This window comes from Phaseolus vulgaris, chromosome 3 (genome assembly GCF_000499845.2).
Source record: "Phaseolus vulgaris cultivar G19833 chromosome 3, P. vulgaris v2.0, whole genome shotgun sequence".
Classification (NCBI taxonomy): Eukaryota; Viridiplantae; Streptophyta; class Magnoliopsida; order Fabales; family Fabaceae; genus Phaseolus; species Phaseolus vulgaris.
The window spans coordinates 23,975,210-24,047,298 of record NC_023757.2 but is presented as its reverse complement, the minus strand read 5'-3'; the positions used below and the strand labels follow the sequence as shown (position 1 = coordinate 24,047,298).

At 32.0% G+C, this 72,089-nt stretch overlaps 4 protein-coding genes across 4 annotated transcripts; 2 read left to right on the top strand and 2 right to left on the bottom strand.

The window, feature by feature from the left end:
- Nucleotides 1-16,689: 16,689 nt before the first annotated feature.
- Nucleotides 16,690-17,262, top strand: LOC137839393 (uncharacterized). The gene is made up of 2 exons (XM_068648511.1): nucleotides 16,690-16,857; nucleotides 16,918-17,262. Exons 1-2 carry the CDS (start codon nucleotides 16,690-16,692, stop codon nucleotides 17,260-17,262), a joined length of 513 nt encoding a protein of 170 aa, XP_068504612.1.
- A 12,176-nt stretch (nucleotides 17,263-29,438) lies between these two features.
- On the top strand, nucleotides 29,439-38,271 carry LOC137806904 (cysteine-tryptophan domain-containing zinc finger protein 3-like). Its single transcript, XM_068607273.1, has 11 exons — nucleotides 29,439-30,040; nucleotides 30,794-30,866; nucleotides 30,966-31,093; nucleotides 31,207-31,569; nucleotides 32,139-33,439; nucleotides 33,616-34,061; nucleotides 34,187-35,781; nucleotides 35,869-36,026; nucleotides 36,759-36,919; nucleotides 37,027-37,184; nucleotides 37,689-38,271. Exons 1-11 carry the CDS (start codon nucleotides 29,939-29,941, stop codon nucleotides 37,905-37,907), a joined length of 4,704 nt encoding a protein of 1,567 aa, XP_068463374.1. The 5' UTR covers nucleotides 29,439-29,938; the 3' UTR covers nucleotides 37,908-38,271.
- Nucleotides 38,272-44,166: 5,895 nt separating this feature from the next.
- LOC137806903 (pentatricopeptide repeat-containing protein At4g15720-like) lies at nucleotides 44,167-46,241 on the bottom strand. The gene is given in 4 exon segments (XM_068607272.1): nucleotides 44,167-44,426; nucleotides 44,428-44,445; nucleotides 44,447-44,602; nucleotides 44,604-46,241. Coding segments are annotated over 4 exon segments (1,734 nt in total). The 5' UTR covers nucleotides 46,109-46,241; the 3' UTR covers nucleotides 44,167-44,371.
- Nucleotides 46,242-50,792: 4,551 nt separating this feature from the next.
- On the bottom strand, nucleotides 50,793-58,049 carry LOC137806901 (cullin-1). The gene is made up of 19 exons (XM_068607271.1): nucleotides 57,455-58,049; nucleotides 57,246-57,345; nucleotides 56,023-56,208; nucleotides 55,787-55,834; nucleotides 55,504-55,707; nucleotides 55,327-55,404; nucleotides 55,076-55,165; nucleotides 54,909-54,989; nucleotides 54,690-54,752; nucleotides 54,313-54,348; nucleotides 54,149-54,235; nucleotides 53,922-54,071; nucleotides 53,766-53,821; nucleotides 52,632-52,752; nucleotides 52,367-52,528; nucleotides 52,108-52,251; nucleotides 51,746-51,964; nucleotides 51,493-51,660; nucleotides 50,793-51,402 (listed from the first exon to the last, which is right to left on the bottom strand). Exons 1-19 carry the CDS (start codon nucleotides 57,592-57,594, stop codon nucleotides 51,301-51,303), a joined length of 2,235 nt encoding a protein of 744 aa, XP_068463372.1. The 5' UTR covers nucleotides 57,595-58,049; the 3' UTR covers nucleotides 50,793-51,300.
- Nucleotides 58,050-72,089: the final 14,040 nt, after the last annotated feature.

The window sequence follows — 72,089 nt, the reverse complement described above, 5'->3', positions numbered from 1 at the left end:
TCATTTTGGTGTGAGAATTGACAAGTTACTCAATCGGTCTTCTAAAAATATGGGCGACTGGCCATTTAATTGCGAACGTGTAACTCGAGCAAGTAAAAATGTGGGCGGCCGGCCATTTAAGTGCGAACGTATAACTTGAGCAAATAAAATTACCGCCGATCGGCCATTTAATTGCGAATGTAAGATTCGAGCAACTGAAAATGTGGGCGACCGGCCATTTAAGTGTGAACGTATAACTTGAGCAAATAAAATTACCGCCGATCGGCCATTTAATTGTGAACGTAAAATTCGAGCAACTGAAAATGTTGGCGGCCGGCCATTTAATTGCGAATGTAAAATTCGAGCAAGTAAAAATAAGGGCGGGCGGCCATTTAATTGCGAATGTAAAATTCGAGCAACTGAAAATGTAGGTGGTCGGCCATTTATTTGCGAATGTAAAATTCGAGCAAGTAAAAATATTGGCGGCCGGCAATTTAATTGCGAATGAAATTCGAGCAGGTAAAAATGTGGGCGATCGGCCATTTAATTGCGAATGTAAAATTCGAGCAACTGAAAATGTGGGCGATCGGCCATTAAATGCGAGCGAGTGATATGAGGGCGATCGGCAATATCTGTGATCGTCGAAATTCGAGTAGGTATAATACGGCGTTCGGCCACTATTTGCGAATGTTGGATTCGACGTGCCGGCACTTGCGATGTTAATCGAGCAAGCGGGCATTCGGTAGGCCGGCACTCGCGATGTTTATCGAGCGAGAGGGCGTACGGCATGCCGGCACTTGCGATGTTAATCGAGCAAGTGGGCAGCCGGTGGGCCGGCACTCGCGATGTTAATCGAGCGAGCGGGCGGCCGGTGGGCCGGCACTTGCGATGTTAATCGAGCAAGTGGGCAGTCGGTGGGCCGGCACTCGCGATGTTAATCGAGCAAGCGGGCGGTCGGTGGGCCGGCACTTGCGTTCGGCCAATACTTTCGGTAGGATATTTCCAACACTTTTGATGAAAACGCCTCGTTAAAACCTCCCTGGTTGGGTGAGGAAAGAGTGCGTGATTTTATTGATTTTAGCTGTAATAGAACTTGAGGTGCGTGGCATTCCACGTCCTCGGTACAATTTTCCCTGACAGCCATTCTAAATGATAAGCCCCTCCCTGCGCAACTTCTCGAACTCGGAAAGGTCCCTCCCAGTTGGATGAGAATTTCCCTTCATTTTTTCTTGCGTCGCTGCGCATTCTCCAGACAAGATCGCCCTTCTGGAAACCTCTCGGCCGGACTTTGGTGTTGTACCGTCTGGACGCCCGGGCTTTGCAGGCAGCCTCCCGAATCTTGCTTTTGTCACGAAGCTCACTTACCAAGTCAAGGTTGACCGCTAGGCTTTCCTCGTTTAGGGTAAGATCGAACATCTGCCGTCGTATGGTGGGCTCGGCCACCTCTACCGGGATCATGGCCTCGGTTCCGTATGTCAGGCTGTAGGGCGTTTCTTGTGTGGTAGTTTGGGGAGTGCACCTGTACGCCCAAAGTACCTCGATCAACTCCTCGGTCCATCGGCCCTTTGCTTTGCCCAGACGCTTCTTCAGCTCGTTGAGTATGACCTTGTTGGCGGCCTCGGCTTGCCCATTGGTTTGTGGGTGTTCCACCGAGGCTGTGACGGACTTGATGCCCAGGTCGTCATAGAAGGATTGTAGGCCTCGGTCGATGAACTGTCGGCCATTGTCAGTTACTATTGTGTGTGGGACGCCGAATCGGCAAACTATGCTCCTCCATACGAAGTTTTGTACATTCTTCGCCGATATGGAGGCGAGGGGCTCGGCCTCGATCCATTTGGTGAAGTAGTCGACTCCCACCAGGAGGAATTTGGTCTGCCCCTTCCCTGGGGAGAATGGCCCGATAATGTCCATCCCCCACATGGCGAACGGCCATGGGGAGATGATGCTATGCAGTTCTTCCGGCCTGGTGTGGTGGAGGGGGCCGAACTCTTGGCACTTGGCGCATTTCTTCACATATTCGGCACAGTCGCCTTGTATGGTCGGCCAGTAGTAGCCGGCCCTCAAAACTTTGGCGGCCATCGTCCTCGTCCCGGCGTGATTTCCGCAGATTCCTTCATGGATCTCGGCCAGGATGTACTCGGCCCTTTTGTTGGTGATGCATTTTAGCAGGGGGGTCGAGTAGCCTCTCCGATACAAATCTTCGTTAATCATGGTGTACCGGGCGCATTGCTGCTTCATCGCCTTCTCTTGGCCGGCCTTGCATGTGCCGACCGTTAGATATTGGATGACGGGTGTCATCCAGTTTTCGGCGTCGGCCTCTTCTTCTTCGATAGCCAGACACTCGGCCTCGGCCTCCGTCACACTAGGGTGTCTCAGCCATATTTGTATGACTGACCTCTGGTGGCTCTTCTTTTTGGTGATCGAGAGCTTGGACAGGATGTCGGCCCTTTTGTTGTCCTCCCTCGGTATGTGTTGCAAGGGCGCTTTGTTGAAACGGGCGATACTGTTTTTGGCCGCGTGGTAGTACCGCTGCAGCAAAGGCTCTTTAACCTCGAAATCTCCGTTGACTTGGCCGACCATCACCTGGGAGTCGTTTTTGCATGTAACCTCGCGCGCTCCCATGTCGTAAGCTAGGTTCAGCCCGGCCAGCAAGGCCTCGTACTCGGCCTGATTGTTGGTCGCCCGAAATCCGAACTGGAGAGCTTGTTCCAGGAGGAGGTCGCCCGGCCCTTCCAGGACGACTCCCGCTCCACAGGCTGTTTTATTTGATGAGTCGTCCACGTAGAGAGTCCAACCGTCCGAGAGGGTGGGCAGTGGTGTCAGCTCGGCCGAGAAGTCGGCCAAGCATTGAGACTTGATGGCGCCCCTCGGCTCATAACGTATGTCGAACTCGGAGAGTTCGACCGACCATCCTATCATCCTCCCTGCAAGGTCCGGTTTAGATAAAATTTTGAAAATAGGGTAGTCGGTTCTTACAGTTATGGAGTGATTTTGGAAGTAGGGGCGCATCCGTCTTGCCGTGAGGACGAGTGCGAGAGCCACCTTCTCAATCATCTGATATCGGGTCTCGGCCGAATGGAGGGTTCGGCTGACAAAGTATATGGGTCGCTCCTCGCCCTCGGCTTCCTGCACTAGGGCAGCGCTGACTGCTTCTTCCGAGACTGCTAGATATACGAGGATTGGGACGTCGGGTCTCGGCTTCTGGATGACGGCCGGAGATGTGAGGAACTCTTTGAATTTTTTGAAGATTTCCTCGCATTGGTCGTCCCAGACGAATTTTTTGCCTTTACGGAGCAACTGAACGATCGGCCTCGTCCTCTCGGCCAAGCGGGGGACAAAGCGAGAGAGGGCGGTCAGCCGCCCAAGGAGTTGTTGTACCTCCTTCACGGTGTTCGGGCTTCTCATGCTGAGTATGGCCTGGCATTTGTCGAGGTTGGCCTCTATCCCTCGGTGGGTGAGCATGAAGCCTAGGAACTTTCCTCCCTCCACCCCGAAAGTACATTTTTCGGGGTTGAGTTTCATGTTGACCCCCCTTAGGGCCTTGAAGACCTCGTCCAGATCCTTCGGGTGTTGCTCGAACGAGTCGGACTTCACGACTATGTCGTCCACATAGACTTCTACCGCCCGGCCTATTAGACCCTTGAAAATTTTGTCCATGAGGCGCTGGTAGGTTGCCCCGGCGTTCTTGAGGCCGAACGGCATGACCTCGTAGTAGTAGTTGGCGTCGGCCGTCATGAAGGCCGTCTTCTCCTTGTCCCGCGGGTGCATGCTTATCTGGTTATAGCCAGAGTAAGCGTTCAGGAAGCTCATAATTTTATGGCCGGCCGCCCCATCCACCAAGCGGTCAATGTTCGGGAGGGGGTAGGTGTCCTTCGGGCATGCGCTGTTGATGTTTCTGTAGTCGACGCACATCCTCCAGTTACCGTTAGGCTTGGTAACCATGACGACGTTGGCCAGCCATGTCGTGTACCGGGCCTCCCTTATGAATCCGGCCGACAGGAGCTTACCGGCCTCCTCCTTCGCCGCGAGTCGTTTTTCGTCGCCCAAGTCCCTCTTCTTTTGGGAGATCGGGCGGGCTTCCTTGAATATGGACAGCCGATGGGTGATGACATCCGGGCTGACTCCCGGCATGTCGGCCGGCGTCCATGCGAACATGTCGACATTCTTTTTTAGCGCGGCGTGCATGACCTCGGCCTCGGCCGCCGCCAAGGCTGTCCCTACAGCCGTGCTGTGCTCTTCGTCGAGGAGGGGGACCCTCCTCAGCTCCTCTCTTGCCTCTAGCCTGTCCTCGGTTGCCCAGGGATCAAGGTCTACTAGTGCTACGGTTGGCTGGGCCTCCCTCGGCCGGTCCTTCCTGGGGGAGCGGTCCTTTCGGGAGGACTTCCTCGCCCGAAGGGGAGAAGTGTCTGCCCTTAGAGGCTCCACCCGGAGACTCTCGGCGTAGCACTCTCGTGCTTCTTTCTGGTCCACGTGGACTGTGAGAATGTCTCCTGTCTTTGAAGGGAATTTCATTGCGAGGTGGGGGGTTGACACTATGGCCATCAGCCGGTTGATGGATGGTCGGCCGAGGAGGATGTTATAGGAGGTGTTGGCGTCGATGACTAGGTACCGGATTTTGATGGTCCTGGTGTTCTTCCCCTCTCCGAAGGTGGTGTACAAGTCGATATATCCCTTGGTACCCACTCTCTCGCCCGAGAATCCTACCACGTGGTCGTCGTATGGCATCATCTCGGCCTCGGTCATTCTCATGGCCTTGAAAGTTTTCCAGTAGAGGATATCTACCGAACTTCCTTGGTCCACGAGAGTCTTCCTTATGGTGAATCGATCTATGTCGACCGCTATCACCATCGGGTCGTCCTGCTGGCGGTAGTCCACGCCTTTAAAGTCTTCGTCCGTGAAAGTGATGGGTGGCATCCTTGGTCGGAACGCCACGGCGTTTACCTGGTGTACCGCCCGGAGGTGCTTCTTCCGGGCGTTGTTTGTGCTTCCTCCCCTGGCGAAACCGCCGGCTATGGTGTTGATAACCTCTCGGTTACCTCTCCTATCGCCTTCCCTCGGGGGATCATCCCTTCGAGGGGGGTCGGCCCTTGCGGGTTGCCGGTCGCCTCTGTTATTTTGGTTTTCGCGGCCGCGCTGGGGTGACCTCGTCCGCCTGGGTGGATCCGCCCGGCCGGGTTGGTCTCGGCCATTCCTGACGAAACGACGGAGATGCCCAGCCTGGATAAGTTCCTCGATCTTATCCTTGAGGGCCTGACACTCGTCGGTCGAGTGTCCGGTGTTTTGATGGTACCGACACTGCTTCCTTCGGTCGGCATTATTTGGGCTGGCTACCTTCCTTGGGGGAGGGATCAACTCGGCGTTGAGGGCCTCGTCCAAGATCCTCCCTCTCTCAGCCGTCAACGGCGTGTATCTCGAGAATCGAATTGGTCGGTCTCGATTCTCCCGTCCCCGGTCGGTTCTCTGTATCGGCCGCGCCTGGCGGTCCTTTCCTTCTTTCCTTTCTCCGCCGGCCTCGGCACGGGCCTGGTTGCGGAACTCTCTTAGTTCCTCCAGCTGCATGTACTTAGCGGCTCTCTTTCTCAGCTCATCCAGGCTGTCGGCCGGTTGCATGCATAGGTTGTCGGCAAAGGGCCCCGAGCGCAGTGCCGTCAGCATGTGGTGCATGGCGACATCCGGACTCAGATTTCGGATGCTCATCGCCACTTTACTGAACCTATCCACGAAGGCTCTCAGCGACTCTCCCTTCTCCTGGCGGATGCCTACCAGGGCGATTGAGGTCAGATGATGCGGCCGACTGGTCGCGAACTGTGTTTCGAACTTTGCGACGAGCGTGGCAAAGCTGTCGATGGAGTTGGGTGACAGCTTGGTGAACCAGCTAAGGGCTGCACCCTTCAAGGATGTGGGGAACACTCGGCACAAGACGGCGTCGTCCGAGGTGTAGAGACTCATATGGGTGGTGTAGGCGTCCATATGCTCGTCCGGGTCGGTCGACCCGTCGTATCGGTCTCGGTTGAAACCCTTCCACTTCTCAGGAAGTGGGACTTCGATGATGTTGTTTGTAAAGGGGTGACGGCGGTTCGGGTCGGCCGTCAGGGTCGTCCGGGTGGACCTGATTAGGCACGACTCGTCGCCCATTTCAGTCTCGCGGGGAGGGGGTCGGCCTCTCGTCCCCTCGGCCACATCCGGGTTGGGGGGAGAGGTGTAGGACTTGCCAACCACGTTCGTCGGTATGACGGAGGGTCCTCCCTCCCCCAGCTTCTTTCTCATATCTTCGTTCTCCCTGCGGAGAACCTGCAGCTCTTGCTCATTTTTCTGAGCGGCCTCCTCGGCTTTTCTTCGCATCTCGGCCATCTCCCTCTGGAGAGACAGCAGCAGCATTGTCTGGTCGGCTTCAGTCATTCTTTCCATGCTTCTTGTCGAAACCATCTACTTTTTTCCTTCAGCTAGTTTCCCTCGGCCCCACGGTGGGCGCCAATTGTTCCTGCTAGGGAGATGGGACCTAGAGAACTGTTGAAGTCTTCTTCTCCTTCCTTCGGTCGGGCAGGTGGCTGAGTGATGAACTGGGATCCTTCTCTTCTTTCTGCTTATCTTTCGGCACTCGGGACTCGGTCGTCGGGTGAACACCGGATGGTGGGGGTACCTGCGAAGGCACTCCGACGCTCAAGTCAGTAAAGCGGGTGGTTAGCTCTCAGGTAGGTGAACAATAATAATGACATACCTTACTCCTTGAAATGCGTGCTATTTATATTATTCTAGTGGGCCTACCTTGTTGGGCCCGTTTATCAAGGTGGATACCGCTTAGGGTTGCATTACCTAATTCTTGATGATGGATTAGCTTCACTGATCTCGGTCTGAGCGTTAATTGTAATGGGGTTCGGCCATCAGCCAAATTCCCACGGTGCGGGTCAGCCATCGGCCAAATCCCTGTGGTCTTTGGCGGTTTCGGCCAAGCCTTCTAAGGCCTCGGCCTCTCAGCATAAGTCTTCAAAGGCTTCGGCCTTTCGGCACAAGTCTTCAAAGGCTTCGGCCTCTCGGCACAAGTCTTCAAAGGTTTCTGCTCCGGCCGTTCGGCCAAGTCTTCAAAGGTTTCTGCTCAGGCCGTTCGGCCAAGTCTTCAAAGGTTTCTGCTCCGGCCGTTCAGCCAAGTCTTTAAAAGGTTTCGGCCAGGTTCTCATGGTCTCGGTCAGGCTGACACGGCATCGGGCAGCCGGGTGGGTCCCGATCTCTCCCCCGTACCGGTACAGAGATATATTTTGAAACACTATATAAAAGAATTGTAGACATATTTGTATTATGTGTATATATTTATTTTAATATTTAAAGCAGATTATGGTTATTAGATATGGGTAAAAATTTAGGGATGTTACAAGTTTAACAAAAATTTAATTATTTAATAAATAAAAAAATTATACTTATGTAATAATATATATATATATATATATATCAATTCAGAACTTATTATAAGTCAAAAATTTATCAGCAACCAACTACCAGTGAAACTAATTTACTAAACACTTTCAATTTAATTTAATAAGTGAGTTATGAGTTTATCAGTCAACTGATTTTTCCAGCTAAAAGCTTTTAAGTCAAAATCTGATAGATAACTTATCAACTAAATGTAATTATGATTATTTATAAATAAAAATATTCTTTTACAACTACTTCTAATTCATGTAAGAATATTTGATAGTTCTAAATTTCTTAAAATTTTAATCAGTTGTCAAGTTGAAAGTTAGTAATGAAAAGTAAGATAGCTAAAATAATAAAAGATATTTTAAAATATATAACATAGTTATATATTATTTAGATATTAAGAATAGCAATGGGGTATGGTTTTGGCAGGTCAATATAAAGGTATTTTAGTGACGAGTATGTTGGGACTTATCTCCCTTAAACTATCACCACAATTGGTCGGTGACAAATTCTCCCAAGCATCCCAGTGCCTTTTTCTTCCTTTACCTCCATAAAAATTTAAATATCAAATCTACTATTGGCAGTATATATTAGGGTTTTTTTTAAGTGAATGAGTTGTTCTTTAAAGGTTATGATCCGGTGGTATTTGTGAGTGACTCATGGTGATGAGGTGAATTCATGTTTTTTTTTCACTTTTTTTATTTTTGTTTCTTAGTGTATATCAGATTGCAAATATCTGTACACCTCCATTGTTAAAGTACATATCAGATTGGTCCATTCGGAAACACAAATCATATCCAACATTATAAATTAGATTGTATAATTTGGTATGTGTTTTAAACTAACCTACTAAATTATGTAATTCGATATACAATACCGGATCCAGTTTGTGCTTTTGAATAGACAATTTGATATGTACTATAATTAAATAACTTCTCTATTTTTTATTAAGTTAGGTCAATTTTTTATTGTTTTGTTAAATTTGAGTGTTGCAAGCCACTCGTTTAATTATGGCTAGGGAGTTAGAAATATGGACGAATGATTCTGAAGAAGTAAAAAAAAATTATGCATGGATCAACATTAACTGGTCCATAGTCATTTTACAACTAATGAAGTAAAATTTATTTTAATTGATTTTTTTTATAAGTTTGAGCTATGATTTGTTGATGTTATGATATAATTTATAACTCGAGATGACTTATTTGAATAGGCGTGTAGGGTCGCATTTGAACTTGGTTTTGTAGTAGTCATTGTTAGCTCTAATACCGAAAATGGAAGACAAGGTAGAAAGATATTTGTGTTGTTAAGTTGTGAGAAGGGTGGTAAGTATAGAAAATACAAGCATGATGTGGATATTGACCTTTACAGGTACAAGAAAAATGTAACTGTCAATTTCAATTGCGGGATAAACCTTTTAGGAATGAAAGTTGGGTATTGTGTGATACTCATAATCATTATTTGACTTTTTCATTAATTGGTCATCCATATGTTAGTAAATTGAAATCCCACAAACATACATATAAAACAAAAAACAATATAACAATAATCCAGATGGTAGAACTAGGTATTCATTTTCAAATAACATACCAAAATATACAATTCAGTATGTATTATTGGATCTGATGTATATATACCGAATTATATCATATTCATTTCCAAATAACATACTAAGATATTATTGAGTATGTATACACCGGATCCAATAATTCATTCTAATATATTTGAAAGTGAATAATCCACATATATATATATACTCAATTCTACATAACAGTCTAAAAAAAAAACTTCAGCTACAAAATGGGTTCCCCCATAAAACAAAATACAGAAAAAAAGAGAACTTTTGAACAACAATGGAGGAGGTGCCAGTGGTTGTGAGAAATAAGGGGTGCGAGTCCGTTCACAAAAAATAGCAAATGAAAGGTGCACTCTAAGGTAAAAGTAGGATTTTTTAAATTTTATATAAGGACAAGATTGATATTTCACATGGATGTATGGAGGTGCAAAAGAAACTATCGAGGTGCGTCAGGAACTTACCTTCGTACCTAACCAGTCTACTCACCCTAAAATATTAAAATTTTAAGATTAAAGTTTTATCATATATGTTTCTTAAAATTTTAATGACCATAAATAAATCAAAATATACTTCTTATTGTTACTTAATTTTATAAATTTAAAATAAACTAAATTATTAATATATTTTAATTCTTTTAACTAACTTTATCTATTTTAAAAAAATTATAAAACAGGTCATTCAATTATATTTATCTTTTTATTTTCTTTTGTCAAACCAAGAGTGGTGGAATAAGTTAAGATATTTAGTTAGGTTGGAAAAAAATGAGTCACTTTAATAAGACTCTTATTTGGCATAGAAGGTGAGAGTCCGGCTCCAAATGAAGTGATTCGTTTACACTCCTTATTACATTATAATTTATCTTTATATATATTTGATATTATTTTGAATAATGGTAATATATTTTATTTATAATATGTTAATATGTTATGAATAGTTTTAATATATTTTGACAGAAACCATTGTTTCCAGATAAAATGATATAATTGTAAAATGAAAAATATATGTAACATTTCTTAAAATAATATTTTCTAAATTAAAAAGTAATCATTATTTTAAAAAATAATATAAAAGTTATTTTTTATGTCATATTAAAAATGGAAAATAAACTATGTGATATTATATTATTTAAAAATACTAAATATACTATTCAATTAAATTTAAAATAATCTAATTATTTAATTACAAAATATATTTTTAGCAATGAATTAATTATATTAATAGTGAAACTAAAAAATTATTAACATACTGCCAAAGATTTAAAAACAATTAAAAAATAAAAAAAAACATCTTCCTGTAAAACCAAATAATTTTTACGTTTGATGTGTATTTTGGTTTTCAGTTTTTTTTTCAGTTTTCAATAGTAGGTGTACCTCTTATCTGACTCTAACGCTTAAGTCAATTATCAATCAATACAAAGAGTATATAACAATAATTAAATATTCATTATTTTAAGGTGTTTACCTATTTGTGCCAACGGTATTGGGCTCCTACTTATACAAATGGCTAAATTAGACCCTAATATATTTTTATTCGTAATTTTATAACTATTTATTGAGTGACACTTGCTAATTACATAAATAAAATATAATCTTCTTGATTGCTAAGTGTTCTTCGAAGGTATATTCGAGATGTTAATATAGGATATCTACATCTCGGATAATACCATAGCCTCCTAAACTTAAGTGAAGACCACAAGTTTTTCAAAAAAAAAAAATTCTTTATAATGTAAACACATTGTCAGTCTCATATGATATATCTAATATTTACGTGGACTTAAAACATATTTAATTTAATTATATTATAACATTTTATATTAATTATAACTTACAAAAAATAGAAAAATAAGTAATGAGTATTTTTTATTACTTACAGTTTTTATATATTATAACTAATAATTCTAAAAATATAAAATATTTTATCAATATAAAAATATTTTATAATAATTAAAAATTATAATATTAAAATAATAAGTAGAGAACAAATTATGAGTATATATAAAAATGTAATGATCCTAGTGAAATATTATAAATGATGTATAAATGTCAATAACCCTCTAGTTCCTATCCTCATTCTCTTGTGAACAACATCCACCAAACTTTTTGCCACTAAGAAATAGTCATATTCTTTATTCTTGTCAAAAGTAAGGATACTCCACTAATGTGAACAATGTCTTTACCAACTCTCATGAAATCAACTTGTTTTGACATGTGAATATGATTAGCAATTGAGTTAAAATTGATGGTTGAGAATTTACATGTTTTTTTATACTAAGTTTTTTAACACCATTGAGATAGGCACACGTTTCAACCCATACAAGGTAGTATTGACAAGAAGTATGCCATTGGAGGATAACAATTTATGAAGGTATTCATCAAGATGTTGGGTTTGTAAATGTGGTTTGCAACAATGGTCAAACTTTAGTTGCGTGAGATGCAAAGAATACACCTCTTCTTCGAGAGTCTCTTTATATTTGATGTCAAGCATATTTTTGTGTTAGTTTATATGTTTAAGTAATATTTTATTTGCATTGAGCTTGGTTTGAAGTGAGATGATCATAACTGAGTTGAATTTTGAGAGTTTGCTCAATTGATCTAGAGTGACTATTTTATCATGTGTTGTCTTCATCTTGTGTTATAGTTGGCGATCAAGAACTAATATTCAAATGGTTGAATAAAACATGAGTTTGACTCTATATTTTTGGCAAACTCTAAATCTTTAATTAATTATGCTTAAATGTTATATCCTTTTATTACATAACTACAATTTTGACTCTTATCATATATGTATTCTCTTTAAGCAATTATTTCATATATTTATTGAAATTATTAATTATGAAAAGATGATAATATTATTGTTTGATAAACAGTAGATGAAATTTGGTTTAAGTAGAAAATTCAAGTATGAGTTGGAAATCAGTTGCAAGTTTAAAATTGGATAAACATAAACGAGATAAACAACATATAAGAAAAAAGAGTCACAAATTTATATCTTAAAAATTTATATTAAAAGTGATGTTTTGTTCTTTTACACAAGTTTACTCGAACTTATTAGTATTATATCACTTGTTGATTTGTTTTGATTATTAACTTATATAAGTATAATATCGAATGATGAATTATAGGTTTGTGGATTTCTTATATTAAAGTGTTACCAACAAAGTAAACTTGTCATATTATAAAATAAATATTATTAATACATATATTCATAATTAAAAATATATTTTCGCTTATGGTAAAGTCTACTAAAAATTCAAATAAGTTGGAAATCTTATGTTAAAAATAAAAAAATTTATCATTGAGTTTTTTTGGGAGTTAAGTTTTGAAAGAATATATACAATAAAAGACTTTAATATTTTCAACAGATGAAATAATAATAATAATAATATTTTATTAATCTTCTTCGTTAATGTGTTTACACTTGCCTTTAACACTAATAAATATTAGTTGTACTTTTTTGTTGTGTATCCCTTTAAACTAATAAATATTAAATTGACACAAGGAGCACGTGCGTTACAAATAGTCAACTTCCTACAGTGCGTGTGATGTGATGCACGACGTACGTGAACAATTTAAGTTCACGCGCTACACTTCCACGTGTCATCCTTTTTTTTTTATGGAGATTTTATTAATAATATATAAGTAAATGCAATAAAAGAATATAATCAATATATTTGACTATTAAATATATAATCTTAAATATTTTTATTTTTTATAATAAATATTATTTTGAATAAAGACTTTTCAAATATTGAAAACTATAATAAAAATTTAATTATTTTACTAATATTGCTATTTTTTCATTTTACTGGATTTATTACTTCCTTATCTTATTTTATTGAATTTTAAAAGCTTTCTATATTATTTATATGTTAATAAGTTCTAAAAAATATTTGCTACACACGCCTACGTAAGTTTAACTATATTTAATCATAAAAAAATTTGAAGAACAGTTTAGAGAAAATTGTAATTATAATCAATTACAAATTGAAAAATATACTTATGTATTTTCAAAATAAATATATGAAATAATATAATTTGAAACACAATACAATCTAAGATATGAAACTTTTATAAAAGGAATAATTATGAACTTAATTTTCCCTCCTCAATTAACCATTAATGTTACATCCTGAATTTTATTCATTTGACATCAAGTATTTATGTTTAATAAATTATAAGTGATTTCAACTATTCTATTTTTCATATGCAATTTTGAATTTTTAACGTTATTGTAAATTAAATATTGTAACATTTATTTGAATAATCAGATATTACAATTGTTTCAATATCAATTAGTATAATTTGTAACAACTTAAAAAAATTCGGTATCACTTTAATTAGTATGTTGAATGAATATCCTAAAAAACGTGTTATTAAAAGAGAAAACAAGTATATGTGTAAAAACGATTTTGACTTTATAGTTGCATTTATTTTTATATAAAGTAATTAAAAAAATGTGATAAATAATATCAGTTATAAAAACAATTTTATTATTTGTGTAAAATATATAACTACACAACTTTATTACTAAATTACTGAATAGTAAGTGGATATCTATATAGTAAGTGGATATCTATATGTAACATCCTTATTTTTATCCATATCTGTTAATTAACATGTAAACATATACTATTTATCATATTTACATTTCAAAAATATATTTTTCTTCATATGAATTTAATATATACATCAAAAATTTAAAAACAAAAACAAAGCATTGAAAAGTAAATTTATCCAATACTCCAACTGCTCACTGAAGAGTTCTATTACATGTCATCTCATATGTTCCTCCGTAAAACACGATCATAGTAGGCAAAGAAACAAACAAAAACAAATAAGTAGCTATAAACAAAATTCTATATAATTTCAGTATCAAATTAATCAACATAATTCATCAAGTCTCATACCATTTCTCAAACCATCAAATATATATTATCAGATATAGGTAAAAATAGGGATGTTACAATAATTTATCAACTAAATCTCAAAAGTAACCACTACAAACTCTCTATAAACATTTTTTTTAATTTATTTATCCATATCTTTTTAAAGTTATTCTTACAAAGTTATCTATTTCTAAAAGTTTTATTATTTTAATGTTAATGGATACAATAATTTTAAAAAGTCTAACAAGTTTATTATATGTATATATAAAATTTATGATTAAATAATAAAATAAAATAATATAATTAATATATAATCTTTTTAAAAAACAATTTATTAAAAAATAAGGATTTCGATATTTTCAGAACGTGCGCCTACATACAACTCGCCAAAAATATTAATATTTTAATAGTCAGTGGACTTATAGAGATACGTTGCAAAAAAAATTTTGTGCAGTGTAAGGTTTATTTTTTCTCCATTGTCTTGTATTTGATTCCTGTTTTAGTTTATTATTATTATTATTATTATTATTATTATTATTATTATTATTATTATTGATATCATTATTAAAATTAATAATAATAATAATAAGCATAAATATTAATAATAATAATAATTACAATAGTAATATTATTATTAATAGTAATAATATTAATATTAATATTAATATTAGTAGTAATTATAATAAAAATAATAATAATAATAATGTTAATATTAATAATATTAATATTATAATAATATTTTTAGTGTTATTTATTTATCTTCATATGCATAAAATCTCAATTTAACCTAGTCAGATATGTTATGGAATAAAATAAATATTTATTATAAGCGTGTCTTTAACTTTCTTGACATAATTGTTATAATTTTATTTAAAATGATTTTTTTTTTATGTTTAAATACATATTGTGATTAAATTTAGTGTGAATGATTTTATTTATTGAAGTATTGACCATTAGACTCGAGTATGGTTGAAGTTAATGCGTAGGTCATTCAGAAAAAATGGTTTAGAAAGTAGTAACTTGGTCTAAGTTTTTGCACAGTGGTCAAGGAGGATGATGAATAAGGTGAATTGAGTTTGTTTATCACATGTTAAATTTATTTATCAAATGAAATATGAAATCATTTACTTTAAACATTTTGAACAATGTAACATTGGTAACACAAACCCACTAACTAATAAAGTTGTCTAACCTAAATCATAAATTATAAATATTGTACACAACTAGAAGTTTGACTGGTCCACTATGATAATTGTACATTGATAACAGTGACATTAGAGAAATTCACCTTGGGGTCCTCCATTGGGTCACTTCACACATACCTTATGCACCACCCCACCGAAAAACAACAGTAAACTTAAAATGTCAAAAAATTGTTCAGTGTGCAAAAAGTTAATAACAGGTCAACACTTATTCCTACACAAGTCACCATTTATTATGACTAACTACATTGATACTGAGATTAGAGAACTTTTTCATATGTGTCTTCCATTGAGTTCACTTTACAAATACCTCATGCACCACCCCACCCAAGAACAACATAAAACATAAAATTTCTAAAATTACTTCATTATGCATAAACTTGGTAGTAAGTCACCATTTATTCCTACCTAGATCACCACTTAGTTGTAGATCAAGAGTTTTGAAGAATCCAAATCCAAGGTGTTTGATGAAAGCTGGTGTTGTTGTTTTGTGTGGGTGGGATCTGGGTAGAATAAAGTGTGATCCACTCTTTTGTTGAATCTAAAATTGATGTTTTTCTAACTAAGTGAAAAACAACCTGTTGTTTTGTCGAATCAACCGGTTGTTTTGCTTTTAGAGGTTTTGAAAAAGGTTGAAAATTGTTTGACTTGGTTGACTTAACTGTCAAACCAAATCAATCGGTTGTTTCGTGGTTTCAACCGATTGTTTCTTTGAAAATCCTAACATAATTCAGTTTTGAATGGTGAATCTTTCTTTAATGATTTATAACTGAATACGCTCATTTATTAAATGTTTTAACCAATCTTTAGAAAATATAAATAGTTTGTTATATGTTTCTGAATAGTAAAAAAACAGTTATAAGAAATTCAGTTTGAATATTTGATCTCAAGTTTTCAAGATTCACATCAAGCTTTGGATTTTCAAGTGAGAGTGGAATAGGATTGCAATTGTATTCTTTTCAGTTGTACTTTGATTAGGTGTAATCATTTTCTCAAATCTTCTGTATTTTCGTTATTGTATTGCCAAGGAGTGTTGTGTGTTCTTGAGGTGTTCAAGATCAATACTCTTGGTGTGGTTTGCCAAAGGTAGTGTGTTTTTTGAGGGGTTCAAGGTCACTACTTTGGTGTGTGGTGTTTTGTAATCTGGTTTGATTGCTTAATGGATTACCAGTGGTTTTTGGGAACTGGATGTAGCTTTTGTTGTAAGAGTGAACCAGTAAAAACTGTTTGTGTGCATTTCTCTTTCTCTGATCTCTTTTAAATTCTGTTTTTAAGTTGTTTAAGATTTTACTGGTATAAACAACCGATTGATTCGAAGAAACAACCAATTGTTTTTCTATGTTTCACTTTAAAGCAGACTGTGTTCTTGGCTAACTTGATTCCTCTTCTGGATTTCTTCACTAAGTTTCATTAAACCTTCAAAAGTTTTTGAAAATCTTTTATAAACAATTCACCCCCCTATTGTTTAAGGCCATATATTCTAACAATTGGCATCAAGATCTAAGTTCTTGTATTTACTCAAGTTTTCGATCCTAAATCTTTTTTCTATTGCTGAAAAACTACCTTTTGGGGAGGGTGCCTCAATTAACAGGCCACATTTGTTTTGTAGTTTGAACTAATAGTTTTGGAAGGTTATAATGAAAATCTTTGTTGAATCTCTTAATAAAGGGATTTGGGATGCAATTGAAAATGACCCTTTTATTCCAAAGTTTGAAAAGGAAGGTGCTTCTATTGAAAAACCTAGGTCCCAATGGACTGATGCTGAAAATAAAAAGGCCAAGTTTGATTGCATTGTCAAGAATATCGTAACCTCTGCTTTGAACTCTGATGAATTTTTCAGGATCTCATAATGTGCATCGGTTAAGGAAATGTGGGATACTCTAGAGGTCACCCATGAAGGGACAAATGATGTGAAAAGGGCAAGGAAACATACTCTAATACAAGAGTATGAGATGTTCAGAATGCTCAAAGGAGAATCAATTGTTGAAGTGCAAAAGAGATTCACCCACATAGTCAATCATCTAATGAGTCTTGGAAAAATCTTTGACAAGGAGGAGTTGAGCATCAAGATTCTAAAGTGTCTTGATAAATCTTGGCAACCAAAAGTTACTGTCATCTCTGAGTCTAAGGATTTGACATCCTTAACTACAACCTTCTTGTTTGGACAACTTAGAGAACATGAGTTAGAGATGAATAAACTCAATGTTTAAGAAAGTGAAGACAGACATGTAAGGAACATAGCCTTGAAAGCTGCCAAGAACAAAAATAAGCAAGACTCAAGTGAGGGAGAAACTCTTAGTTTGTTGTCCAAAAAGTTCAGAAAATTCTTGAAGAGAAACCGCAACAAAGAATCCAACAAAGAGAGGTATGGAAACAAGAAAACTAGTGATTTTAATCCTAACAATTATACTTGTTTTGGTTGTGGAGAACATGGGCATATGAAAGTTGAATGTTCAAATAAAGAAGGCAAGGAAAAGAAGTCAAGCAAGAAAGGGAAATAAAAAAAGGCCTACATTGCTTGGTATGAAAATGAAGTCTCCTCATCAAGTGAAGATGAAAAAGCCAATTTGTGTTTGATGACAGAGAGAGAAGATGATTCAAGTAGTGTAAGTTCTTGTGCCTCTTTAAATGCTGAAAACTATAGTCAATTTCTTCAAGTTTTTAAAGAAACTCATGAGGAAGCTAACCGATTGGCTCTCTTGAACAACCGGTTGAAAGGGTTGAACAACTGGCTTGAAAATAGAGTCAAGACACTTGAAGAAGAATTGGAAAATTCAAAAACTGATTTTGAAAATCTTGAATTGCATTGCAAGAATTCTTCTTGCTTGTGTCACTCAAAAACTTGTGAAAATTATAAACTCTTCAGAGTAAAATCCACTCTCTTGTAAGAATTGTGGATAAACTTTCAAAGGGTAAATATAACTTTGAAACTGTCTTGGAATCTCAAAAACATGTTTTTGGAAAATCTGGTTTGGGGTTTAATCCTCAAAGCAAGAAAAATGGGATTTCAAAGCCTTTTTCAAAAGTGCCAGAAAAATCTTGCCTGAACCGTTGTTAAAAACGCCAAAAAATTCAAAAAAAATTACGAAACTGCCACCGCCTTGCTTATTACGATGGTTCTTTCCTAATCGTCTTTAAAGGGAGTCGTGAATGAAGTATTTTGTACTAGTGCTACACAAGAACAACACAAACCTCAAAATTTCTAAAATTAATTAACTGTGCAGAAAGTTGGTAGTAGGGGTCATCACTTATTCCTACATAGGTCACCACTTACTTTGACTAACTACATTAACATGGAGATTAAATAATTGTACCTTGGTCTCCTCCATTGAGGTTACTTTATACACACCTCATGTACCACCCTAAAATAGAACAACACAAAGCTCACATGTTTACATAAGTGGTAGCCATTCTATAGGGTTTTACCTTTTGAAACAGGGAACACCCTAAAATATGGTTGTTAAATTTTCTTATAGTAGAATTGACTATATATAACATATTTAGTCAAGAAAGGTTTGTGGTGGTGCTGACAAAGAATGTACACCCTGCAAAAGGGTTATCAAATACAAATAAATGCACACAAAACCTCTTGAATAAATGATTGTGAAATTCGCAATCCATATCATCATGTTTTTTAATACTTCTTTTTATTTTTGCAAATTCTATTATTATTTTGATGATAGTATTTTGTTAGATTGCATATAGTTATTGTATATTATTATGCATATGTACTCTATTAATCAGGTTACAGGTCAAACTTTGTGGACTTCTAGTAATAATTTAGGAAAAGTTTCTAAAGAATGCCTATTAACATTCTAACAAGAAAGAAATAAGGATATAAATGATCAATAAGAAATACTATTAAGTTTTACTATATGAATAATATAATTGTTTTGCCAGTTTATAACTTTCATGTTCAATGTTTTAAATTCCGAATTATATTAAAGAGACATTAGGTATGCGGATTTTTTATGTTTGAAAATTATGAATCTCATAAATTATAAATTACATAAATAAATAATTAAATTGATAAAATATATTATTAACAATAACATATAACTTTTATTATTTAAATTTTCATTTTATTTTGAGAAAAAATAGATTTTCATATACTCTGTATAAATAATTTTGTTTTGGAATCATAACATAAAAAATTAGAAAAGGTTAATTCTTGAAAATGTTACTTTCTTAAATATAGCAATTGTGAGATTTTTTTATTTTATTTTTTTTGAAAAATTAAAATTTTGTTTTTAAAAACATTTGTCAATAAAAAAAACTTAAAATTTCAAAAAAATCAATTATTTAACAATTAATATCAAATTTGAATTATATATTTTAGTTTTTCTGATTTAAATATGATATATTTTATTATATTTGTATGTTAGTATTGAAAATTGTGATATTATACCTACTATTCCACCAAAAAGTTTTTTATCAGTTAAAATTAATCCATATGTATAATAAAAAAATTATCAAAATAAATTTTTTAAAACGTCATAAGAATAATTTTCTAATTTCACAAATTTTTAGAAAAAATTTACACTACAGTACGTTATCAAATAAATATATTTTTTAAATAAATTAATAAATTATAATTTAAAAAATAAAAAATGTGAAATGTGAAATTTTTTCATTTAAAAACATTGATTGATGTAATATATAGATTTATTGAAAGATAAAAATGACTTTTAAATATGTTGTAATTTGGCACATTGGAAAAGGCAGTATCAAATAATAGTTTTCCAAAAATTAATGTAAATGTAATGCGCCTTTCTCAATAGTCAATCACAGACCCTCAAAGTGATGTCCTTCACGCATTACATTTGCGCGTGCGTAACGGAACAAGGTTACATCGCTCAATACTGAGAATAAGAGGCATAAATACAACAAATTGTAACATTTATTTCGTTGATGAGGAAAATATACACTAATAAGAGGGTGAAGAGAGTAATTTTAGTTATTTATTATCATTATAAGTTTATTTCAAGGAATATGTGTCGAATACACAATAAAATCACTTTTCTTCTTATATAAAAAAAACAACAAAAAAAACCACATAATCACGTATCATTTTCAGATTTTAGTCATCCTCAAAAATAAAAGTCTGTAAGTTTTATTTTCTAATTTTTAAAACATAATCAAATTTTGAAATTTTTTTAAAAAAATACATAATTTTTAGTTTAAAAAAATAAATTTAAATATATAAAATAAAAAAATATATTTATAATAAAAATAAAAAATATATTTAAATATATTTATAATAAAATAAAAAAAATTAATTAGATTATAAAATATATATATAATATATAATTAATTATGTATATAATTCTAGATTATGTAAGATTATGTACTCTATTATCTTATACAGTTATATATTGATTATGTAAATAAATTTTATAATATAATTAATTATAATAATATAATAATAATATAAATATATTTATAATATTAAAATATTAATATTAGTAATATAAATATTAAAATAATAATATTTAAAATTAATTTTTTTAATAATAATAAAATGATAAATAATAATATTAATTATTAATAATAATTTTATTTGTATAAAATATTTTAAAATAAAATAAATAATAATAATAAAAATAAAAATAAAATTATAATATAATAAAAAAAGTATAGTTATTTATATAAAAAAATAAATATATAAAAAAATTAATTATATTTTTAAATATAAAAATAAATTTGTAATATTAATTTTTTATTAAATTAAACAAATTAAAATTTCAATCATATTTATTAAATCACTTACAAATTCATGTTAGAAGAATCATAAAAATCCGTCTTTTTGTGAGAAAATTAATTTAAAATAATATAAAAAATTAAATTAACTTAAATATATGCATAAATTATTTATATTTTATTATTTATAATTTTTTATTACATGGATAAATTTATATTGCATTTTACACATTTAAAAAAATTATAAATTCTCTCACAACCATCATATTACTCACAAATTTCTATAAACTTTTCTCAAACATCCTCTATAACATATCTCAATCCAAATACACTCACTCTATTCACACTTTTCTTTCAAATCCTCATCATCCAACTCTTACAAATTTTTTCCCTGATGCAAGAACAAATATTCAATGGATTTCAGGTTGAAAAACAATCAATTTTTCTTTCCTCGCTTATTGAATCTACTACTTTATTCTATTTTTTTTTCAAATAAAGTTAATATTCAAATGATTGTAAATACTTTTTAAAATTTTTAAATATGTAAATGTTCTTCCTTGTAAATATATAATTATTGTTTTTTTTCAATACCAATATTTTTACATTATTTTTTATGTCTTGTTTTGGTATTTACATGTATTCTATATCTATTTTTCAATTTTTTAATAGATCTTTACAAGTCTTATAAGTAAAGTTTGAATGAAAAGGCTTTATTTGTTTCTTTATATATTTTATTTAGAATATAACAGTCAATATCGTTTGGATTAATAATATATTTTTGTAGTAAAATATTGTAGTTTTTTTTAGTTTATTATGATAATGGATAAAATATTATTTTTTGTATTTTTAAGTAAGTTATGTTTTGTTGGTATGGTTTTGTTTTAAAAAAATCGTGTTAATAATTTATGATTTTAATTTAATTTCAAAATGTACAATAAAACTGTGCATAAATAGGTTGACTTGGGTTAAAAATATTTTATACTAAAATCATTTAGTGGTGCATAACTTTCATTAAGAATTTAACAACAGTGACATGACTTAACCTTTGTATTTTTTATTTTATTACTTAACACAGTGAGATGAAACCTACCCCTTAAACCTTTTTTTTATTAGAGGACATTAGCAAGTAACACTCCTTTGCACTTTAACACAACTTCTAATTCCACACCATGTAAATGCCAAAATGTTGTCTATATAATATTTTTCATCCTTAACATTTTCCCATCTATTAAACAGTTTTGTATTCTAGTCATAATGAATAATCATGATAATTTTTTTTGGAAATGATTTTAATGTACAATTATAGCAATTTTTAATAATTAATAAAGAGAATTTTTTAAGTGTTTTGTAGTGTACACATTTTTTAACCTCTTAGAATTAATTCATCTTTCTAGTCACCAACTAAAATCAATAAGAAACTAACTTAATTAGAATTAATATTGGAATTAATTTTTTAATTGTATTGGAATTAGCCTTGCATCAAACATTTTGGATTTAAATTCTTCAAAGCACTTGATCACTCTTGATCAACACCATGCACTACCCAACTCAAGAACAAAACAAAGCTCAAAATTACATCATTGTGCACAAAATGGTAGCAGGTCACCACTCATTCCTACACAAGTCATCCCTGATTGTAACTAACTACATTGACGCTGAGATTAATGAACTTGAGCTTGGTGTCCTCCACTAAGGTTACTTTAGACATACGTCGTGCACTGCCCAATAATAAAATAAAGTTTAAAATTTCTAAAATTATTTTATTGTACAAAAACTTGGTAATAAGTCACCACTTATTCCTACACAGGTCACCATTTAATGTGACTGTGACTAATTATATTAATAGTGATATCGGAGAACTTACCATCGCGTTCTCCACTTGGGTGATTTTAAAGTCCACTTCGTAACAAGAGTAAGTTCTTTCTTGGCTCCTTTTTTCTTTGAGTTAGTTTTGATCTGGTTAGGTTGCCTTTTAGTTTAAGTTTGCATGTGAGGTTTTTATCTTCAGAATTAGTCTATGCTAGCTCAGGGTCTTAGTTATATAATTGGATTTGTGATCAGGACTCTGTGGTGCAGGTTAGGCTATCCTTAAGCTTTTGGTGGGTTTGGGGCTCTTAGTGAGCATCTGCTAAAGTCCAGGTAAGGGAAGCTAGTTTAAAATCTTCAATAGAACCCTAGGTTAGAAGATTTGAATGTGAGTGTGACGTGGTCACCAATTCCAAATTTTGTTGCAAAATTTCTTGTTCTGAATAGATTGTAGTTTGATTGAAATTGAAAGTGTTGTGATTGAGAATTGGTTGTTTGATTTAAATGGTTTTGGAATTAGAAATCATATATATGTATAAATGGACATAATAACTCAATGATTCAATGAGAGTGATTGTATCATGCTGAACAGGAACTATCAATGTAAGGTTTATTGACCATGATGGGGTTATTTTTTTTTGTTTTTACCAAAATAGTGTCTGTTTAAAAAAAATTATAAATTTAGGCAAGTCGTGCCTAATTGGGACGACTTCATATGCAGAAGCCGTACCAATTAGGCACAACTTCTGCCATGTCATACTAAAGTCGTGCCAACTTGGCACGACTTCTGCCTTGTCATACTGAAGTCGTGCTAACTTGGCACGACTTCTGCCCCGTCATACTGAAGCCGTACCAACTTGGCACGACTTCTGCCCCGTCATACTTTAAGAATCTGTAAAAATATTTTTTCGTATTACTTAATTTCTATCAATCATTATTATATATAATTTTATATATGATAATAAAAAAATGTGTCTAATTTTATTTAATATTTAATATTTTAAGAATCTGTAAAAAGATTTTTTCGTATTACTTAATTTCTATCAATCATTATTATATATAATTTTATATATGATAATAAAAAAATGTGTCTAATTTTATTTAATATTTAATATTTTAAGAATATGTAAAAAGATTTTTTCGTATTACTTAATTTTTATCAATCATTATTATATATAATTTTATATATGATAATAAAAAAATGTGTCTAATTTTATTTAATATTTAATATTTTAAGAATCTATAAAAATATTTTTTCGTATTACTTAATTTCTATCAATCATTATTATATATAATTTTATATATGACAGGGCAAAAGTCGTGCCAAGTTGACACGACTTCAGTATGACGGGGCAGAAGTCGTGCCAAGTTGGTACGACTTCAGTATGACGGGGCAGAAGTCGTGCCAAGTTGGTACGACTTCTGCATATGAAGTCGTCCCAATTAGGCACGACTTGCCTAAATTTATAATTTTTTTTAAACGGACACCATTTTGGTAAAAACAAAAAAAAAATAACCCCATCATGGTCAATAAACCATCAATGTAATGTGTAGATTTATAATTTATGAATTGAACGAGGTATTGATTTATAATCTAATAGGTATATTAAGTTATGCAGAATTTTTCTGCATATTTCGCTCAAGCTAGCAAGTTCTAGCTCAAGCTAAAAATTTTGGGTGCTCTCTGGAGGATTTTAGCTCAAGCTAGCGAATTCTAACTCAAGCTAAAATTCAGGGTGCTCTCTGGAGGATTTTAGCTCAAGCTAGCGAATTCTAGCTCAAGCTAAAATTTTGGGTGCTCTCTAGAGGATTTTAACTCAAGCCAACGACTTCTAGCTCAAGCTAAAATTTTGGGTGCTCTCTGGAGGATTTTAGCTCAAGCTAGCGAATTTTAGCTCAAACTAAAATTTTGGGTGCTCTTTGGAGGACTTTAGCCCAAGCTAGCGAATTTTAGCTCAAGCTAAAATTCTGGGTGCTCTCCGGTGGATTTTAGCTCAAGCTAGCGAATTCTAGCTCAAGCTAAAGTCTAAAAAAAACAAAATAATAATAATAAATAAAAATATTAAACTAATTTTTATTTGCTTTTAAAAGATTTATTTATTTCTATATAGTTTTTCTTATAAAGTATGTAAACTTTTATTTCATGTATAAGTTAATTGAAAATCTCTTAAATTAGACATTTATATGATTAGTCAATGAATTGTTGTGTATTTTGGATATTCTAAACATTGATATGATTTGATTGTTTGATGTTGGATATTATGAGGTTCAAAATATGAATTTTAATCAAGACATAGTATTTTTAGGAAAGAAAATACCGTGTTAAGATTGTTTAGGATGTGCATTAACTAGGGATTCGTCTAGAAGGAGATATCCTGACTCTATTGAGATAATTGAATCATATAGATGAAGTTATTCGGGTGGTGAGAGTCGAAGGAGGTTCATATGAATGGGTAAGTTGTTTGAAAGATAACTAACTTGACCTGATATATGCGTTAACCCTGTCATACTAGGAGAGAGATGATATTGAGATTAATTATGCGCATAGTTGTGTGGATTTCACAGAGATGTAGTATGACAGGTGCAGATCTCTGAGTCTAAGTCAACGCACGAGTCTTCCGGAAGTATGAGTCAAGTGTCTATGTGTTATGAGTCAGTAGAAGTCTGACACGAGAAAGATGAATATTGAAATTGTTGATAAACACTTGATGGTTATGTGGAATGCATGAGAAATGATGAATTTATGTGGATGCTTAAAGTTATATTATGTTATAAGTTTTAAAAATACCTAGCTTACCCTTTGTTTTGTTTTGTGATTGTTTTTCTTTGATCTGTGATGATCATGTATTTTACATGGGAGCAGATGATATTACAGGTGATAAAGTTTCTCGGTGAGAAGATGGATGATGGAAAATGTTTATTTTCTTTTGAAATTTTGTTTTTAATTCTTTTATGTAAATGTTTCAAGTCTTATAAAGAGAGAGATAATTTAAAACGTTATATGAAAGAATTGCAGATATATTTGTATTATTTTTATATATTTATTTTAATATTTCATATGAGAAAATATAGGGATGTTACATCGCCCTACCCAAGAACAATACAATGCTCAAAATTTCTAAAATTACTTCATTGTGCAAAAAGTTGGTAGTCGATCACCACTTATTCATACACAGGTCACCACTTACTCTGACTAATTAACACTGAGATTAGATAATTGTACCTTGGTGTCTTCCATTGAGGTCACTTTACACACACCTCAAACACCACCTCACACAAAAACATCATAAAGCTTAAAATTTATAAAGTTACTTAACTGTGCAAAAACTTGGTAGTAGGTCACCACTTATTCCTACATAGGTCACTTAATATGACGATTTTTAACTACATTAATATTCAGATTGTAGAACTTAACTTTTGTGTCCTCCACCAGGGTTACTTTTCGTACACCTCACTACACCACCCTACACAAGAACAACACAAACCTCAAAATTTCTAAAATTAATTAACTGTGCAAAAAGTTGGTAGTAGGGGTCACCAATTATTCCTACACAGGTCACCACTTACTTTGACTAACTACATTAACATGGAGATTAGATAATTGTACCTTGGTCTCATCCATTGAGGTCACTTTACACACACCTCATGTACCACCAAAAAATAAAACAACACAAAAATCACATGTTTACATAAGTGGTAGCCCTTCTATAGGGTTTTAACTTTTGAAAGAGGGAACACCCTAAAATATGGTTGGTTAAATTTTCTTAAAGTATAATTGATTGTATAAAACATATTTAGTCAATAGAGGTTTGTGGTGGTGCTGACAAAGAATGTAAACCCTACAGAAGGGTTATCAAATACAAATAAATGCACACTAAATCTCTTGAATAAATGATTGTGAAATTCGCAATCCATATCATCATTTTTTTTAATACTTCTTTTATTTTTGTAAATTCTATGATTCTTTTGATGATAGTATTTGTTATATTGCATATAAATGTTGTATATTATTATTCATATATACTCTATTAATCATTTTACAAGGTCAAACTTTGTGGACTTCTAGCAAAAATTTAGGAAAAACTTCTAGAGAATGTCTATTAACATTCTAACAAGAAAGAAATAAGGATGTAAATGATTAATAAAAATATTATTAAGTTTTACTATATGAATAATATAAGGATGTAAATGATCAATAAAAATATTATTAAGTTTTACTATATGAATAATATAACTGTTTTGCCAATTTATAACTTTCATGTTCAATGTTTTAAATTCCAAATTATTTTAAAGAGACATTAGGTATGCAGATTTTTTATGCTTGAAAATTATGAATCTCATAAATTATAAATTTTGTAATTGAATAATTGAATTGATAAAATATATTATTAATAATAACATATGACTTTTATTATTTAAATTTTCATTTTATTTTTGAGAAAAAATAGATTTTCATATATTTTATATAAATGATTATTTTTTAAATCATAACATAAAAAATTTGAAAAGGTTAATTCTTGAAAATGTTATTTTCTTAAATATAGTAATTGTGAGATTTTTTATTTAATTTTTTTACACAATATTTGTCTTGTTTAAATTGAATAAAGTTTTAATATTTCAAAAAATCAATTATTTAACAATTTATAATATCAAAATTTGAATTATATTTTTAAATTTTTTTAATTTAAGTATGATATATTTTATTATATATACTTATATGTTAGTATTTAAAATTGTGATATTATGCATACTATTCCACCAAAAAGTTTTTTATTAGTTAAAAATAATCCATATGTAAAATAAATAAAAAATGATCAAAATAAGTTTTTTAAAACATCATAATTATAAAAAATGTTACACTACAATGATGGTTACGTAAAGTACGTTAATATAAATATTTTTTAAAATAAAATAATAAATTATAATTTTAAAAATAAAATATGTAAAAAAAAATATTTAAAAACATTGATTGATGTAATATATAAATTTATTGGAAGATAAAAATGACTTTTAAATATGTAATTTGGCGCATTGGGAAAGGCAGTGTCAAATAATAGTTTTTCAAAAAATGAATGTGAATGTAATGCGCGTTTCTAAACGGTCAATCACAGACGACACTGTTGAATGCGTTTTACCAGTTCCATGAAAGTGATGTCCTTCACGCATTACATTTGCGCGTGACATAACATAACAGAACAATGTTACATCACTCAACAATACTGAGAATAAGACGCATAAGTACAGCGAATTGTAACATTTATTTAATTGATGAGGAATATACACTAATAAGAGGGTGAAGAGAGTAATTTTAATTATTTATTATCATTATAAGTTTATTTCAAGGAATATGTGTGGAATACACAATAAAAATCACTTTTCTTATGTATAAAGAAACAACGAAAAACCACATAATCACTTATAATTTCAGATTTTAATCATCCTCAATAAATAAAAGTCTGTAAGTTTTATTTTCTAATTTTTAAAACATAACCAAATTTTGAAAATAAAAATAAATAAAATTACATAATTTTTAGTTTAAAGAAATAAATTTAAATATATTTATAATAAAAATAAAAAATAGATTTAAATATATTTATAAAAAAAATACATTTATAATATAAAAAATAAATTTATAATAAAAATAAAAAACTAATTACATTAAAAAATTAAAATATATAATATATAATATATAATTAATTATGTATATAATTCTAGATTATGTAAGATTATGTACTCCATTATCTTATACAGTTATATATTGATTATGTAAATAAATTTTATAATATAATTAATTCTAATAATATAATATAATAATAATATAAATATATTTAGAATATTAAAAATATTAATATTAGTAATACAAATATTAAAATAATAATATTTATAATTAAGACGCATAATGTTGCCTATATAATATTTTTCATCCTTAACATTTTTCCCTCTATTAAATAGTTTTGTATTCTAGTCATAATGAATGACCATGATTATTTTTTTTGGAAATGATTTTAATGTACAATTATAGCAATAATAATAATTAATAAAGAGAATTATTTCTTTAAGTGTTTTGTGGTGTACACATTTTTAACGTCTTATAATTAATTCATCTTTCTAGCCACCAACTAAAATCAATAAGAAACTAACATAATTATAATTAATATTGGAATTAATTTTTTAACTGCTTTGGTTCTTTTACTTTTTTATTCTTTCTACATTTTTTCTCTATTAACCAATCTCCAGTTTTCATAAACTACAAGAAACTAACCATTTTGAGTAGTCATAATGAAAAAAAAATATGAAAGTGTATTTATAGTATAGTTATAACAATATAAAGGCATTAATAGTGAGAACTGGTTTTGAAAGTTTTTTCAGAGTATATATTTTTATACCTTTTCCACCCTTTACACTTTTCTCTCCATCAATTAATATTTTAAGTTTTGGTATCATCAATGATGAGAATTATTTTTTTAAATGTTTTTTAGTATAAACATTTTTCTATTTTTTTACTTTTTTCTCCATCAATTAATATTTTAAGTTTTGGTATCATCGATGAGAATTATTTTCTTAAATGTTTTTTAGTATACACATTTTTCTATCTTTTTATACTTTGGCCCGAGGCTTTTATTAACAAGAAATGAACATAAGTGTTTTTATTGTATAAATATTATAATTAATAAAAATAAATTATTTTTATGTATATACTCTATTACAATTATATTTTTAATTTTTTTATAATTAGTTTTCATGATAATAATTACATCAAATTTTTAATTATATTATAATAAAAAGCAGCTACTACTAGTATATTATAATTATAAAATATTGTTTCTAAATAAACAAAACGTTTCCCAAATAATGAACCAAGGACAAAAAGATAGAGAAAAAAAAGTTGGGGCAATAAAAAAAATAAAAGAGACCAAACACAAAACCGAGGTCTTTCATTCTTTCTTTCATTCTGTGCTGGGCACATCAAACAATTGAAGAGCGAGAAAGATTTGGATTCCGTTTGAAGTCTGCGTCAATACTCAATTCATTCATTCCACTCCTGTCGTCACTCATCGTTCTCCGATCTCCACCTTCTCATCAATTCTTCCCTCATTCTTGGGTCAAACCCAAAATTAATTTTTAATTCAAGTAATAATTCACATCAACCATTTTGTCCCCATCGCATGATCACACTCCCTTTCACCTGCTTCCGCTTCTGGGTTCTCTTCTTCCTTCCCTGAGTCGTGCTCTTTTGAAAAAAAATTGATTTTTTTATCGCCAATTTTTATTTGCTGTTGGTTGAAGTGATGCTGGACTTCAGGGAAGGTTCCAGTGTGAAAGGGTTACTATTCGGGTTTTGGGGTTTGGGTTTTTGGGGTTAATTTTGTGGTGGTCAAGATGCAACGCAATAGTACTACTGAGTTGGAGGAAGGAGAGGCTTTCTATTGTTATAAGGATGAGGACGATGACAACATTGACCTTGATTCTCTCTCTTACATTGTAAGGGTTTTTACTTGAAATCTTAACCGAGTTCAATGTTTTCTGGTTTTGGTTTCTCTTCTACTGTGTTTTTGCACGCAAATAGAACAAACCAGTGAAATTATTTAGTACGACTGAGCATGAATTTTCAATTTGTCAATGTCTTTCATTCCTTGTGATATACAGGGAATTGAACTAACACTTTATTATTGACTTTTTTTATTTATTTTATGATTAAACAAAGTTATGTTTTGTTTTATAAAAAAAATCAGGTCTATAATAGAAGATATATCAAAACTTAATAGAATGTAAAAACTGACAAACATATGGATCAATTATGTTTGTCTACGGATACTGTAGATGCTTTTCAGTATGTTTCTTTCTCCATTTTAAAACCTAATTGAACGTCAAATCATGTTGAAGCACATTGGAGAACGGGGTAATGAGAAAACAAACACACTTTCTTGCAGCTGTATGTGCAATCTGTCACACACAATACCATCAATAACTACATCCTGCATCAGTTGTATTTTTGTTTGTCTCTTCATATTGTTGGTGGTATGCTAATGTGCAGTTATATTTTGGCAATTAAAAAATAAAAAATTATGATAATAGTTGAAATTTTGCTGCTGTGCTTTATGGTGTCTGTCTTGATGTTGCTTCATTCCTCGTGATACATTTATCCAATGCAGTTTTCTTTTTAATCAATGTCATCTTGATTAAATTTTCTCTTTAAAAAAACAGGACTGATAACTTGCTTACTGTTTTTTCTAGGATGAGAGGATTCAGCGTATTCTGGGTGATTTTCGAAAGGATTTTGAAGGAGGCATTTTTCCTGAGCGTTTGGGTAAGTGATACGTAGAAATCATAGCTTGTAACCAGAAATGAAGTATCTGTCTATGCATTCACATAAGCAACTTTATCGGAGGATATGAACAATTTTCAGGTGCAAAATATGGTGACTATGGCTCCTTTTTACCCACCTATGAACGCTCGCCCCGATTGCGATTTTGTCCAAAGGCTCCAGAAAAACCCCATAGTTCACACAAATTTCCCAGCAATATCCACACCGCGGTATATAAAATTTGTTATTTTTTTCCTTTTTTCAACCATTGGATAGGAAATTAATGTGTTAGTTTGGAAGAAATACGGTTAAGTTGAGCATCATTGGTTATGTTGTTATACAGGCTGCAATTTATAACTCAAAAGCACCTTCAAATACGCCTGCTTCCCCTAATGTTCTTCCATCTCAACATACAAGAGTACCTTCAGAGAAGAACACAGGCATTTCCTCGAATAGAATAACAGGGAAGTTCAGTTTGAAAGAGGACTGTGCAAATAAGTCAGGAAAGCTGACTGACCAAAGAAAGGGGATGTTGCAAATCAAAATGAAATCAAATAGCTTAGCAAAAAAGAATGCTGCAATTTACAGTGGACTTGGACTTGATGACTCTCCATCCTCCTCATCAGAAAACAGCCAAAAGGAAAGTGAAGATATGCCACATGTATCTCAAGAGATGCCTGAAGAATCTTCCACTAGCATTGTTCAGGTAGATGACGTGTTCTATTTCTATGAAACAATTATTCTAATTGCTCAAGCTGTCAAGTCATAAGTGATTATCATATCAACATACCAGTATAAGTTGTTTCTGTAATCAGAAGAGAGCAAACAGGGTTAAATTGTTTTCATATAAGTTGTAAGCCTTTTCACAAGACCTTATTGAGATAAGTTTAAAACAACTGATAGACATATCATAACTATTTTAAAAAGTTTTTCCAAACAGTTTCACAAGTTTTTATGGCATAAGACAAGTTAAAAAGAACTTGAAATAAACTCTTCCAAATTTACCCTTCATATCTAACTCAAACATTCATGCAAGAGCTTTTTGGGCTAGAAGCATGGATAATGCATTGTCCTACTTTATCTTGTGTGCTAAAGGTAACTTTTATTAAAAAGGAATCAAGGCAACAAGGATTGAACTCTAGACTACATGGTCAAGAAGCTTTGCTATCATGTTATAAACAAACTACCCTAAAAGCTTAAGCTGTTTGGTGAAAGTACATGAATTGTTTTATGCATATCAATATTTTTTAAAATTTTGTATGTTTGATGTTACAGGTTATGACTTCTTTCACTATCCCTGGAGGTGTGCTAATATCACCTCTACATGACAGTCTACTCTACTTGATTAGAAAGGGAAAAACCCTTGGAGTCAGCAGGCCCATGTACTCTCGAAATGGTCATCAGGAGCATTATTCCATGTCTACTGATGAATCAGATTCTTTGGTTGGGGATTCACATTTGTTGAAGAAAAGGAAAGTGACAGTGGTAGACCAAAATGAAAAGCATCATACGAATGGTAACTTTTCTGAGAATGACATGACATTTCATACGAAGAAAAGATTAGGAAATAAAACTCCAGATTGTAAGGACTTTCTGTCTAATGATCTGAGATGCACACCATTGTCAAGCTCAATTTGTGATGCTGGTGAAACAGCTGAAGTCACTGGTAAGGCTATTGAAGTATCCAAGGAGATCAATGAAAATGGTGTGAAATGTAGAATGGATTCCACTGAAGCTTTGAAGGAGGTTTCATTGGAGTCAATATCTGATCAGGATTTTGGCAAGATTGAGAAACGAAATACAGGAAGTAGCTTTGTGAAAAAAGTTTTAGAGCATAAAATGGAAATGTCTCAGGATAACAATTCTGCTGATCCTAAGAATAATAGAAAGTGTAACACTTCTGCAATTTCGAAAAGGTTTAAGTCTGATGAAATGAAATGTGAGGTGGATCAAGATACTCAAAAGTGTGAGACTAATCAGACCAAGGTAAAATCTGAAAGCAAGAACAAGTTAAAAGGTGAACAGGAACCTGGAAAAGTTGTGACCGATGCTGAAAAAGATATCATTGGTTCTAGTAATAAAGCAATGGTGAATGATAGAAAGAGTACTAGCATTGGTGTTACTTCTTCTAAAATTAAAACGCATAAAAAGAAACTGAAGGATAATAAGGTGAGAGATTGTGACAGAGGTTCACTGAAAAAGAAAAAATTACAACTGAAGGTTGATGGAATAGATCCAACTGATGGGCCTCCCCTTAATCAGGCTCCAGTAAATGCTAACCTTGACCATGTTGAAAAGAGTGCAAATAGGGTTAAAGTAAAGGAAAAACCAAGTGTCAATAAAGTGGTTAATCAGTCGTCAGCTGTGCCATGGGTAAAAGATGCTCCAGGTGCATTTCCTGTTGCTGAAAATAAACCAACTTCTGAGATGGTTCTGTCATCATCAGCAGCAGCACCTCAACTTATTGAAGAAGATTGGGTTTGCTGTGACAGTTGCCAGAAATGGCGGCTTCTACCTATGGGTTTAAAGCCAGAGCATCTTCCAGAGAAATGGTTGTGTAGCATGCTATATTGGCTGTAAGTTGATTACTCTCATCATGGGTTCATTTGAGAGCATATTTTGCTAGTTAAATGCCCAGTTTGTGAATTATAACCAAATTTTATATATTTTCTCTTTTCTCCAACTGTGCATACATTTGATCTTTGCTATATGTATTATTAGATTCTCATTGTTCTTCTAAAACTCTTGTTAGGCCTGGAATGAATCGGTGTAACATCAGCGAGGAGGAGACAACAAAAGCACTTTATGCTTTATATCAAATGCCGATTTCGGAGGGTCAAAATAAAATGAAAAGCCATGCCACTGGACCTGAACATGGAGTGAGATCTGTTGATGCTTTACAACTTTGCCATATTAACAAAAGATCCAGTTCTGATGCAGTGCTTGATCGAGGAAGGAAGAAACGTGGTATTAATGAAAAGGCAAAGCCAGGAATCAATAACGACAGGCATCAGTTGTCAAATACAGTAAAGAATGCTCAAGAGTCAAATCTTAAAAATAGAAGCTTGAATGGCACGAATGAGTGGTCTGCAGACTCAAACCGTATGAAGAAATCTAATTCTCAAAATTTGAGCAGGTTGAACAATTTGACAGAAGAGAAAAACACGCCTAAGGCAAAAGAATATCAAATTAATGGAGGTATCTCATTCACTTAAGGGTTGATATATTTTGTTGCTGCTTCATATTTGTTTTATGGTGCAAATAACTGTATATAAATTTTTTTCTAAAAGAATATGTCAACGTGTTGTCAAATGTGTGTGCAGGTGACAGACATGTTAGAATGAAACGTAAGATTGAGGATAATCAACATGGATCTGGAACTCCAAAGAAATCTAAGATTGAAGTTGTTTGCTATGCTGATAAACATCTGAAACATGGTATGGAATTTAAAAAGCTGGGTCTAAACTCAAGAAATGACTTACCAACAAAAGCTAGTGGGGAAAATCCGATGAAATATGATGATTATTGTTGGTCTGACGATAACAAGTTTGCAGTTCCAGTAAAGAAGGGAGATTGGGCACAGTTTTCATCAGATGATGGTTCGTTGGATGCTACAAACAGTAGGCAAAGTGGTTCGACTAAGAAAAGGAAAACGAATGACTGGCGGGATAATGAGAAACATAACAAAACATTGTTCTTGGAAGGTGACATGCAACGTGTTAAAGACGGCAATGTAAATAGGAAAGAGAAGAAGTGTACAGTTTTGAATACAGAGGCAAAACCAGTAACTGAAAGTGATGATGAATTTATTAAAGAAAGTGGGATGAAGCGAGTTTTCTTGCCAGACAGCAGGGACAAAATGGCTATTGGGACAGAGGTGAAAAGTGATTTTAATAAGGCCCACCAGCCTAGAAAGCACAAAAAAGATTGTTATGATCCATCGGGTGGGGATTTAGGCTCTGGACAATTTTCATTGGCAGCAACTTCAAGTTCTTCTAAGGTTTCTGGGTCTCACAAAGCTAGAACTAACCTTGGAAATGCCATTGGCTCACCAGTAGAATCTGTTACCTCATCACCTTTGAGGACTTCCAACATGGAGAAATGTATTTTGGCTGCAGGGGTTGACAAATCAGAAAAAGATGATGCTAGAAAAGGAGGTTTATCAATAAAAAATTTAGATAGTAGGGAGAAAAAGTTATCGGTAAAAAAGAAGGAGAGAGTTTCACATGACATACATCTTTCACGTGTTAATTGTGGAAGTGGTTCACATCATGAGGAGAAAATGAACAAGAGTAATCAGGAAAATGCCCTTTCTTGGCAGAAATCGGGCAGGCTTACATCATTACGGGTTAAGGAAAAGGTTAGAATTTCTGGTTCTGAGGGGAGTAGGGATAAGATGAAGGCTTCAGTATCAGATAATGATTTTTCCAGAAATGGTGTGAGTTATGAGTCAGCAGTTAATCTTAATAATCACACTTCTGATACCGAGACAAGACATGATGTTAAGTACAGCTTTCTGAAGTCTGAACACAAGATTGACAACCCTAGTAAGCAAAATTCTTCAAGACATTGGTCAGATGAAACTGGAAAACAAACTGAGCTGAAACAAAAGGATTTTGGGAATCCAATTCTGAAAAGGGAAACATTATATTTGGGTTCTAGAACTTCACCCAAGTCGCAAAAAGGAGATATGTCCAATGGGCATCCTGTCCATGCATCTAGCAATGGTGATGTTCCTAGGCTTGTGAGGAAGGCAGTTGATATTACTCGCAAGGTTGGAGTTGATCACAGTTCAGGAAGTTTAGTATCTGACAGACAGCTCAGTGGGTCAAGTCCCTTGACAACAAATTCTAGCCAAACTGCCTCTAGCATTCTGGAAGAAGCCACAAAGCTAAAGGATTCTGCAGATCATTATAAGGTTATTTCAACATTCAAAGATTTTACTTCATATCTATTTGATGTAGCATCCTTCTTTTTCTAACCAATTGTTTTATTCTGACTGTAGATCTCTGGTTTTGAGTTTGAAAGTAACGAGACTTATTTTAAAGCTGCCTTGAAGTTTCTGCGTGGAGCATCACTTATAGAAAAATCCCACAGTGAAATTAGCAAGCAAGGAGAGATGAATCAAATGCAAATTTATGCTGCTACAGCTAAACTTTTTGAGTAAGGAAAATTTTGAATCTGTGTAAATTTGTTATACTTTCTCTGATTTATTATGTCTTTGGTCAAAAGTACATTTTGAGGGGGAAAAGGGTTCGAGAATGTTCAATAAAGTGGAAATTTCTAACCTTCCTTTGGAGATTTAACTAAATATAATAAAAAGAATAATTAAACTATTTCTACTAAGATTTTTTTAAAATTTCTCCTTGTCCTTAGTTTTTTGTAATGAATATCTCTCCTTTTTCTTTGCGAGAGTTCCCAGATTATTTGGGGGGATGAGGGTGGTTGTGATTTGAGGGATTAAGGGGAAAATAGGAGCTATAAAACATGGTGTTGCCATTACTGCATGATGCTTTAAACAGTGAGTCTTAATTTGTCTGCTTTTGTAATCACTTTGACCTAAACTTCTTTGATCGTCTGTAACCTCCACTAACCTAAGTATTTGTTTGGATCTGGTGGGTTCTTGTATGCTATTTATGAGATACAAAGGCAAATCACCATCTTCAATTACACTCCTTCGAAACCTTGTCGTTGGTGCTTTTCTACTTCCTAGGTTAATTAACTTTCTGTGTTTCACTGCTGCTTTGTGCTGTTAAAAAATACTTTTCATATGTTAAAATTTTTAGCATAAATATTTTCTTTCATATTACCCTAGAGTTTTTGTAACCTTTGTTTTTGTTGGTCTATTTGTCTTAGCTTCCCTTTAATCATTAAATGCCATAAAATGTATTCCAGATCCTGTGCTCATAAATATGAAAGACACCAAGAAATGGCTGCTGCTGCCTTGGCCTATAAATGCATGGAGGTGGTATACATGAGATTGGTTTATAATAAGCATTCTAGCATAAACAGGGATCGTGATGAGTTAAAATCAATTCTACACGTGGTTTCTCAAGGTAATTGATTGCAGTTTTGACTTTAGATATAACTATGTATATCTTTAGGCTTGTTGAGCATTGCTGTATGTTGGTGATGTTTCACTGCTTTTTTACTCCATTTTTAGGTGAATCTCCTTCGTCATCTGCATCTGATATTGATAATTTAAATAACCTGGCGGCAGTGGATAGGTCAAATTTGACAAGGGGTTATAATACTCTTGTTGCTAACAATCAAGTCATATCTGCTCAGAATCGCCCAAATATTGTCAGGCTCCTTGACTTTGTAAGTTTTAATTTATTGATACACCTTATGTTTCATTTGGAAAATCTATCTGGGTGCTTTGATCCTGAAGTACCGTGGAGTTAACTTTGGGGATTTAGAGGTTTAATGAATTTACATAATAGTAGGAAATTTGTTCTGTATTAGACTACCATACCAGTAGAATGTTTGAGAAAAATCTTTATGGATGGAAGCTGATCTTTCTATGTTAAATAGGAAGATTGGATTTTTTTTTTCTCCTTAAAACCATTTTTTGTTGCATGCAAGATCTTGGCTCACACCTGTAATTCTTGAAAACACATTAGTGATTTTTATATAACAATCACATGGTAATTCAACTGTAAAATTGGCTATGGTCACGCTGCACATTTTAATGCAACACATGTTATAGTTCTTGTTAGAGGCATAATGTGTAACTTGTATGTTATTAAATTTCATTCAATTGCCACAATAATTTATTTAATGAAAAGTAAAACAATGGGTAAAAGTTAGCTTGTGATTTTGCAGACTCAAGACATAAATTTTGCAATGGAGGCTTCAAGAAAATGCAAGAGCACTTTCATGGCTGCTAATTTGAACATGGATGAAGCACGGAATAGGGATTGCATAACTTCGATTAGGAAGGTTGTTGATTTCAGCTTCCAAGATGTAGAAGAGCTTGTACATCTGGTGTTGATTGCAACAAAAGCAATAACTCGAGCTGGTCTTGGTGGTGTTAGAGATTAAGTTGATACTGTATATAATACTTTTTTTGGGTTTCTCTTCTCTACTGAGAGATATCCAGAAAGGAAGTGGCTTAAGGACTGGCACCTGGAAACCTGCTAAGAGGGCAGGTCTTATGTACATGTGTACAAATGAGATTATTAGCAAATTTTGGGATCTATTTTTAATCGCTCAGCTTCTTCTTATTTGTGAATAGGATCAGAATTCTCTCACCCTTTAGTTTTATGGGTTAGATAGAGCAAAGCGGTTCCTTCTTATTAAGTGACTGAGGATGGATATCATGTAATTGTTCAGTGCTACATTCTTTGCTCCACTGATTCGGAGCCACAGAAAAAGATAAATAAAATCCTGAAATGTTAGGCAACCAGTTTTGAGGGCTTTTGATACTTATATAGTCATTGCAATTGCAAGTATTAAAAAATTCATTTTCTGTTATCATATTGTAGCTTGAATGGTTAGAAATCCATGCAGAAATATTGTTATTGTGTGTCTCATTGGTACAAATCCATCTATTGGTCCTACCAGCTTTTTGGATTAAAGTATTCAGCTTTAGAGGGAGACTGTCATTATTAAACCTTTTCTTTGCTTTGTGTTTGTCATCTGACTTCCTTCCTACATTGGTCTATGTGATATACTGTTTAATTATCTGGATAATCATCAATAGTTTTAGTTGACTTTTATATTCTCTCTAGGCCCATTACAAGTAAAATACCTGCTGTTCTGTACTTTGACCAAAGTTAGCAAGAATTTTATATTTGATTTCTCCTAAAACAATTATCACTTTCCTTTTTTATTGAAAAGAAAACAAAAAAAAGTGTATATTAGTGGTCTCACATATGACTAAATTATAATATTATCTCAAGCTTCTTTACGGTCACTTACACTTAAAGTAATAACATAACCCCAGGAAGAGCCACACATGTTTCATTCAGGGTTTGGTTGGTGCTTTTTCATGCTTTTGGATATTGGTTCAGAGCGTGTTACATCTTCCTTTCATGCTTGAATATTATGGGACAAGACTTTTGTTGTTTAAATATTATGTCACTACAATTTAGTGTAATGACAGTAACCTTGTCTTTGTCCTCTGACGCATTGCCAGATGATACATAAAAGTTTGTGATTATAGAATCATGCAAAGACTGTGGCCCATTAGCTGAATTTGACCTTTTGATTTGATGATAGTTTTGCTCCTCACAAGTACCTTTTCATAGGTTTAAACCTTTGATATTGCACAGAATAAGCACATATACAATGAAAAGGGTATATATGGGTGTAGAACACAAGTTTGTAAGCTATACCAATGGAAGTTTGGTAAAGGTTTGACAGGGTATATATATACAATGTAATTTGGGTTTACACTGCAAGTATGTTTTCTGTTCATATAAAATATACCAAATTAGTGTTTCAGTCTCTAAATTTGACTTTTAATTTGTTTTCCATATTTATTTATTAGTACTAAATTTTCTTATTTAAAAAAAATAAAAAATCAAAACTCAATTTTTTTATAGACTAAAACTAATATTCTTTTATCCATTGAAAACACTTATTGTATATTTCAATCAGCTTTATATTGATTTATTTAATTTCAGAGACACATAACTAAACTATGCTTTAAAAATAGTGATGTTGTCAATATTTTGCCACTGAATCATGTTGGATCCATGCTTGGATTAGTCTGTCACAGATTGAATAGTATGATTAGATCTCCATTATAAAAATTTGAAAATTTAGTACCTTTCCTTACAAAAAAAACACCAAAAATGAAAAATAAAAAACATAATAAATTAATACATTTCTTATTTTTTATGTTGTATGTAAATTTGTTATTTTTAATAGACTCATTATAGTAATTTATTAATTAAAAATCATTATTATGATATATTTATACAATTCTATTTATTTCGAATGTTAAGAATGTATATACAATAATATTTTTATTTTTAGTATTATATAATTATAAAACTATATTTATATTATTTAATTATTAATTACTCAAGGTAGTTCAAATTCAATTATGATTCAACCATTAAACTTTAAATTAATATCTTGAGTAATTTAATGACTAGTCAACTTTTAACAATATTAATATAAATAAGTTTTGATAAAAAAAAATGTTGGTTCAATTGTTTGGTATAAAAGCTGGTTTGGCCACATCTGCCCGGAAAAGTCATTCGTTTCTGCAGAATCGGTTAATGATTTTCAAAACCTTAAATAAAACTGATATGATAATTGTCACGTTTGAAGTTTTATTAGAAGACATTGAAGAGGAAAGAGGGTAAAGGGGAGTGATTAGTTTATTAATGTTAAGTTAATAGATGGTAGAGGTTGGTACGTGAGAAGAATCAGGATGATATTGGAGGTTAAGGTGGAGGAGAATCAACTTAACGAGAATCGTTAAAAGAAGATGAAATGTTTAGGAATATTTCTGTGGTCAATTTGAATAGGGAGGAAAAGGATCTACAAGAATGAGATGGGATGGCGATGCTTCAGGGGTATTTTCTGTAAAATCAGCTTAACTTATCTAATCAAATCATGTAGGAGGGTGCCACAATGGGGTTTTCATACGACTGTGGAAGGCCAAAGCTTTGCCTAATGTACTATCTATTGTTTGGAGGATTCTGCTAGATAGAATTCCAACCAGAAGCAGTTTAAATAGGAGAGGGGTGTGCTTTATGCCAAGGTAAGGTTGAGAGAGCTCAACACCTATTCTTAGAATGCGAATTTGCCCAATGTGTGTGTTCTATCTGCTTTAGATGGTTGGGTATCTTTTTTGTCCAAGACAAAGACCTCAAGTGTCACTTTGAGAACTTTTACTTATCATTTTTTAGTTCCAAACAAAATTTGGTGTGAAAAGGTATTTGGGCGGCTATAGTATGGTGTATTTAGGAACAAAGAAATCTTATAATCTTTTAAGTAAGGGGTTGTCGATGTGGAAGAAATTTTTTCTTAGACACAACTCAAATCCCGACTATAGTTATGGATGAAACATAGGTTAGGCTCTTTCAGCTATTCCTTCCCGGATTGGCATTTGAACCCAATACAATGCTTAAAAAGTTATTTGTAATGGGGAGGGGTAGTGGCTAGGAGTTGTTGTCTGCTGTAGAATTCTTTGAAGGAGAGAAGGGTGGGGAAAAAAGTTGTTATCATGGTGAGAAGCAAGACTATGAGGCAGTTAATGGCGTGTGACTACAGGGTTTTTAAGGAGTCTCTAGGATTTGTATCTAGGCGCTATTAATCACTTTGTAGCACTGTTTGCTAAATAAAGATGTAGGAAAAATTATGGGAATGCATGTTTGATTGTGAAGTTGTGGCAAATGCGTCTCTTTGCAGTGGAGGGGGTATGTTGATCTTGACTTACTATGTGGGAATTGCATAATTACAATAACAAAACTTTATTTCAGTGGAGGGGCAGGTTGAAAGCTGGAACTGTAATGAGGAGGGTTATGTGAACATGTTATTTTTGCACATACATAAAGGGTGATGTAGTTTTAGAAATAGTTTAGGTGTAGAGTTTATCTAGCTTTTTGCTTTGTGCCTCTTGTTCTATATTTTTTCTGTGTTTTTACTTTGCAGCACTTTTGTTTAAGGGTACTACAACTTGTTGCAGGAAAGGTATTTAAATGCAACAATGAATATGTTGTAGTCTGTCAAATGCTAATTATGCAGGTTGGTTTGTGTTGTTTTTTTTGTATTTGAAAGTGAGGAAGGTATTTTCATATGAGTTGATTACCCTGTCCTATTTTTTAATTTATTTATTTTTTGTTAATAAAAAAAATTAATAGAAAATGAATTTTTTTTTGGTGATAAATATTCATGTGTGATATTAGTGATGATTATGTTACATAATAATGGAAAAGGAAATAATTTAAGAAAATAAGAATGGTGAAAATATATTTTCAAAGATTTAAAGAAAAAAAATTGAAGTAAAATTTTTGAAATTTACATTTGAAATGAATTTTGCATCTTTAAAGAGTTTAAAAAGATTATAATATAACATGCACTTTTAAATGAAAAAAGATATTAAGTTCAAATCTAATTATTATGTCAAGTGCAAACAAACTGCATTTAGTAGGAATTTCACTTATTGAAAACTATGTAAAATCCTAGCATTCAAGTGTATTTTGAAATAATAAATGGGTGGTTGAACTAGATGAAGACAAACAATTAAGTTAAACTGACCCAAATATGGTGAAGTCAGATATGTGTTGTATAGTTTAAATTAATATATGTGTTTCATGCTGATAAAAGAAAATGTGTTTCATAAAGAACTAGAAAATTTGCTAAAGTTGTTGTGGATGCTACTGCAAAATAGGAAATACTCATTATTGATGTGTTATGTTGAAGAATTATTATGTGTTATTAATTGTAACATATGCATGCAAACTTAAATTAGAATGATTATTGTTATCCCATTTTGGTAGTTTTTACATGTACTCACCTTCAATTATTGACAACAAAATGTAGACCAACTACAACCCTAAACCCTAGAGAAATTAACTTGTTTACCACAATATTTGGGTTCATTCTCAACATCAAAGTCAGGGAATCACATTGAAGTTATTGAAATTATATTGGTGTTCATATAAAGAAGGCTAACTTAAGTTTATTTTTAAATTTAATAGCATATGTTTTTTTTATGATAATGACACCATGTATGCTTCTTGTGTAAAAAAATGAATTACACATAGAAAATGAGATATGAAGCATCACTTCAATTCTTTTGCCAACTCCAATAAATATTGTTGATAAAGTAGTTGTATTTATCTTTAATTTAGTACTCCCACTATGCACTATGCGTAAGAAAATTATTTAACTTGTTTGTTTATGCTTAATAACATTTATTTATTAACTTGTGTATTTGTATCACAAGACATCATTGATTAAATCAAGGATGAAGAAATCCATGATTAGAAGACTTTGTCATAAGAATTTTCAACCTTATTTCTTACTATGGGTGAGTATGTATGGAAGAAGAACTTTTATAGTTATATAAGTTTTTTAATGCTTTTTTTCACCAATTTTTTTTTGTGTGATGTAAGGATAAAATTTTATAAAACATTGTTTTGTTGTGACATATATTTTGTATGACATGTAATTTGGAGATTATGAATTATGCTTATTAATATCAAATAATTTATACCTTAATTAAGTATAGATGATGGAGATTAATTTCCAAATTCTAATTTAGCCAATTTCTTTCAAGAATTCAGATAAACCAACCTAATAAAATCACATAATTTCACATGAACCATAACAATAAAGTTTTTCATTACAAATGCAATACACGTAATACCTTCTACTATAAAAAAGATGCACACTAATAATTTGATTCTTCTCCTTTGTGCACTAATCTTCCATTATTGTTTTTCATTTGTCTAACTTCATCACACTATGCCTTAAAATTGGATATTACTTTCATTAACATTTTGTGCTTTTTTTTTACTTCTTTTTTACTTTAACTTTTTTACTTATTGCACTTGTTTTTTTCGTCCTTTTATTTTCGCTTAACTTTTTTTGATAGATTTTGGTGCGAAAAAAAATTATTTATTTTCCATGATTAAATAAAGTTAAATTGATCACTTTCGTACCTCTTTATTTCAACAATTGTAACTATATTCCATGTTTTTTTTTTCTAATTTTTTTCACCTTTTATATCTTTATATTTATTAACTAACTTTTTTAGTTTTTATTATCTAAAAGTTATACATAAAAATAAAAAACTCTTTTATTGTATCATTATAATAATAATTTTTTAAATAAAAATAAAATATTTTATCAATATATATTTTTACATGTTTTATTGTAACTTTACTTTTTATTTTGATGGAAATTGACAAGTATTTCTATTATGTAATTATAACAATGTAAAAATGATAAAAAGTTAATTTTATGTATATAATTTTTTAACTTTAGTAGAAATTTTATTAACATTTTTTTATTAATTTGATTAGAATAATTAATTTTGTAATTACATTTTTTTAGTGCATATGTTTCTACTAGTTTTGAATAAAAGAAAACAAATATTCAATCATTTTGCTATAGATTAAGATGAAATAAAACAATAATATAAAAAGAAAAATTATTTGGCTTTATAAATAAGTAAGAAGAAAATGAAAAAAAAAAATCTTTACTGATTCTTTACATTGTTAATTAATTAAAATTTACTTATTAAACTATTATTTTTTAAATAACATGACAATTTATGGTTGTGATGCATAATAAACGCATGCCTCATAAGTTAGGTAGAATTCTTTTACAAGTGTGAGACTGAACAATTTTTTTATTCTTCTCATTTCTCAAAAATAAAATTAGTAATGAATCTTACTGCACTCTTCTTCACGTGCTGCCAATGTAATTTTCAAATGAATAAGGAGCAAGAATCCAACCATAGATATAAGTGCGAAACTCAATTATGAACCAAAATTGTCGACAATGACTGTCCGTTGGTGGATTGTGTTAGAGATGAATTATAGGGTTGCTCTTCTGAGCTTGAACTCATGACAATCCCTGAACATTCTCAAGTATTCTGATTGTGACACCTTCCAAAGGCCAAGGCAAGTTTTTCAGTATGCAAGCTCACAACTTCCTCTTTGGCCTCCTCTTCTACATCAACAAACACCAACCCTTTAGTTCCTCCTACATATCCCCTTTCCTTCATTCTCTCTTCCAATTCCCTTAGCAAACTCAGCATCTTCTCTTTCAGTACATTTAAACATCTCTCCAGCTTGGAACAACTAAGTGGATTCTTTTATCTCAATCCAACTGCTGCCAGGTTCCTTGTAGACTCCAGTATGCTTCATGTCAGATCGTAGATTATGAGCATTTTCCCAATCTCCAGCCAATGCATATGCGTTGAACAACGTAACATATGCACCTGCTACTTCTTGGTTGGACTCTATTATCCTATTGCTGGCTTCAAGGGCAATGTCCACCCTACCATAAAGCCTACTAGCTGAAAGAATTGTCCCCCACAACATGGCATATTCATCACCTTCAACTCGAACTGATTTTGCTAACTCGTATGCTTCTTCAATTCTTCCTACTCGGCCTAGCATATCTGCAACGCACGTGTAATGCTTTGCATCAGGAGTCACCCCATATTTCCCATTCATGGAGTTAAGCAGCTCAAGTCCTTTATCTACAAGTCCTGAATGACTGCAAGCGTGCAAGACCCCAACAAAGGTGACATCGTTAGGTTTTATTCTTCTAACAACCATTTCTTGAAACAGTTGAAGAGACAGTATACCAAGTCCATACTTTGCAGCACCCACAATCATAGAAGTATAGGGAATCACAGAAGGAATTGGGATTCTCCTAAAGACTTTGGAAGAATAATTAAAACAGCCACATTTGGCATACATGTCCACAAGTGCACTAGCAATCACATCACTTGCATCATGTCCAAGACGGATGACCACGCCATGAGTGATTTTCCCAGCACCTAGGCTTCCCAGACTCGCACAAGTGGTGATTGCACTGCTCAACATGAAATGATTCTGTCTGTCCAATCCAGAATGATTGAATTCCTTAAACAGCTGTAGAGCACTGTGCCCTTGTGCGTTCTGACAATATGTGGTGATCATGGAAGTCCAGGAAACCACATTCCTTGTACACATGGAGTCAAAGATCCGGCGAGCCTCGCCAACCTGGTTGCACTTGCCATACATATCAACGAGGGAAGAACATGCAACAAGGTTGGACTGAAGACCCGAAACCTCAACAAGCGCATGAAGTCTTCTACCAATCTCAAGATTGACAAGGATAGAACATGCATTGATGAGAGTGGCAAATGTGAATTCATTGGGCAGGACGAAGGTTCCTTGCATATGACGGAAGAGACAAAGAGCGAGGTTGGGCTGACCCTGGCCGACATAACCAGCCATTAGCGAAGTCCAGGACACGACATTACGCTGAGGCATTTCGTCGAACAGTTTTTGTGCATTGTCGATTCTAAAGAGCCTAAGGTAGCAGTTGATGAGATGGTTGGTGGCAATTGTGTCATTTGAGAAACCAAATTTGAGAAGGTTGGAATGGGTGGATGCTGCGGAGGCTAAATCCTTACAGGTTCGGAGCTTTGCAACGAAGTGAGGTTTGGTATTGGTGTGGAAATGGAACAATGGTAGTTTATGTGGGCGGGGAAGAGAGGAAGAAGAATTAGAGGAGGTGAGAGATTTTACCAAATTGGGTTTCAATGCCCCTTTCATCTTCCCTCAATTCATTCTCTGCAGATGACCTAACAAAGTTGAAGAAGGACCTTTTGGACATTAAAATTAATTAATTTAGCACACATAACTTATAAATGCTAAAGAATGGTAGTGGTAATAATAGAGTAAATTTATGTATCAAGAATTTACATAACTGGACAACATAATACTGCTACTACTTCTCATAGAGATGTCCTATTTTGATTGGAACAATAATGCATATTAGAGAACATTTGTATCATCACTCTTTTTAAAAATTACACTACATACTATAAAGAAGTAGGGAATATTTTTTTGTGAGAAGATTTTTATTGGAAAAAATTATATTTAATTATTTAAATATCTTGTGCTAATTATTTTTTAATAGAGACATCATTGATAATTTATTATATTATTTTAATCTCATGATTTTTATAGGAAAATTTATATAATAATAGATGTAATTTGGTTAATTATTACCAACATTGGTGAATTTATTTATTTATTTTGAATATAGATAAATTGTGTCAACAAGACACAACTTCTCCACATTGAAATCATGTAAAGCTTAAACGAATTTGATTTGATGAGGATGCAGTCGTGTGAGGGTGGAAACAACTTTTGCTACATATTGAAGTTGTGTAGAATTAAGACGATTTTAATTAATATTTAAGTGAAGTTATGAGAGGTAAAAACGATTTCAGTGCATTGAATTATTAAAGAAGTCGTGGTTCCATCACACGAGTTCATTTTAAAAAAAATTATATGAAAATCATGAAAGGTACCAATGACTTTGGCAAAAGAAAATAAATTCTCTAAAGACCACCAACACTGCCAAGCACATATGTGCATTCAGAGTGGAGAGGTGTTTCTATGAAAACGAAAATTAATGAAAATCGTTAGGTGTTTCAAGGCATTGATGAAAGCATCTCAACGCAAAGAGATTTAATGGTTTACGTTACCTGAAATTGGAATCAAATTAAATTCTACTCACTTACACTATTTTAAGTATATTCAATTCTAATTTCAATTTAATTATTCAAACAGTATTTAATATATTTTAAAAAAATTGAAAACTTAAATTACCACATTATTAGCAATTAAAATGGTAGTGTCTTCCTCACTTATATAACTAACATAATAAGGAGATTTATTAAACTTTGTATATTTTTTTTACATTGAATAACATTAAGTGAGTTAGACATCTTGGAACATGAGGTTAAGAAAGTACCAAAGTTATTGGTACTTTCAACTACTTCCATATAAATTTTTTTGAAATAAAATCGTGTGATGGTACAACGACTTCTTTGATAATTCAATGCACTAAGTTTATTTTTACATCTTTCTCACGATTTTACTTAAATATTAATTAAATTCATTTTAATCCTACATGACTTCAATACGTAACTAAAATCATCTCACTCTTATATGACTTTATTCTCGTTAAAACAAAGTTGTTTCAGTTTTACACAATTTCAATGTAGAGAAATGATGTCTCATTGACACTCCTTACCTGTATTCAAAATAATTTTTTTTATCTATTTTCGTAACACTTATTATGTTCTTATATAAAAAACTTGTTAATTTTCAATAATCATCATTTATTATACTAAACTTACACATTGTGGTGTATCATAATAGAATTTTTATGTTTTAAGTGTCTATATTTTTAATATAGATATTGAGTGATGGACTGTGCAGATCATAAAAGCTGGCAGAAGTGTAGTTAAATGTATTTTAATTGCATTGTTGATTCACTTTTATATGCCAATTAATTGAATTATTATATTTATTTTGAGTTGAAGTATATTAAGCAAATTAAAGATTATGTATTGTACAGTGAGAATTGGAATTGATAAAGAATGAAATTAGGTAACATGATATAATTCAGAAATACACCATTACATTAAGTTTTATGATATGTTAATTTATATAAATATGTTTCATTTTTTCAGTGGATACAATTTTTAGAATCATAAGCATTGGAATACGTAAAAAAAGTTGAACAAATTATCTTGTAAGTACTTATTACAACTTAGCTTACATACCAAATTATTTTAGTATCTATTTAATATTTGGTTAAATACAAGTTAAAGATAGTCATAAAAACAAAATTAGTGTTAAGAAAATATTAACCATATGATGACAGTTTTTACTGTAACTCTTCTTATATATGACTTTCACTATGATTACAGTAAAAACTTGTACTAGAAAATTATTTTAAAAGAGTTAAATGCAAATTATATAACGATGATTATATCCATAATTATCATTTTATCTCTCGTACTTACGATAACAATTTTAATCTACCATCAAATTTCTTAATGACGTTTGTATTAATGATAACTATCATTATTGAAAGTCTATTTTAACTATTATTAAAAGTTTTGTTTGCACTTATGAAACCTTTATGATTTATTAATAATTAAAAATACATGACATTGAAAAATTAATAATCCATATTTATCTATTTATCTATTTATTGGTAATGAAAAGACAAAATTTAAATAAAAATATCTGTTTCCAACAATAGATTTATCTTAATTATTTCTTTCATAGGTAAGACTAAATTGAATTAGTTTTCTAGAAAAGATGTATCAAAATTTTAACATACAAAGCAGTCCTGGATAAATAATTTTCCCTCGAAATTAAAGTTATTTTTGTAAATATAAAGTAAAAATAATAAATATTGATAATTAATGAATAATTAAAAAATGATAACATGATATTAAAAAAGTTAATAATTAACATTTATCATAGTAAAAAGAAGTTTAAGTTAAAAACATTTTCAAATTTCAAATTTATAATGTTTATAATAAAAGTGTGACAATTTAATAGTTAACATTTAAAATGTTTTATTTAAAAATACAAAATATTAATAACAGACATTTGGGAGAGTTTTAAAATATCCTGATTTGATGATTTTTATCTCTCTCTCTTTTCCTACATTGGATTTGTTTAGCCAAAAAAATAAGCAAATTGCAAAGATATTGTTAGTTTGTATTGATCTGTTATTGTTTGAATCACATTATCATTAACAACATTTAAATGATCTTCCTAAACTAGTTATCATCTTGCCCCCATAAAGAACCAATCTATATTAGTATTGAGTTCTAGACAGTAGATGTTGATTGATTCTTTGTAATAATAATACATGTTTTTCAGATTTCTTCATATATTGCGAGTGCAAAATTATAAAAGCAGGCATGGGTAGTGTACATATAATAAGGGGAAATATAAGTAAGAACACCCAAAACTTGATATGGATTAAAATTTTGATTTGGACACCTCCATATCAATTTAAACCTCCACCTTACAAAATTTTAAAATATCACAATTGCCCTCCATTATTTTATTTGATATTAGGAAGCTCCAATGGAGGTGGTGTTTGAGGTGAATAGGTGTGCATAAATAGAGTGTGAGAAGAAAATAACATAAGAATACTTTATAGATATCATGGATACAGTTGTAAAAGCTACAAACCCTAAATTTAAATTCACTAAAACTAAAGTGGTAAAATCAATTTATTTGTTAGGTGTAGGTTTTTATATGGTATAGGGAGAATTTGCCTTCAACTTAATCCAAATAAGGCAAATTTCTCCTGACCCAATCTTTCATTAAAATAACAAAGGAAGAAAATGATCTTAAACGAAAGAAAAGTGTGGATAAAAAAAACTTTAAGAACCCTATTCTGGAATACATTTCCATATTTTAATTTTGGAAACATATTTTTGAAATTCTGAAAATTCTTTTCTAAAATGCATTTTCATATTTTCTTTTTCAAAACACATTTTTGAATTCCAAAAATTCTTTTCAAAAATTTGTTTTCAAATTTTATGTTACAAATTTTCTTTTCCCAATTTTTACTTCGGATTTTTTTTAACAAAATTTTGACTTTTGAATTATATTTTTTGAATTTTGGATTTTCAAATTTAGAATAGAGATTAATTTTAAAATTTTTGAAAAAAAATATAGCATACAGGTTAAAATTGATATGTTAGAGGAAGAACCCCAAACTAATAGCCGTTTTGATGGAAATGAATCAATTATATAAAGGAATTTTAGATTTAAAATAGGGCAGTAGTCAAGCCTGAGTAACAATACCTTCTTTTTCTTATTTTCACTTCCTAAAGAGATAAGTATTTACTTTTATAAAATTGAAATTTCTAAAATCATAATCAAATATATAAATTTTATTTCAAATATATAATGCATAATTTAAATTATGATGTACAAATTAATTTAGATAAAGCTACAAAAGAGATTTTAAAAAAAGGTGCATATTTAAGAAAATCAAGTACACACTACACAGTTTAAAAAAAAAACAAATAGTTTACATATAAGTTTTTAACTAAGCGTGACGGTAATGTTAATTATAGGTTTAAAGAAAAGAGTAGAAAATATATGATAAAAATCTACTTAAAAATATAGTTTGGAAATCCCTTAACAGACACCAAAAACATCAGTTTAAAATTGAAAAAAATATCAACGAACAATGAAGAAGCCTAAGAACTGATTTTCTTCATCTTCATCCGAACAGGAAGATATTTGTAAAAGCGCTGGCAACCGTTGCTTTCATGTTTTGGAAAGCCAAAATTCATAATTGCATTTGGAAAAATGATGAACAGATATAAAATAGTAAAGATCCATAACCATACAGTCATATCAACTGTATCATTAACCGGTAAGACATATACATGATTAATGATGTTTAGAATCCTTGGGATAATTTGATCTTCAAACAGTTATAAAATATCACTACAAAATGTAGTAGATGTCACTGAAATATTATCATAGACAAATAATGTCTAAAGAACCATAACTATTGGGTTTAATTTAAAAGGCATACCCATTCACCTGATGATTTTTCTAAGCTGAAAAAAAATATAATTTGCCAGGAGCGCTTACACAATTTTTGATGGAGCAAGCAAATAACAGACCGGCATCAAATATGTTGAGAAGGAATTGCAGCAATCAGTAGCCAAAAATATGGTGCAAGTATCAGAGAGCTGGATTATGGAATTGATTACAATTTCCCAACATGATCACACATCTACAGTAGTAGTCCATACCTGGACATGGAGGCAAAATATACAAGCACGCAGCTCCTCCTTCAAGGAAACTTTTATAAAAAAAAAACTCATTTCATTTGCAGAAGTTCAAGATTTTCATTTTGCAGTAACCACTTCATTTGCACAATCATTTCGACCACGTCAAGCCAAGTACTTGAACATGTTAGCATTATCTTTGTCTCTTTCCAAGTAGTCTCGAGAAATCAAATCTTCAATCCGCTTTTTAATAGCCTTGACGTCGGGCTGGACAATTAAATTACACATGAAAAAATATATTCAGGATTTGAGAGAAAAACATATAATATTATGTTAGGAGAGTGGTTAAATATGTACCTTAAACATACGACCCAACTGTTCAACACACTCCACGACTAATTGTTGGTAGCCCAAAACTTTCCGACTCTTCATAATACGCACAATTGAGGCATCGATGGCATATCTTCTGTCCTTATCAACATCCTCAATTACTTTCTTCTTCTCATCCACGGGAGGAAGAGGAATCTGCAAACAGAATGTGTCCATTCCGCTCAAAAGTTGCTAAATAGAAAAAAGTCAAGATTAAAACACATTTTAAATAAAATTATACCTTGATTCTTCTCATTTTGTCAGTAAATTTAGAATTAAATTCAAAATGATCAGTGGATGATATTGTTTTTGTATTTGGCTCCTTGATGAGAATCTTGTACTTGGCACATGACAAGGAATGCAGTAGTCTAATAACATCATCGTCCGATAAGTTTAATTGAGTCATTATCTCTGAGTAACTCAGTCTATCTGACAAGTTAAAAAGCAGCAATGCTGAAGCCTATTAAAAAAAGAGAAAAAGAGAAATTGGGTCAGTAGAAAATATACAAGATTCCATGGATATCACAAATGTGAAAATGATCAAAGTGAAAAGGCATAATATTTACATAATTACAGATAAGTAAAGCAGGTGAGTAATATAACCTGGTAGGTTGTAACAATGAGCTCCACAGTTTTGGGATCAAATTTCCCACTTATATTACAGGTGCCCAAGGAATATATCCATGTCAGTTTTCTGTGCTTTGTTTTAGTTTGATAAAATTCTTTGAAAACTTCAACACACCTAATCTAAAAAAAGAAATAAAGAGATAGTTATTAATTATAACCAAAGTCTATAAACTCTAGGTTATGTAGAATAAAAAACCGAGCATCCAATGCTCTATATCAAGAAAATCCAGATTACCATTTCTGCAGGAAGATTGAGATCAAAAGATTTGTAACTAGGCCAGAAGCCAGTAGTCAGAACTGTAACTGTCAAGTCTATACCAGGGTCTGCATTGGGATTATTGCTTAAATACTCCTCAAAACTTGTTTGATTCTCCTTTGCCAATGTCAAATCCGTAACCTGGCAAGAGAGCAAAAGCATTTAAATTTTCTTGTCTACTATCCAAAGAAAGTTCATTATAGTATTTCAGCTTATGTTTACAAAGAATAGAAAAAAGGCTGACCATTCCTTCCATCTTTGAGGTAAACTGTCCACCACATTGTTGCTTCAACTTTGTCAAAATACTTCTCTCATGATCATCATTGGCACTCTTGTCAAACAGAAGCCTTCGAGCAAGCTTCTTCCTGAAAGCAACAAAACAAAAACCTGTATTAATATTATTATTCAAAACATCTTACATTAACAAAAGGGTATTCTAACATTCAGATATATCCCCAGAAAAAGACCTTTAAATAATACCCGAAAACTGAAGAAAAATAGTTTTAAGGCAAATATGTCAAACAATATTAGGAAGCAGTTATGAAAGCAAAAGTTTAACAAAGGCACTATAAATCTGGGTAGATCAATAGACATTCCAATGAGAATTGTCCTTTCCTATAATAATGTTGTACATTACTAAACAATATAGTATGTTTAGCATTTCTGCCATTAGTTTTAGAGAAAAGGTCAGACATTTTCTATAATCTTAGTCCAGAAAATTCCTAAATTCTCATCATGTTATATTGTGCATAAATAAATTGATAAAAAGTCTAGAGACACGAGTAAATATAAAACTAAAATAAATTTCCTTTATGAGTAATTGCACTCCACTTTGTCTCTTCAAATCTTACCCCACCATGATCAATTTCAGTTTTTAAGCTTTTTTAAAATCACATATCTAGTAAATATGAAAAAAAGAACCAATTCTTCCTATAGCTTAAAGTGTTAGGTAAAGGCCCAATATTAGTTTTACATTTCTTAACATGTCACAGCATAAGCAAGGGCTTTTTGGGCCTGAAAGGTGGACAATGCCGAGATTAAACTAGAGCAATAGTATGACGAGGCTTGACTCTGTCTTATGTCAAGTCAAGTACTAATTCCCAAATAATGAAGGCCAACTATTGGTGGTACTGTATCTCTTCATGCAAGGAAAACAGATTCTACATGCAACAGAGCACATTTAATTGTCAAACAACCAAGAAACAGGGGAAGCAATTTTTTATGATGCAGTTATGAAATGAATATATAAAACACTGCAGATAATAGTTAAAACATAAAGATTGAAGCAAGAGCCAAGCAATATAAAATCCTTTTTTGACAAACATATGCAACCTTAAAATCATCACACAAAAAAATCCTCATCTCATTGATATATTACCTATAGAATTCAGCAAACAAGTCTTTATCACTGATATAGGCAAGCAGCTTCACCACCTGCAGATAGACCAAAACAAATCCCAAATTCAATAGTCAAAACTACATGTATCATGTTTATTTATAGAAGTAAAAGTGGAACATCAAGAATGACACAGACCTTTTCTAGAGTTTCTTCAATTGCTTCATCACTTAATTTTTCACTTCCTCCTTTCTTAAGAATGTTATCACAGAATGAGGCAAGCAGTTCTGCACTTGAACTTCCAGCAACACCTTTGTTACAAAAGACCTCAAAAGCCTCTTTAAGAGCCTATATAATCAAACACATTCAGATTTGCAAGTACACATATCAATCCAACATAATTAAAGGCACTTTATATTCAAAACCTTGTGAAAAAGAGTGTGATTCTGGAAACAATCATTCACATAGGCCAGGTACTTGTCATGCAGCTCAATCACTTTCCGAACAAAAACCTGAAGCAAGAAACCAATTTCAATTTCCACAAGTTGAAAACAAATGTTGTAAAATTAATAAAACTATTTTTTATCACCTGCTCCTGCAGACCAACAACATCCTTTTTTTCTGCCTGTAGGTATTTTCGTTTTAAAAGGACAAATTAACAAGGTCAGTAACAAAACAAAATTGTCCCAAAAAACATTGACATCGGTCACAACTTGAGCAGTAAGAGAAAAGACAAGTAAACGAAGCTATTAATAAATTATTTTCTCAGAAAGTAACTTCCAAATCATGTCAAAATCCCTCCATTTACAATTTTGAACAGAAATTTCAATGGATCCATAGTGAGATTGTATATTGAAAACTCAGAATGCAAGTGCACACTAATCTTTCCTCAATTACTGCAATCAAGAAATTAAACCTCTGAGCCAGAAATAAGCAAAACTGCAGAATAGGCAATTCAATATAGACCTTTTTGTTGCTAGCTGCATCTTCAGCCTGCTTCACCAATGCCATACCTTCAGTGGTAACATGCTGAGAAAAGGGAAAGAGAATATAAGAAAGTGAGCAAGAAAGAAAGGAGGACAGAAGAGCCAAAAATTGACATTGATATATATATATGTGTGTGTGTGTGTGTGTGTGTATCTGTGTAAGGGAGGAAAAGCATAAGATAGGTTCAACATGACCAACCAGCTTAAATATACTGGAAACAGGATCTAAGCCTCGAGGTATTTTAGAGAATAGCCTGAACATTCTTGACAAGTCTTCAACCTAAGCATTAAAGGAAACATGAGAACACTATATACTATTGGTTAAAAAAATGTACATATCATAAGAAAATAAAGTTTCATAAGTACCTTGTCATCTCTAAGTAAAGCATGACATCCAGAGTGCTCTTTCTCAAGGAGTTGGTTTGCATACACAGATAACAATTCATGTTGAACTTTCTAAACGAAGAAATTTCCAGAAGAACAAAACAAAACACAAGAAAACTTCAGAAACTAAAAATGAAACATTATAATCATTAAAATATCCTTAAGTTGCTTAGCAATACTCCACTGAGCATGGCAAGAGACCAAAAAACAGTATCACAAAGTCAAGAACAGACCTCTAATAATTTTGGCTCACTACTAGAGTGCAAGTAATGTGCAACCCTATCTTTCTCCCGTTTTAAGCACTCCTCAGCCTGTAATAAAAAAACATAACATCAAACGATCAAATAGAGGCCATAAAGTAATGTAAATGATGAAACCAAGTTACAGTCAGCATAAACAGGAAACCACACCTTGAGCATATAATCAGGACAAGAATCTTCTAGGATCCAGTTTGAAGCCTTTCGAGAATAATAAGCAGAAGTGTCTTTGAGCATGGCAGTTTCAAAATCATTCTCATAGTGATCCATTTGCCCCATTCCAATCTCAACAAATATGTCTAATACATTCTTTAATAGAGCTCTATCAATCTGTTCTCCCTCACGTTCTTGATCAATCTTCATAAGCAAAAATACTTTAATTGATCTAAAATTTATAATCGCAGAAAATCTAGCATACTAAGGAAGAAAAACATACAAGTGAAATAACTGCATCTCTAACTTTCCCATTTACTTCCTTGTAAACCTGCAAATGATAAACATAAAACCCATAATTTATTGTGATAAAGTTGCTTTAAATGAAATGACAATAATAGGAAAGACATCCAATTTGCACTAGCACGGCATGTCTTTTATATTAACATGTACAAAACTAGTTAATTGAAAGAACTACTGCAGCAGAAATGTTTACTGTAACATCATTAGTTGCATTACCAAATCACGGAAGCAAGTCAATCCAACTTCATTAAGGGGTGGAAGTGATCTTCGAGCAATAAAGTAGCGATCCAAATAGTGAAAGAACCGAGAAAGCCACCGAACCATAATTTTATGGTTTGCCCATCTCTTCACAAGTTCTCTCAACATAAATTCATCATGCTTCTCTCTCAAAGAAGGTAATACCTGGACCAAATGGGAAGCAACACAGCATTTTATTAGAAGAAAAATTGAGAAAATTAATAACATGTACATCCATCTTGAATAAAAACAGAAAATATAAATATTTTATTTCGATGTGTAGAGAGTAGCCTGGTTCGATAGCCAAGAAATCCCATTTGCTTCCAAAGAGGAAAATAGGGTTTGTGATTTGATCAAATAAAAGGGGGACGAAATACCAAGATCCCTCCCCCAAACAAATTCATTCCAGGGGTCAAAAAAGGGGTTTTAGTTTCTGATCCAACAGCAGCCATAATTTGTGCTGCTCTAGGTGCAATAGCAAGCTGCAACACAACAGGCTTCCACAAAGCAGCTCCCTGCTGTAACACTGCTATATTGGCCCTTACCTTCAACTTTCTTCCCATATTGATCAGATAAACATGACAAAGGCAACTCCTTTTTTTTAATTTCATCCCTTTCAAATCTAACATTATTATTCCCTTTCCATTCAAACATCCTAACGAAGCTTGACCACATAAAGAGTCTTTTCTGAGCAGGATACCTCAGCAAATGCTGCTTCATTGTCTGACTACGATTGACTGCCTGAACGGCACATCCTTTACCACCAAAAACTGGATGCATGGTCGGTGGAGTTGCAATTACAAGTATTTATCACCCAAGCATGCACCAGTCATTATGCGTCTTATATTTACTCATTTCTACAATTTGCTGGTTGCATTTGGGATAAAATGTTCCAAAGCATGATTCAATGTACGATCAAACCACATTTTATACTTGTTTCAAAAGTTTTGGGACTACTACCACAACTAAAACAACGAGACAGTAAATTTTCCAAAAAGAAAGAAAAAAGAATGCGTCGAAGTCCCAGAAATGTACTGAAACAATTAATAGGTGTTTATGCAAATAACACGAATGTTTATGCAAACAAGAATGGATAATGACCAAATAATACGAATGTTTATGCAAACAAGAAGGGATAATGACCAAATAATACACCACAAAGTCTATCCATGAACCCAAAATCAAATGGGAGTATCACTGACCGTCGATACAATGTACTCTTCAAAAGACTCCCTATACTTGTCATAAAGTTGTTGGGAATAGTCATGAGGAGGCTTCTGAGTACACATATTGTAGATGGTCCTGCAATTCGAATAAAGAAAAGTGCTCATATAAAAAATATACAAAAAAAAAAAAAAGATCTCAAGCAACCAAAAACAAACAAACAAACAAACAGTTCAAAGACGAATACGTATAAAGCATCATGTAGTCCTCAGAGCTGAATTGAGTCTCGGGCAGGCCTTCCAGAATGTTCTTGAGCTTGGTGATGCCCTTCTGCATGAAATCCCATCCCTGTTCGAGGTCAATAGTCTTCCGCTCACTCATCGACATGATGCCAAACAAAACCACCGGAATCTGCACTCGAACGTGAAATAGTCGGAAACGGCAATTGAAATTGATAGGTATCGAGGAGGAAGAGCGAAATGAATCGTCCGAAAGGGAGCAGGTATTATCGGAACGGAACGGATTCGAAATGTGGAGAAGAAAAGAGGTGACGATCGGGCTGGGAGATTGAGGGAAGAGAGAGAGAGGGCTGATTAAGGAGGGAGAGTGAAATCGGAGAGAGAACCCTAGAAACGGTTGGTGAAGGAGAAGAGGGAAAAAGGAAGAGTCGAAACGGAGGAGGAGGAGGAAGAAGAAGATGAAGGAGGCAGAAGCATTGATGGGAAAAGGAAAGGGAACACACGACCCCTCTCCCCCTTCAAAAAAATCCTTCTCGACCAAAAATTGCTCTTTCGGTGTCGGGTCTATTATTTAAATGGAATTCATCTTGTTCTCTAGTAATCATTTTTTATTTATTCACAACACCCTATTTTATTCTACTCTCCTTTCATTTTTAGTATTTATAATTTAATGGATTCAGATCATTTCATTATCACTTCTAAACATGTTTTCTACAAAAAAATTAGATACAAAATAATACTAGATTTGTTTTCTCCACTTTCATTATTAACATAATTATTTTTATCATAATCTTGTTCATTACTATATATAAATATTTTGAGATATTTTTTCCAACTTCTAAGATCTAAGAAAAGGATTTTATTGGGTTTTTTAACCAATTAATATATCACCGGATGATCTGATACTAATGAATTGTGAATATACATTATATAATAAAAATTGCAATAAATTTGTAGATTTTTTCTTTATACATTTTTTAATTTTTCATGGAGTTTGTATGAGAATATATTCTTTAAAAAAAATGAAGTAACTAAGCACGTTGAATATATTTATTTTCTCATCATTATAACTGTTTTTTTTAATACAATTTTTTTTTATTTTATCCTTATGTTGTTAGGTGAAACACTTTTTTTTTTAATCTTGATAAGAATATGCAAATAAGAAAATAATAAATCAAATTTTTAAAATTAAAAAAATTATGAATGATATGTTTTATATAATTTGATTATTTTTATAATTTAATTAATGAAGATAATAATTTTATTTGTTTTGAATAATACGTGAAAAAATATCTCAAATATCAATCTTTATTTTTATTTGATCTTTCTTTAAAAAATAATTTAATGTTTTTTCTTTAAAATAAAATAAAATATATATATATATAATTTGATATTTAAAAAATACGAATAAATATATCTATATTTTATTTAAATAAATATAAATACACATATAATATATAATAATAATAAAAATAAAAAATAGGCAAAAGCGCATGTGTTATTTGTCATTGTAAAAAATCATAATATTTATTCATTTTAAACATAATTAATTTTTTTATACTAACACTTTTTTTTCCCTCTTTTGTAATATTCATTAAGTAGATATTTGGATTTTTCTAGATAACTGGGGCATCATTTATTTTCCTTCTTTAATAGGCTCATAATTAATTTTTTTATACTAACACATTTTTTCCCTATTTTGTAATATTCATTAAGTAGATATTTGGATTTTTCTAGATAACTAGGGCATCATTTATTTTCCTTCTTTAATAGGTTTTGTAGTTTTATAATTTATTATGGTAATTCAAATATCATTAATTATAATATTTATAATTAAATGACTGTATTTGTGAGATTCTTTTTTCATTTACTCATCGCATGCTTTCTCTCTCTATTTTTTTTCTATCTCTTCTCTCTTCATTTTCTCTCCCATATTTTATTTATTTCAAAATTTGATCATGTCATGTTGTAGTTGAGGGGTAAGAGTACATTTTTACCCAATTAGATTTTCAAACAGAGTAAATTCATTTTTACTCTAAAAATCCCTTATTCTCTCTTTTTTTCCTATGTGATTTAGTCATCAAGTGGGACCAGTTGAGAAAAGTGTTATAAGCTCATACTAAAAATTGGTAATGTTTGGATAACTTGCTTTAGGTTCCTAAATTTTGGAGTATTTTCCTATTTGAGGTAGAATTTTCATCAGAATAAGGAATTCATCAGAATAAGGAATTACAGGTAAGGAAAGTTAACATAATTTTCAATAGTACCCTAAGCCCATAGGCTAGAAGGTCTGAATGTGGATGGAACTTGGTCCCGAGTTCCAAGTTCTCTTGCAAGGATGTTATTTAATAAAATTGTTTGATTTTATGTTGTGTGAACATGTATAAATATTAGATTTTGATATTTTGAAAGTTAAATATGGTTTTTAATATTGGAAAGGTTCTTGAATGTTATGAATTTCAAATGTTATGTTATTGAATGATATATATTATATATGAATGATGAAAATTGTATATGAAATTGATGTCATACATTTGGGGTAATGTATGAGTTATTGTTTTATGGTACATTAAGTATGAAAATTCTATGTTTAACAGATATCCTCTAGCTTCATATAGATTAAGATATCAAGTGGTGAGAAGCTGAGAAGCTGATGAGAGAGTTCATACACATCTCGTTGTAGACACTCTGTATTGGATGTTTGAACTTATCTTGATTATGGATTATATTCATATGAATTGAAATTAAATCCAATGATTGTGATTGAAAATAGATCCATGTGTGATCTATATGAATGATGAAATGTTAGTATTGGAATTTTATATGACATAATTTAAAGAAATGTTTATAAATGATTAGTCTAAATGGTTCTTTTTGTATGAATTAAGTTTGTTATGAAACTTCTTTTCATTAACTTACCTTTATTTTTTTTATTGTGTTGTGAATTGCGATGATGGTACTGAATTACGATGATGGTACTGTGCATACAAGCAAATGATTATACAGGTGTTAGATATTTTGGAGGACTTTAGAATTTTCTTTTAAACTTTATATAGTAAATATTTGTATTTCTATAAATCCTAATTATGTATTAGAGATGTTTTGAAAAACTCTAAACTTATATGTAAGATTAGTATTGTAATAATTAGATGTATTTATGAAGTATTACATACAATATTACTATTTTTAATCATAAATTAGTTGATAAATAAACTTTATTTATCAATATTTTCTTTGGCAACTAAGACAAAATTTACCTAAACAACTTTTACTGATAAGATGACTTATGAAAATTAGATAATAAAATCAGAAACAGCAACAAAATGTATCTCATTCTAACACTATTCATATATTTTCTGTATTTTTTTTCATTTCGTTTTTTGTCAAACAAAATTTTCCTATATGACTCATTTTCCCTTTATTTCCCCCACAAACGATAAACACTGTTACGGAATCATACTGTCATTTTGTAATTCATTTTTCAAAATTATATTATATTATTTTGTAATTATTTAAATTATAATCAATAAATATAATTTTTAATAAAATTGCGGTATTTAAAGTTGTTTATCCTAAATTATCAAATTATAATAATTTCATTATTAAACATTAATAAATAAATGAGAGCAAATTTATGAATTATTTAATTAGCAAATATTATAATAATTAATGATTATTAATAATAAATTTATCTGTATTAAATTACTAACTTTAATAAAATACTAATTTCATTAATGATTTAATTAATAAATATTTTTATTATTATTTTGTAATTAATGTTTTAAATATTAAAAATTAAAAGTTATAATGTGATAATTAATATTCCTTTTTTAATTATTTAATTAATACTTGTTAAAAAGAGTTATAATATCAACTAAGATAGAAGTATCACCTTGAATAAAGAGTGTAACTCTGATAATACCTTTTAATGAAACATACACTACAAGAAAATCATGAAATAATAGAAACTAATTTTAGAGACAAAAAATAATTAGTTGCTATAGTGATTAAATTAGAGACCATTTTAGGGACTAAATAAATTTTTGGTTTCTAAATTAGTTTATATTATTGTTAAATGATTTCTAAATTGGTATCTAATTAGCAACTAAGGTTTTTGCTACCAAATTTAGAATCTAAATAATTGGTAGTTAAAACCTTAGTAGCTAATTAGATACCAATTTAAAAATTATTTAATAATAATAGAAATTAATTTAGAAACCAATTTTTTTTTTTCTAAAATGGTCTCTAATTTAGTTATTATTACAACTAATTATTTTGGTCTCTAAAAATTAGTTTCTATTTGATGATTTTCTTGTAGTGATAGAGTTGAATTCTACGTTAAACATTCAATTTTTTTTCTCAATATAATTATACAAGAGCTTGTGTTCCCAAAGTCTTACAATATTGTTATTTTGTTTTATTTCTTTCTTTATTCAATGTTTATGTGATTTATTAATCAAATATTAGAAATTTATTATGATTATTAGATGATAACACATGAAAGTTATATCTTTATTAGTTTTATTTTTTTATACAACAACATTTTTCTCATGGATTAATCCTACCCACCACGTTTTTAGGTTTGTATGGGTAAAAAAAATTAATTTTTTTGATCACTCCTTTTTTTATAATTGAATCAACTTATAACGAGTTTATTTGGACTAAATCTTATTGGTTCGAGCTACTTTTATTAAAAAACTATTATGATTCTTGGAGGATAACTCTTATATTTTTATTAGTTTTATATTCATATACAGTAATATTATTCTCGAAAGTAAATAACTACTTAGGAATTATCTAGTTAAAGTTCTCAAAATAAAAGTTATAACTTATAGATTAACCCGACCTACCATGTTTTTATGTCATATATTGGTTCATTTTTATAATTCAATCTATAAATAATACAAATGGAACTCACTCATTTGCCACGTGTCATTCACACCAAATTCAACAAAAAAAAAATTCAAAAACAATATTTACCAAATGGAGAAAGATATGAACCAAGGAACTAGTGAAAGGATGCCATTTGTCATCATCTCACGAAGCCACGTTCGTGGCATATAAATGCCCTTCCCCTCAACCTCTTCAGTTCCTACTTCTCCATAACCCTTCTCTTATTCGTTTCCTCCAAAAATCACAGCTTTCTCTCCTAAACTTTCATCGATCTGGCCACTGCACACGTTCTGGTCATTGCCTTACCAGCAACTCAGATATCTTCTTTTAGAGTTGTTTCTTATGGCGCAATTTTTTAATTTGAAAATGACTTTATGAGGTTTATGACGCTATATAAGTTCTCATGAACTGAAAAACCTTCATTTCTCATTTCGTCTTTCATTCTTCCGAATAAAAGGTTAACCTTTTATCATTCCTTTTCATTTTTGCAGTTATTTTGATGTTTTTGGTTTTTTTGTTTGTTATCTTCTCTATTCTTCGTGTTTATGAGGAAAGGTCTGAACTTTTAATATTTTTAAAGAACAGGTAATTATCTAATCATTTTTTATGAGATATTTTGTGTTTTCTGTAGTTATTTTGATGTTCTTCATTTTCTGTTTGTTATCTTCTTCTCTGTTCTTCGTGATTATGAGGAAATGTCTCAACTTTTAATTTTTTCAAAGAACAGGTAGTTATTTAATCAATTTTTTTGAAATATTTTTGTTTTTTCAACAGTTATTTTGATGTTCTTCATTTTCTGTTTGTTATCTTCTTCTCCGTTCTTCGTGTTTGTAAGGAAAGCTCTCAACTTGTAATTTTTTCAAAGAAAAGGTAATTATTTAATCAATTTTTTTGAAATATTTTGTGTTTTCTATATTTATTTTGATGTTCTTCATTTTCTGTTTGTTATCCTCTTCTCTGTTCTTCGTGTTTATGAGGAAAGCTCTCAACTGTTGAGATTGTTTGACATTTTGTTTTTTCGTTCGTGGGTGTTAAGGTTTATGAGCAAAGTTCTCAACTTGGTCTTTTTGGAAGAACAGGTTATTATTCATATAATTTTTTTATGTTCTTGGTTACCATGTATAATAATATGATTTCATTTTTTGTAATGTTTTTTTTTCTTCAGAACATGTCAGAATCAAATTCGGATTCAGATTGGGATGAAATAATAAGAAGGCCAACCAAGGGAATTTTTTTCCTCCATGAACATTTTCGGGGAGATATGTTTTGTATAGGTTTAAGTTAACAACATTACTATTTTCTGTTGAACCAAGTGGTGTTCAAGCTTTGAAGAATCCAAACCCTTTGAAGGATGTTGAAGCCTTGGCTGTGCTTGCTGTTGCTGTGCTGGTTTAGTCTAGTTCTGGGGTAGTTTGAGTGTTGTAATCCACCCCTTGATTGAATCTAAAGCATAGACATTCTCAATCTTTTTGAAAGTAAAATGTTTTTCAAACTAAGTTAAAACAACCGATTGTTTTGTCGAAACAACCGATTGTTTATACTTAGATTTTTTAAGAAAAGATTGAAAACTGTTTTTCAAATGGTTGAACTGTTAGAACCAAAACAACAGATTGATTCGAGGAAACAACCGATTGATTCGAGGAAACAACCGATTGATTCGAGGAAACAACCGATTGATTCGAGGAAACAACCGATTGTTTGTTTTGGGACCATAACAGAAAAACTGTTTTATCTTTGACTGAGCTTTAAATGATTTAACTGCTTACGCTCCAATCATTAAATGCAATTAAAGAGTTTGTTAAGATTTGATAACAAACTACATCTTTGAATATATTTAGAAAAACAGATTTGAGAATCAATCTTTTACAAGTTTTTTTTGCTAAGAGTTTTTGAGTTTTTCAAAGAGCTGAGATTGCTGAAATTTTGTGATTGATCAAAGTTTGTGGAATAGGATTCTGCTTGTATTGATTTTAGATTATCTTCTGTAACAAGTGTAATCATTGTACTCTGTGAAACAAGTTTTCGTTTCTGTGTTTGCTGAGATTGGCTGTGTGTTCTTGAGGGGATCAAGATCAGCAATCTTAGTGTTGGTGTGTTGGCCAAGAAGAGTGTGTGTCTTGAGGTGTTCAAGGTCATTTTCTTGGTTGTGGTGTAAGTGATCAAGTTGTGATTATTAGTGGATTTCCTTAGGGTTTTTGAGAAGACTGGATGTAGCTCTGGATTTGAAGTGAACCAGTATAAACATCTGTGTGCAATCTCTCTATCCCTAGCTCTTTAAATTCAGTTTTGTTTGTTGTTTGATGGTATAAACAACCAATTGTTTCTGTGAAACAACCGATTGTTTTTTCTGCTATTGCTGTTTTTGATTGATGTTTTGGCAAACTGAATTTCTTATCAATTGTTTCTTGAGATAATTTCATTCTTGTTTTAAAAGTTTGCGAAAACCCTCTTTAAACAATTCACCCCCCTCTAGTTTAAAGCCATTCATTCTAACAATTGGCATAAAGAGCTTGGTTCTTGAAAGTTATTCAAGTTGATCCTAAAATTGTTTTTAAAATGGCTGATAGACTACCTTTTGGGGAAGGTGCTTCAATTAATAGACCACCTCTGTTTTGTGGTTTGAACTACCAATTTTTGGAAAGTGAGAATGAAAATATTTATGGAAGCACTTGACAAAGGAATTTGGGATGCAATTGAAAATGGTCCTTTTGTCCCAAAGTTTGAAAAAGATTGATCTTTCATTGAGAAGCCATGGTCTCAATGGACTGATGCAGAAAGCAAAAAGGCCAAATTCGATTGCATTTCCAAAAATATTATAACCTCTGCTTTAAATTCTGATGAGTTTTTCAGGGTCTCTCAATGCAAATCATCAAAAGAAATGTGGGACACCTTGAAAGTCACTCATGAAGGAACAAATGAGGTGAAGAGAGCTAGGAAGCATGCTCTAATTCAAGAGTATGAGATGTTCATAATGCTTAAAGGAGAAACAATTGCTGAGGTGCAGAAAAGATTCACGCACATCATCAATCATCTCATGAGTCTTGACAAGTGGTTGAATTCTCTGTTCCAACAGTGCCTCTGCCCAAAATTCTTCCTTGGTTACTATCACCATAGGTTACATGTCCCTCTGCTTTGAGCTTCAAGCTAGTGAATTTTGTAAGATCTCCAGTCATATGTTTGGAACAACCACTGTCCAAGTACCATTGATTTTTCTTGCTGCCCTTCTGCAAAACAGAACAAAGATGATACAAATGGTACCCTTTTCAGTATAGGGTCCAGCACAGATTAAAACCTTCCCTTTGGTAGTCATTTTGCTAAGTTCTTAGGAACAAGATGCTTTCTAGCAATGCATGACCTAGAGGTATGACCATATTTCATGCAGTAAAAACATGTTACATGAGATGCCTTTTTGCCACTATTAAAAGCTGAAAAACCTGATTTTGCTGGAAAAAAAACTTGAAAGCTTTTTGACATTGGTTACATTTCCAGGATTATAACCAATATCATTCTTGTTGAAAACAACATTATGTGAACCAAGGAGAGACTCAAGATTCTCTCTTCCCTTAGTGAAATTGGAAAGGGTTTAGCAAATACTCAATTTGTTTTTCCAATTTTTTGCAGTTTTCACAGGTTTTAATAGAGGCATGCAAGCATGTTAGTTCAAGGCTTACCAAATCTGTTTTGGCCTTATGCAATTCTTCCTCAAATGTTTTTACTTTAGGTGCAAGCACATTATTTACCTTTTGCAACTTACTGCATATTACAACTAGCCTATTTGCTTCATCATGTGTTTCCTTGAAAGAAGCAAGCAATTGATCATAGTTATCAGATTCCATAAAGAATTCACTTACTGAATTAGAGAATGACCCTTCATCTTTCACCATGAAGCACAGATTGTTTTCCTCACTCTCAGTTGAAGAACTGCTGGTTGAAGATACATCATTTTCTTCCCATGAAATGTAAGCTCTTCTCCCCTTGGTCCTTTCAACCTTCTTGCTGGCAGATTTGTCCTTTGATTGATTGTTTGGACAATCCATTTTGATGTGCCCTGTTTTGCCACAGCCAAAGCAAGTATAGTTAGAGGAATTTGATTCATTAGCTTTAGGATACCTTCTTTTCTGTTGGTTCCTATCTTTGCTTTTCTTCTTCAGGAATATGCTGAACCTCTTTGTAAGTAGGTTGATTGTTTCATCATGTTCAACATCTTCTTTTTCCTCATTGATCTCATTCTATTCACTTGCTTTCAGTGCAAGTCCTTTGGGTTTTCTTTCCACTGTTTCCTGCTCTTTGAGTCTCTTGTGCTCCAGCTCATGCTCCATTAATTTCCCAAAGAGTGCAGCAGTTGACAACTTTGATAGATCACGACTTTCTGATATGGCAGTCACCTTGGGTTGCCAGCTTCTGTCGAGGCACTTCAACACTTTTATGTTGAGTTCTTCTCTGTCAAATTCCTTTCCCAAACCAGTGAGGTGATTCACAATATGAGTGAACCTTTTCTGCACATCAGCAATGCTCTCCTCGGGTTGCATTCTAAACAATTCATATTCTTGGATGAGAGAATGTTTTCTTGATCTCTTCACATCTTCAGTACCCTCATGAGTGACTTCCAAGACCTCCCACATCTCCTTAGCTGAACTGCATTGGGATATCCTGAAAAACTCATCCATTGTTAATGAGGAGGTTATGATGTTCTTGGCCACGAGATCGTATTGAGTCTTCTTCCTTTCAACCTCATTCCATTCGGATCTTGGCTTTACCACTTCTTCATCCTTGAGAACCTGCATTGGCACATAGGGTCCATGGACCACAACCTCCCAAATTAATGCATCAATAAATTCCATGAAAATCTTCATTCTAATTTTCCAAAAAGCATAATTCATTCCATTGAACATAGGTGGTCTATTGACAGAAGATCCCTCAACAAAAAGCACTTTAAACTCAAACATTATTGCAAACAAACTTGATTAAAATACAAGTCCTAGCTCTGATACCAATTGTTGGGTTCAATAGTGTCAAAGTTAAAGAGGGGGGTGAATTGACATTTTAAACCTTTCACGCAGATTCAAGTTTTATCACAATACACAAAAAATAAATCGATTTATTTAGTAATGAACAGATTTATGTTTACACTGTTTATGTATTAAAGCGTTTATACCTGTCAAGTAATTCTTGAAATTATACAGATTGATTTGCAAGCTATACACACACTGATTTTAAGAGGATATTATGTAAAACAGAATCAGTGACCTTCAATTTTTAAGCAAGTGATAAAGGTTCAATTTTTAGCTTGACAATCAATTGAGTAACCTATCACAACTAAACTGTTCCAATTGTAATTAACAGTTCATATATCTCTTTAACATAACCAAACTGATTTTCCATAAAATAAGTACAGTATGAACAAGCCCAGAAAGAACATATTTATTTTTAATTGAATAGATTCAATTTTAGACAGATTAGCAGATAAGCAAGAAAACAAGTGTAGGGATGAAGAGAAAGGAACACACAACAGTTATACTGGTTCACTCAAATGAGCTACATCCAATCTCACCTAATCCAAGGTGAAATCCACTAACAAAACGTACCAAACACACTTACACAACCACCATTCTTGAACCCTACAAGAAACTTGACACACTTGCTGAAAACACTATTTCAACACACACTCTTCAAGAAACCCTATCAAGAAGAGTTTACAATCACACTTTTACAAGAATTTGAAAAATGAATCGAATACACCTGATAGAGGATGCAAAAATCTGCCTTAGACCAGTAGAACAGATTGCTCACACAGTAGCAGCACCTCTAATCAAGCCTTAGAGCCAACCAAGAACAAACACAGTTTTGATTTGTAAATTCTTTCAAGAACACATGCTAATTCTCTGTAAATCCTCAGTTCTCTGTTGTAAAACTTGTTTTCTCAATTGTATGATACACTTTTAAACGTAGGAACAAGTTTTCTTTTTATAGAAAAACAACTTATAACAGATTTTCAAAAAACAGTTAAAGCTGTTATAAAAAGAACAGATTGAAAATAAAATGAATAGATTTATTTTCAAAAGCAGTTAGAGAATCTGTTATGTGAAGGAGACTCAGTCAACCATTATGGTGCAAGGATAAAACGAAAAAAGCTTTTAACATACACATGGCACCAGGCTAAAAAGAATCCATTCATTTACAGATGAACAAATTTATTTTTCAAAACGATAATAAAAAAAACTTAACTATTGAAACACAGTCGTTTTGAAAGAGAGAAGACTTAGTCAAAATACTTGATGCACAAAACCTGATTTTCGAAAGACTTAATCAATGCATCAGTTTAAAAAAAAATCCATTCATTTAGAAAGAACAGATTGATTTTTATGCAGTAAGGGTGTTTTTGCAAAACATGTGAAAAACAGTTTCAGAAAATTTGTGCTTGCTCTTATAACATGGTCAGGGGTTGAGAGGTGAGTTACCCAGCAAAAAGCCTACTCTTAAACAACATCTAAACTATACCTAAGACATTCTTAAAGCAAATGTACATACACATGAAATTTACACAAATGGCTTCATCAAACACATGTCTTGAAGGGGCAACAACCATCTTCAACAATATACACAAAAATAACTTTTATATGATATTGAAGTTATTTTTTCAGATTTCACTTACAACATTAATTTTTTTATTTTACTTTTATAATAGTTTAAATCTTACTAAATTATTATTTTTATTTAATATTTACTTTTTTTATTTTTTATTTATTTATTATAAATATATTTAGAGGAATGTTGTGCATAATATATTTAATTTATTAATATTGTAATAAATGAAATATTATAATTTTTGTTCTTGTTTATTAATTAATTTATAAATAATAATTATTTCTATATTATTATTGTTAGTTATCATTAATCACTATTTATTTATTTTTATTAGTTCTTTATTATTTATAAATCAATATAAAAAACAATGGAGCAAACAAACCGATAAAGAGATGAAAAGAATCGACATAAATGATAAAAGTAAGGAACTTTGAAAAATAAACCCAAAAAAATAAAATTGATGTTGTGAAAAAATGTAACAAACAAATGAAGAGAATCGGTAGAAAAAATAAAAGCAAGCAATGTAGAAAAGAAATGATAAACAATAACCTGTTTTTCAAAAAATTAAAATTAGAAATGAGAATGAATGAATATATGTTTATTTGAAACTATATAAACTCAAAACTGTATGGTGCAGTTGCCAAATTTGTGAAACATAAGCATAATAGAGGAGAGAAACGTGAGAGAAAGTTTTGGAGGGAATGCAGAGGGTTCAGGTGTAGGAAACAGGGAATGAAGAGAGTGAGAGGAATGGGCATTTATATGAGCACTGCGTGGCTTCATGTGGTTACGCTATTTGTCAACGTTTGATTGGTTCCTTCCTTCAGATTTTCTACATTTCGTAATTTTTTTTTTGAAATTTTTTTAGTGAATTTTTATTTATTTATTAGTTATTTGTTATTTAATATTTCTTTTATTTATTTTTATTAGGTGTCATTTTGTTTATAGAATACACGTGATGTGCACGGGTACGAGGCTAGTTCACTTACAACCAGGTCTTCCGGACTAAATTTCAGTGGGTTGAGCTATCTACCAACTCACATAACTAACTCACAAAGAGTTATTACGATGCACACTCACATATGGCTCACCCAACCCTCTCAATAAAATAATTAGCTAAACTCATTATGAGTTGGTTGATTAATTGAATTGACCCCCTTAATTTGTTTTTAAAAAATAACCCCAATATACATAATAAAATCCAAATAACATATTATTAGTCACTGTATTGGTCAAGAGTGCTAGGGACCTTGGTCCAAGTGTTTAGGTCAGCTCTATTTTTGGGAAAATATGGGCTTAAAGGGTGGGTGAGCCATGAGTTTGGCCCAGGTGATGGTAAACATCTAGAAAAATATAGTTAAAGTAGAAGGAATATTCCGATTGTTTATAATACATACGCTCATTAAATACCAATAAAAGTTGTTGAGAATAAAGTAGTTAGCACCCGAGAATAAAGGTTCATGTGAGCATAATGTTTTATTACCCGAGAATAAAGGTTCATGTGAGCATAATGTTTTATTGTTGTTAAGCACCAAAAAATAAAGGTGCACGTAAGCAATATGTTTTTCTGTTACGATTATATGTTTTCTGTTGAGATTATATTCTCCTTTTTGAAATTTTGCTCTGTTGAGATTGGAGAAAACCGTTGAAGGGATATCTATAAAAGGGGCTTGAGACCCCTAATAAAGGTACGTTGTTTCTAAATACTTAAGACTGAAATTGATTTAATATCTTGAATGCTCTCACTGACTTGATCGTCGGAGTGTGATCAACAGGTAGAGCCCCTTTATCCCAGTGGAGCGCCAAGTACCTCAAAGCACTAATTAGAGACAAATCAGAGGAGGAACCTGCCTATTCAATCCCTCCGAGGTCAACCGGCGAGAACAATCACAGTTGGAATGAAAAAGGTTGATAGTTGATGTGCAAGACTTCTTGTTACAGAAGGGGTGTCGCGTGATGGTTTCTTGTCGCGAAGATGGTGGCACAAAGATAATAATTTTGTCATAAAGAAGGTGGGTGCAAGGTTGGTGGTGGTTGCATAAGGTTCTTGTTACAAAGGAGGTGTTAAGAAGTGGTTTGTTGCAATGGATATTTGTCGCACAAGAGTTGTAACAGGGTTCCATATGTTTGTTTTGTGTGTCGTGAGAGAGACGGGTTCGTGGTGAGTGAGTGTGTGAGAGAGATATATATGAAATTTAAGATTAGGCTAATTATTTTCTTAGGTCAAACCAACCTATCTTGAAAATTAATCATAATAGGCAGACTCAAATTAGTCGATTGGTCTGTTTTGAAAACTCAAGTTTGGTATTTTATATAAGATTGCATTGTTTTCCTTTTAGAATGAGGGTGCTATTAGAAAAAAGTGTAAGTGAGAAAGAAGTTTTGTTTATTGACCAACAGGTCTTAAGTTGACATGTATTTATAACAAATTTGGTGTAATGGGAAGAATGGAATGATCGTTGTTATCAAGTAAATATGGACCATTGTGACAAGTACAAATATTTGCATGATTCTTATGTATCATTTAGTTGTTTGTAATTTTGTTTGTTTCTTCTATCCACATTAAGGAAAGAACCTTGTAAAATTTGTATGCATGAATAATGATTTGATTTGAATTAGTATGTCACAAATTGGCACGTTATCTTAATATCATCATTGTTAGTATTTTTTTTTCTTTTTCCATAGTAGTACTAATAATATTATTCTTATATCCTTAATAAAATTTATCATCGTCACCTTTTTTATAATTACAAATTTATTTATTTGCAAACAAATAATATACTTATTTGTTAGGTGATTTTGTTTATATCAAATATTCATATGAAAATTATAATATTATGATATTTAAAATGATATGAAATATTTAAACATTACAAATTTTAAAAAATAATTGGTTGGTAATTTATAGATTTAAATAGTTTTTTTTTCAATTTAGGGCTTTTTTAGTCCTTCAATTAAAAATTTGCATCTTTTAGATCTCAAATTATTTGATAAGTTTGTTTTAGTTATACATTTGAAACACTAACACGACTAATATAGTTTAAACTTTTGCATCCATATCTTAGTTCCTTTTAAAGTTGGAGGTTTCGATTTTTATTTTAGATTCCGTAGAAGAATTAAACCCTAGGTGAATGAAATTGGAGTTCGTGGGTGCTTCAAAAAAAA

Coding starts and splice junctions, on each gene's coding strand:
- LOC137839393 (XM_068648511.1), top strand. CDS start 16,690: ATGAAAATCTTTGTTGAATCTCTTAATAAAGGGATTTGGGATGCAATT. Junction 16,858..16,917: donor ATTGCATTGTCAAGAATATC/GTAACCTCTGCT, acceptor GCATCGGTTAAG/GAAATGTGGGATACTCTAGA.
- LOC137806904 (XM_068607273.1), top strand. CDS start 29,939: ATGCAACGCAATAGTACTACTGAGTTGGAGGAAGGAGAGGCTTTCTAT. Junction 30,041..30,793: donor TTGATTCTCTCTCTTACATT/GTAAGGGTTTTT, acceptor TGTTTTTTCTAG/GATGAGAGGATTCAGCGTAT. Junction 33,440..33,615: donor TGTAGCATGCTATATTGGCT/GTAAGTTGATTA, acceptor AACTCTTGTTAG/GCCTGGAATGAATCGGTGTA.
- LOC137806901 (XM_068607271.1), bottom strand. CDS start 57,594: ATGTCGATGAGTGAGCGGAAGACTATTGACCTCGAACAGGGATGGGAT. Junction 54,990..55,075: donor CTTTACTTAGAGATGACAAG/GTACTTATGAAA, acceptor TTTAATGCTTAG/GTTGAAGACTTGTCAAGAAT. Junction 52,252..52,366: donor TCAATCTTCCTGCAGAAATG/GTAATCTGGATT, acceptor TTCTTTTTTTAG/ATTAGGTGTGTTGAAGTTTT.